A 70,632-nucleotide genomic window follows, 5' to 3' on the forward strand; every position below is an offset into this window, starting at 1 on the left:
CTTGCTAATAGCTTTTTATCCTGGCCTGGTATTGCCATGGCAGCACATCACTGCTTGATTCGTCATGATTGGCCTGCTCTGTGACTTGGTTTCTGGGCCACACAAATGCCCACCTCTCCAGCTTCTCATCCCCAAGATTCACTCAGGATGGGGCAGCCACAGCTTCTCTGGGCACCCTGGGCCAGTGCCACAGCACCCTCACAGGGAAGAGCTTTTGCCTAAGAGCTCATCTCAGTCTCCCCTGTTCTGGCAGGTTAAAGCCATTCCCCTTGTCCTGTCCCTACAGGCTCTTGTCCAAAGCCCCTCTCCAGGTTTCCTGTAGCCCCTTTAGGCACTGGAGATGCTCTCAGGTCTCCGTTGAAGAAGCCTTCTCTTCTCCAGGCTGAACCAGCCCAGCTCTCTCATGCTTGCATGCAGTTTCCAAACACGTATCTCCTCTGCCACTGAGTCTGCCTTTTTCCTCTGATATCCCCATTTCAGAATATGTCTGGTGTGGAGCACCCTGTCCTGCAGCACAGGAGCAGGGGAAGCACGGCCTCTCATCACTGGCTGCTAGCAGAAAAGCAGAGATAACAGGGGCTCAGGCTGAGAGTGACAAGAACAGTGATTAATGCATGGGCAAAGGCTGTGTGAGATCCCAGCTTCAGGCCAGGAAGAAAGACTTGTAAGAAATTACTTACTGGGTACTGTGATGGATGGGGAGAAAAAGGCAAAACCAAATGAACAACCTAGAGCAGGGTTCACACCAGGATTTGTGTTGCTAATTGCTTTTAAACTCTCACAGCATAATGGGCATGTACATTTGGCTCAGTTGAGAATCACTTATTCAAATACATACACACACAGGTTGAATACAAACCACGTCACTTGTGCCTATCCACACACAGTTTTGCTTCTGCCTTCAGGCTCGTGATGCCGATAGGGCACTGCTCAGCCCTGGCTGGATGTCCTTATTGTAGGTTAGTTCCACAGGCAGTAGATGCTCTTCTCTTTAACCCTGTGCCTGGTCCCTGCTGCTGTTGCAGTTTGGTAGTGCCTTGGGCTTGCTGTAGGATGTCTCTTACACACCACCAACCACTTGAGCTGATTCCTCCTTGTCCTCAGCAGCCCTGGTCTCTTCGTGACAATGGTTTTCTTTGGCGTCTTTCCTGGCTTTGCTGGTTCTCAAATCAAGCTGAGCTGCTGCAGAGACCACTGTGGTACTGCCAAAGGACTCATAGGCTTTCTGTGTCACTGGCCGAGTCATTAGTGGCTATAATAATTATAGGGGAGCACTTGAACTTCATGGGAGGCCTAAGTGGATCTAAATCTGTGGGATTGGGAAGGTTTCTTCCTCTTTTAAACTGTTGTTAATGGCATTTGGTTAAAGAGGCAGGGGAAGCTGCAATGAATGGTTTGGTAGCTACAACAGGAGGTATCATGATGTCTGTGTGCTCACAGAAGGGAGGAGGAAGGGGTGTCAAACCCATCTGGCACACAAGGCTCAGTCCTGCCAGTGGCATTCAGCCAAATTGAGGGCTCCTCCTCAGAGTCAAGTCTCTGTTATGGGGGAAGCGGGGGGGGGTAGGGGTTGGCTCTTGGCTTGGCTGTGTCCCCCATCACATCTCTGTGAGCTCTGCTCCTAAAAGCAGTGTCAGGTTCTGGACTGACAGTCCCAGAGGGACTGCAGCAACTGTCCAAAGAACACCTACGGGAGTTCTTCCTTGTAAGAAAAGAGACACTTCAGTGCAGTATTTCTCTGAGCTGCAAGTAGGATGCAGAGCCTCAGCTCTTGCCTACACAAGGTTGGGGTGGTTCAGTATCTCTCTGAGCTCCTTATCCCACTGGAACATGCATTTCATAGAGCTAAGTCCTCTGGTAAAGTGTTTTTCCTTGCCCTTTCTGTTCTTTGCTTAAGGAGAGCTTAGCTGCCATCTCTGGCTTGCAAAGAAGACAGAATCAAACCAAACCCAGACCTTTCTTACTAAAATAGCAAGGCAAGGTGCAGAGGCCCACCCTGAGAGTGCTCCCTCCTGCCCCTGGGCCCTGTCTGCCTTTTGTCATGAAGTACCTGTGATGCAATTCCGACACGGCTCCTTTGGATGGGAACAGATTATGCCAAGCCAGAGGGTAGGCAGCACTGTCACTTGGTGTTGTAATTTGGGCATGCTCATGCCTGCGCTTTGCAGACATGCGATTAATATCGCATTAATGTCACTGCTCTGCCCCAACTGCTCTTTGCTGGTAGGAGCTGTTTGAAATCCATGTTGCCTTTCTTTATAGCACCTTCTGTAAACAGGATCCTTGCCTACTTCAATCACAGACCCAGCAAAACCTCCTTGAAAAACTCCAACGTGGGAAGACCGTGGCAACGGTTTCATTTTCTGCCTTGCTGGGTAGGAGGTAGCAGAGTCTCCCCTCCCAGACCACTTTGGGTGTCCCTAGGGTGACTTTGTTCCCCTTTCACTGGAAGGTTTCCGCCTCCTGTTTTGTGCATGCTCTTCTCATCCTGCAGGTAGGATGTGGAAACTGAGGCAGAGGTGGGCACAGGGAGCAAGTGGCTACTCCATGTCACCATCCAGGCAGCAGCTCAGAGGAGTACCTTTCCATGAAGACATTTGGATTTAGGAGCTTTCCCTTCTCTGCTGGTGGCCAGGCATCCAAACACGTGCTTGAGTGGCTGTCTTGTGAGTAACTCTGTAGTGAGCAGTGCGATCATAAGAACAGATCTCACAGATGATCTTCTTCCATGGTGGAAATGTTCCACGTCTTTTTATCCTCATTTCCTGTCTGTTAGGCAGTTAGTTATCCCTCAGAGGGCTTTCTCTAAGTCTCTTTTGGGAAGGAAATGTGGTGGATGCTGCCTGAATGTCCTTGACCATTTAAAAGAGAACAGTGGGTTCCATTTTTGTATCTTGTGAAGAAGTAGTGAAGAAAAGAGACTCTGTGGTTGGGTTTTTTCCCTGATAAGCTGCCAGTAACAGAGCTTTTCTCTCTGGATGCTCTTTACCACAATGCATGTGTAAGCAGCTGCCTTTGCAGAGGAAGCATGAAGAGGAGGCACATATACTCCAGCCTGTCCATAGAAACTTAGATTCATAGGCTGGTTTGTGTTGGAAGGGGCATTAAAGCTCATCCGGCTCCAACCCCCTGCCATGGGCAGGGACACCTTCCACTAGAGCAGGTTGCTCCAAGCCCCTGTGTCCAATCTAGCCTTGAGCGCTGCCACGGATGGGGCAGCCACAGCTTCTCTGGGCACCCTGTGCCAGCGCCTCAGCACCCTCACAGGGAAGAACTTCTGCCTTAGAAGGTACTCCAGCCCCTGCTCATTCTTGTGGCCTCCTCTGGACTTGCTCCAACAGCTCCAAGTGCTTCTTATGCTGAGGACACCAGAACTGCACACAGTGCTGCAAGTGGGATCTCATGAGAGCAGAGTAGAGGGGCAGGATCACCTCCCTGAGCTGCTGGTTACACTGCTGGGGATGCAGTCCTGTATACAAATGTCCATGCATGGGCACCTGTGCTTGCTCTGAAGCTCTTGTCCTATGCTGGGGCCATCGTGCTGCATCGCATCCCTCTGTTCTCCTGATCCTCAGCCTCTTGAATGGATGTTCTTGAGGAAGCATTTAAAAATGTAAATCCTTTCCGTTGCCATAGCAACCACTTTTCTGGAAATGAGGAGAAAAACACACATCCCTGGGAGGTCAGAGCCATGCTGTGAGGTGCTGGGGGTTTGCAGTGGGTGCTGGTAGCAGGAATGGAGGTGATAAATGCCTGCCCCAGGTTCCTTGCAGGTCTCAGTGCCTCCCAAGGGGAACAGCTCGGGCTTCATGTGCAAGTAACTCTGGTATCTGCTATCCCTCAGGCTCCTGCCAGCTCAAGCTATGGCTCCATGTAAACCTAAGCTGCAACCAAAGGAGCTCTTCAGAGGAGCCAGCATGACTTGGGAGTTTCCCAACAGGCTCAGGGTGAGTGCAGGGCTGCCATGTGAGAACATGGAGCACAGTGCCTGCACCTTCCCTGCTGTCACCTCCCCTTTGCCACAGGGACCAGGTTGCATGGTCCCCAGTTCTTCACTTGCAGCTGGGGACTCACACAGTGCTGGCCATGCTGTACTGGGGAGGAGACATGGCAAAGCCCTTGTTTACTGTTTCTATCATGGCAAAGGAACCTGTCCAACCTCCTCAAGCTGTAGGGGCAAGTGGGAACACAGGAAAGTGTTGGCAGCAAACCCATTGCAATCCTCCCCTGCTTCCAAACCCACAGCTGGTGGATGGGAGAGATCAGCCACGTTAATCCCAAGCACTGTGTGGATACTGGTTTCATGCAAATATATAGGGAAAGTTGGATTATCCTTTTGAAGAGGCAATGGAAGAGGGTTCTTCCAGAGAGCACAGCCACTGACTGTGCTCCCCAGCAGGCATAGTTTGGAGCTGCCAGACTGCATCATGCCTGCCCCTCTTGCGGCCTCATTCGGGGAGCCAAAGATGCTGAGCCTGTAGATTCCCTTCCATACTGGAAAGGATCAGGGAGGGAGCGTGTGTTTCAACACTTACAGAAGTCCATGCCAGATGAGGTGGCTGCTTTGTAATACAGAATCTCTGCAGTCTCTTGTGTCCTGAACTCAAATGGCCCCTTTGGACCAAGCCCCGGGGAAAGCTGCCAAGGCTGGCAATGCACTATTGGAATTGCCCTCCTGGATCTTACTACTACCTGTAGTACACTGAGGGGTACAGGAAAACATCCTTGCCTGGGCATTGCTTTAGTGCTTGAATGTTTTTGCTTCACTTTCAAAACCCTTATACAAAGCAGAGGAAGTTGCTTTGTCTCTGAGGCACCTCAAATAGTGACTTCGGGGATTCTATCCCCTTCATCCTGACTCTTCTGTATCATTTCCTGAGAAGACATGGTCTTTTCTTAGTGCAGGTTGGTGGAACTTCCTGTAAAGCTAAGGACATCAAACCTTGACTTCTAATTGATTTGGCTTCTGACTCTCTTGTGACTTCACCAGCCATTTAATGCACCTAGATTTGCCTAGGGCAACTCCTTCCCTGTCTCCAGAAATTATTTCCAGTGTTGTCTGACACCAAGGCACAGATAGGAAGAGCTTGGAAGCAAACCAATTTATTGCACCTTCACAGAGTACTGAGTGTAACTGAGTCACAGCAGTAGGATGTGCATGTGCTGTTAGTCTGTGGGATGTGTGAGGCAGAAAATGCTCTTCGTCCTTCATCTACATTGCCTCACATGGAGCTCAGCAGTTGAGTATGTCACAGAGAGTTCATGCACAGTGGTGTATGCATTTTTAAAGGGTCATCATCTCACTTTTGCCTCCAGTATGCTGAGTTAGCATCACTCTGGCTAGCAGCTCCTGCTGAGAGCTGTGAGTGATCAGAGAGGAGCAGTAACGCATGAGGAAGCACCCAGCAGTGACCCTTTTGACATACACAGATGCTGTTGAGGTGACAGTAGTGTGACAGCATCCATTTCCTTCTGGGAATTTCTCTCTTGGCAAGAACACAGAGGGTCTGGCATTTGCTTGCTCTGGTGTGAAACTTCCAGTCCTGCAATGCCCAGTCATGCTTCTATCCCTTCCCCCTTTCCAAGGGATGTCTGCAGTAGCCCTGTGCGCTCACATGGTTGGGGGCACAGCTCTGTGCTGTCAGTGGGAGGATGGTGTGAATTCTGAAGAGCTTAGCCATGTTCTGCATTATGTATTACTCTTACATACCTGCGGTTAAATACTTCTCTATTAGATGCCACTGTATTAGTCTTGGAGGGCTTGGGGTGAGCAATTCTGGCTCTGTGGAAGTCAGTGGTGTTGACTTCCAAGCAGTCAAGATCCTGCTTCTTTGCTCCCTGAAACACATGTCCTTGCAAGACAGGGCTGGTTTTCCTGGAAGCAATTTTCCTGAGCAGTTATTGCTCATCACTGCCCTCAGTAGCCTGAGCCAGATTTGCTTTGATTTTTAGCTGAGTTTTGGGCCTGTTCTATTTTGGACTAGGTGACATTGGCTCTGCCAGAGATGTTCTTTACACAAGCATGCATCACTGGGCATCTGTGCCAAAGGAATGGGACCCATTAATTCTTTTCCATTTATAGACCCGGCTTTTAAAAGCAAAGAGCTCATTAATGTAGAATTTTCTTCCCCAAATCTAGAAGTGTTGCTGACTCCTACACAGCCATGTCCACAGAGGTGCTTCCACCACCTCCACAACCTAAGCCATGGACAGATGTCCTGTTCAAAACATGTATCCAGCTCCTCTAACCTGCCAGCAGGACTCATTAGATGGAAGGACTGATTTGGGTCAAGGTAACCTATGACAGTGTTCTGAGTGAGTGCTCATGTGAATAACGCAGCTGAATGTCTAAGTGATCCTGCAAGCTTGAACAGATGAAGCTCAGATAACTTATCACCTCTAATTGATATGTGATTTCTTATTTCTAATGAAGTGAGCAAACCTGAGCCCTGCTCTAGAACTTCCAAGTGGATGGAAAACAGGAGGAAAAAGTCAATAGGATACATATAGGAGGAATGTATGGAGCACTTCTGCAGATGAGACAGTTCAGAGCATTGCCAAGGTGGAAGGGGACATGGATGTCACACAGGAAGGATGGACTGACCTTGGAGACTGTTAGAAGCAGCAGTGTGAGATCTAATGCAGGTACTGTGTTTGGAGCTATTAATAAGACTTCTCCCATTCGCTACACTCTCATCCATGTGAATTACCAGATGAAGAGGAAATGGGGTAGTAACTAATTGCAGGATGGCTATAGGCACAGGCGGATGCTGCTAGTGCAAGCCTAAGAGATGTATTTAGCAGAGAGGGAAATACTGCTGCCTCCATATGAGGCTTTGATTAGACCTTGTCCAGCATGTTCCTTATATCTCAGAAGGGGGAAAGTGCCAGAAGTGGTGTAGAGGAGCAGGCAGTAGAGAGCCTGTCCTACAGTGGGATGCTAAACAGTGGGCTTGTGGAACTACAACACTGACTGTGGGTATAGTTCTGCCCCCTGTATCTTATGGCTACAGTTTTGCCTCTCATTTGCTCCCTTTGAAAAGGTCAGGACATGAGGACACTGTGCCATAAGACTGGAGAACATGGGCTGGGTATGAAGCAGGCATGGGCTGGAAATTCGGCAGTCTCTTTTCATCCTAGTGAGGACATCACTGATGCCATGAAAGTGATGTACCTGTGTACAGCTATTCCCACCCAGGAAAACTACAGTCCTAGTGTAAAGAAATACATAAAGCAGACTGTAGCCTGGCAAGAAAGAGAAGATTGCATCCTGATGGTTTCACTTTACCAGTGTGACATTTGTGCCTGCATGCGTGCACTTGTCTGCATGCACCTCTATCTCCTCTAACCATCTTAGCTGGCTCCATTTCCAGGCCCTTTAAACCTATAAGTTCTCTCTTAGCTGCCTTCCCAGCTTGCCACACAGGAGCATCATTAAGGTTATCTAGGCAAGGAAATGATCCTACTTGACTTGTGGAGACTGTGATACTGCAGTAATTAGCCCATCTAAGTTAATGTGAATGCTCCGGGTGCCAGAAGTAAGCACCTTTGAGGTGTAATGCCCCACCATCACTGCACTGGTTGTATTGCTCTCTGTAGGAGGTTTAGGCTTGGGGCTGCTCAGCAGCAGTAGTCTTTGCCTTTGGGAGAGAGTGGATAGGAACAGGCTAAGAAGTGCACTCTCAGCAGGCTGCCTGCTTGGGAATGGTGTACTTACAGCTTCACAGGTCCCTCTGCCCTGTGGGGTTTCCTGAACCCAGCCAGGACATGCCCTGGCATAGGGCTCACTCTTGATGCCAAGCTCTGAGTGCAGGTGACTTTCTGTAGCAAAGCAATGAGCTCTTTGGACCTAGCAGAAGATAGTGAACACATCCTGGCTTTCCCGGGAGGCTGATCTGCCCTGGAACAAGACATCTGAACTGCCTTACGCTTTGGCACATTTTCGGAGCTCATTGTGTTTAGGGCCTATACCTCCCTGCAGCAACCAAGGTTAATACTGGCAAGGAAAGGCATCCTTGATGTGTTTCTATAATCCCTATGGGCAGGCACTAGCTAATGAATTTGTAAAGAAAGGCTTTTCTTGGTAAACTAACCCACTGAGAGCCCGCAAAGTGTAATTGTAGTTCCTGTTGCTTCTGAGCAGTTGGAGGGAGGACCTGTTCTTTGCAACATGCATTTACCAGATAGTGTTCAGTTCAAAGGTGGTCACATAAATCTCTTTGTTCCACAAGGGTTGTTGACATAAAATATGCATTTACAGCACATGTTGGCAAATATTAGGCTTGACAGAAAGGAATTCACCCGTTATGTAGTGTTTATGTGCCTGTTCTTCAGAGTCATGGAGACTCTTTGACTTAAAACTGAATTGAGGTTTCAGGAACACACCAAAGCTGAGTTTCCTGTGCCAAATTGACGCTGCTTCTCTCCCATTTCCCCACCGAAAGGGAAGTGCCACAGCAGTGATGGACGCAAAGAAGCAGGCATGTGACTGTGACACATTTCTTGTGAGTCAACAGCAATCCTCTCTGGTTTCAAAGTGGACAAAGGAATGAGCACATGCCTCCTAAATAGTTGCTGGGAAAGCATGAAAGGAAGGCAGATCCAACTGAACGGGCAAGCTGAAGCTGACTGTGCTCCCAAGGAGGTTTTCAGGGACATTTTAGACCTGGGCAGGGGGACCTGCAAACTAGACAGCCTGTGTGGGAGAGCAGGGATTAGGATGGGAAGTCTCAATCCCATGCAACCATATCCTGGGCTGCATCAAATGACGAGTGACCAGCAGGTGGTGATCCTGCCCCTTCACCCTGCTCCTGCAGCACTGTGCAGTTGTGGTGTCCATAAGAAGGACATGGAGCTGTTGGAGCAAGTCCAGAGGAGGCCATGAGGATGAGCAGGGGCTGGAGCAGCTTCTGTATGGAGACAGGCTGAGAACATTGGGGCTGTTCAGTCTGGAGAAGAGAAGCTGTGTGGAGACCTCAGAGCAGCTTCCAGTGTTTGAAGGGTGCTACAAGGATACTGGGGCTCTTCATCAGGGACTGGAGTGATAGAACAAGGGATGATGGGTTCAAACTGAAACAGGGGAAGCTCAGACTGGAAATAAGGCAGAAGCTCTTCCCTCTGAGGGTGCTGAGGTGCTGTCACATATAAGATAAATGTTCATCCTGCAACCCTTGATGAGCTGCAAAGCTGGAAAAGGCTGTGGCAGGCACTTAGAACTCTCTGTTGCATTCACCCTTGGGATTGCTGTCTCCAGGTTTTGGCTTCCAGTATAGCTTGGATGTTCTTCTGAGCAGACCTTATGTCTCTGCTTTGAGTTTATCCAGCTGTTATCAACATATGTGCTTCCTTGGTGACTCATAGCCTGTTCCCTAACCACATCCCCTTCTCTCTTGTTGCCCCCACCCACCACAACTGAGTCACTTGGCCTCCTGTCACAAGCCTCTGCCTTCAGTCCTGCATGTAGACACTTCTAGCTTAGTATGACATAAGCTCCTCCTGATTTCCTTCTCCAAAGCAAGCTCTCAGGTAGGAGCTTGCTGGCTATTAACAGGCTGGCCCTGACCTGCCCACATTGAGTGCACCCTGCCTAGACCAGATTTACCCAGACTCTTTTTCTCCCTGTGCATGTAGAGAGGATGCTTTAATGCTGCGTTGTCCTCTCTACCGCTCACCACTTCCCCAGAGGGACCAGTTCAGCCCAGTGGTAAGTGGAGGTTACTCAACACCCATGGCCAGTACTCCCCAGTCTTGTAGACAGATGTAAGACGTGACTGGTGGTGGTGGGAGCCGAGAAAACCTGGTGCTCAAAAGCCTTTCCCATTAATCTGACCCTCCAGTAGCCTGCAGGAAGTGACTATGGTTTCATATATGTATATATATGGTAGCTGTTACAAGCTTCACTTCCTAAGTGTCATGTGAAATGCAGCCACTGCCATCTCGATCTGAAGGGTTTGGGTCTGTGGCAGACACATCAGCCCAAGCTGCTGTTCAAGCAGGGTGTATATTGCGAGGTGTTTTCCTTAATGCTTTCTGTCTATGGGCAGTGGCTCCATCAATCCTGCTGAGCTTTTGATGGATTTTTTTTGGTCAACAGACAAATATACAGGGGTTTATTTCCTGTCTTCCCTTTATTCCAAGGCTTGGTCATTTCTAACTTAAAGTAACTTACCCAGGACTGTAATGGTTATGAAGTGCCCAAATTCTTCCTGCACATGGAGAGGGAGAATCTGGGCGCTTTCCCACACTCCTTGGCTTCTTTCCCAGTGTCAGCATTGTCAATTCAAGAGCATTTTCAGCTGCTGAAGCCGGGTATTGAAGCATGAGGGGAACACTGAACATCAAGGTTCCTATTTCCCTGCACCTGCTGATCAGAGAACTGCTGCTGGGCACCTTAAATGAGGGCTATCTCTGTCCCTCTCTACCCCATCAGATGAGATGTTGATGTAATGTTTCATCTTCCCAGAGTCTCTGTGAAGCAATGGGGTGTAACTTCCCAGGGTGGGATGGCCACGCTCCAGATAAAAACATGAACTTGCCTGTATAGTGATGTTGTACTGGTATAAAAGAGGGTGGATTTTCACATGAGTGTCACTGCAGTGACTGCCCTTTATTTGAGGTTAGATGTGCTGGAAAAATCAACCCCCAGACCCTTTCTCTGGAAGAGGAACATGGTGTGGGTGCAGTTCTGGGCTGGGAAAAGCTGGATCAAACCCCAGGCCATCTGCTTTAGTCATCCTGAATGAGCAGATGCAGCCACTGCTTATCCTGAGGTCAGACACAGTGGAGGTGGAAGATGGATATCTGGTTGGCCATGGATATCTGGTTGGCCATGCTGCTGAGGACTAAAATGTAATAATATCCCCACCCCAAAAATCTTTCAGACAAGCTTGGAAACCTTTGGATGTTTCTTGTACAAGCAGGATTGTTGGTTTTCCACTCATGAGGATGAGGTGGGCTGCCTACTGCCCTTGTCTCCTCCTTTGGGAAGGGTATAAATCTTCCCACAGGAAAGCTGTGGCAGGTCAGAGACCTGGACCCCAGTTGCCCATGCACCCCTTGCCAGGGTAGCAGGATGATTCACTGCACCTACGTTGATTGCAACCAGCAGTCCCTTCCGCCTGTTTGGTGGCATCCCTGGGCAAGTAACATCTCCTGGGGGCATTTCTGTGGGGTATGTCCTGAATAAGCACCCCCAGCAGTGTACAGGCAGCGACACTGGCCAGGACACTTAGTGAGATGCCAGAACTGCTTTCTCCCCCTTCTCCCTTGGGGTTGGGAGCTCTTGCTGAGGCTTTGAGGAGCAGAATGGGATGCCGCAGCCCTGCCTTTCTTGCAGCATCAGGACTTTGTGCAGGAGCAACTCCTGAGTAGCTTGCTGCATCCCAGACTCCACCCCTCCAGCACTCCTGTACAAAGCTCCCTTTCACCTTGGAGCATCCGGAAAACATAATACAGAGCAATTACTGGGGTGGGTGCAAGCTTGGGCCTGGGAGATATGTGGTGAGGAGCCAATTGCTGTTAATGAGATGTTGCTGTTGGCTAGTCTGGGCTTCTGCTGCTGTGCAGGGATTGGTTTGCACAAGGGCAGTTTTGGGGCTGCTGGGAGCCATAGCCCAGGCATGCTTGAAAGCCAGAAAGGCTCAGACCAAATCTTCATGCTGAGCTGATCCCACTCACATTTCAGGCCAGGCTTACCCTGCATGTGTTCCCTGAGACAGAAGTGAGGCATCAATCAGCCCACGCTGCTCTCCTTTTTGGAGGGATGGGCTGATGCATCCCTGCCCTTACAAGCCGGTCCCTCATCCACAGCTCCTTTGGCTCTATCATTTCATAGAATCATAGAAGGAATCTCTCAGCTTTCTCAGCCTGTCTCCATAGAGGTGCATCTTCAAGGGGCATCTTCAAGGCCCTCCTCTGGACTTGCTCAAGCAGGTCCACCTCCCTGACCTGCTGCTCACGCTCCAGGGGTGCAGCCCAGCACATGGGGGTTCTGGTCTGAAGCGCACACTGAAGCTGGGTCATGGGGAGCTTTTCCTCACCCAAGTCCTTCTCCTCAGGGCTGTTGCATCCCATCACCTGCAGCCTGTCATTGTGCTTAGACATGCCCTGAGCCACAAAGGAGCATCTGAGCACTAAGGACAGTTGGGAGAGGGAATTACTGTGCTCCAAAGTGATGCCCACGCCAGCTTTTCCTGCAGTGTATATGGGAGTGCATATGGGGGCTACTCCACTTCATCATCAGGGGAGGCATGACCACCACAGCACTCTCTTGCAGCAGATCCTTGTCTTGTCTTGGTCAAGATCTTTGCTTGGTTGCAAAATGGAAGGAGGGCAGGAACATCCCCCACATGGAAAGAGACCTGGAGCTTAGGTCTCTGCTCTGCCTTTGTGTGACACAGCAAGAGTGTCCAGGCTGCCAGGCACCAGCACTGCAGCCTGCTCAGGAAATGGTCCTTTTCTTAGGCAGCTCTACACAGTCTAATTAAATTACAGGCTTAAAGCCATCTCATTCCTCACTCATCTGGTGCCAAGTGCTTGTTCCAAGGGAGTGCCCTCCATTAAAGGGAAAACTGCCCGTGCAGCGCTCTGCATCAGCTCATCAAGAGAGTTCAGCCTGCCACAGAGTCACTCCTTGATTGCACTGCATTGCAGATAGGCTTCTGGAGTGCTGGGGTTTGTATATGGCCTCTGTCTTTCTCTGGTCCTCATCTGTGGGCCTTTCAGAAAGCTTTTGGGATGAATAATCCTCCTCTTGCTGCTCTTAGCTCTGTGTGCGTCTGCTGAGGGCCTGAGCATGTTACAGAGCCACAGAATCCCAACCTGGTTTGTATTGGAAGGGACCTTAAAGCTCATCCAGCTCCAAACCCCTGCCATGGGCAGGGACACCTTCCACTAGAGCAGGGTGCTCCAAGCCCCTGTGTCCAACCTGGCCTTCAACACTGCCAGGGATGGGGCAGCAACAGCTTCTCTGGGCACCCTGTGCCAGCGCCTCAGCACCCTCACAGGGAAGAACTTCTGCCTAAGAGCTCATCTCCGTCTCCCCTGTTCTGGCAGGTTAAAGCCATTCCCCTTGTCCTGTCCCTACAGGCCCTTGTCCAAAGCCCCTCTCCAGGTTTCCTGTAGCCCCTTTAGGCACTGGAGCTGCTCTAAAGTCTCCCCTTAAGGAGCCTTCTCTTCTCCAGGCTGAACCAGCCCAGCTCTCTCAGCCTGGCTCCAGCCCTTGCAGCATCTTTTTGGTGTTTCTCTGGACTTGTTTGAGCAGGGTCAGTTGGTGCAAAGCAGAAACTTCACAGTATGTTCCTATCCAGGGGTCTGAAGAGGACTGAGACCTCACTGTGCCAGATGATCTACAAATACCATAAGGTCTGCAACAGATACAAAAGGAGGAGGAGAGTGCACAGGGATCTGAGTGTCTGGTGGAGCTGGGAACATGACTTTATAACCAGCCAACCTTAAAAAACTAGTGCACAGCAGTCAGCAAGAGAAAGCTGTGAGATGCAAAATGCAGTTCCCTTGGATTTGCTTTTGTTGTGTGTAGTTCCTGTTGACAGAGGATATAAATTTCCCACCCCAGGGCATACCCAGGCTTGTGCCTGGGGATTAGAGATTTGGGTGGTTTCTCAGCTTGCCTTCTGGGACTGGTTTTAGTTTTGCTTCTCAGAGAAGCTGCCAAGGAGACCTGGCACTCGAGGAAAGGCTCCTCTCCTTCCACCGTGCTCCTTGCACTGTGAGGTATCACCACACTTTGGGGAGCTGGGTAACCTGCACCTTGGTGAAGCAAGAGCCCTTCGGCATGGCCCACGTGCAGAAGAGTGTGCATTCTCCTCCAGAGTGGTGCCTGTCTTCTCCTGCTTTCTAAGCATCCTCACAGCAGTAAGTTAAAGCCTGCTCCTTTCACCAGGAGAAGTGTAGGTGATCGGATCATGAAAGCACCTCCCGTGCTGCAAAGCATGGTCCTGGTGAAGGCTAATCCAACATGGCCATTTGGCTGGGTCATTGGAGTAGCTAAGATTCGTTTCCCTTGCACATTGTTAAGTGTGGAAGCCCACAAATGATCTTCTTGGTACTGCTGCTGCCACACAGTCCATGGCATGAGTTTAACCTCGGCTGTCTCCCCCATTCAATCACTGAGCTGCATAATCTTGGAGAAGTCAGGTTTTTCCCATCTTTTGCCTTCTTGGCTGCAGGCATAGCATGTCTTAGCTTTAATATCCTGCCTTTTCTCCTGAATAAGCTCTCAATCTCTCCTCCTTCTATGGAGTGAAATAAAAGCTGAGAAAATCCTGCCTGGAAAGAAGCAACTTCCCACAAACCAAGCTCATCCTTCGAGACAGTCAGCAGCTGGACGCAGCCATGGCTGGACTGACCTTGAACAGGGTTTGGACCCATGGCCAGCTGGACACAGCCATGGCTGGACTGATCTTGAACAGGGGTTTGGACCCGTGGCATCCAGAGGTCCTTTCAAACTCAGCTGTTCTGGTTCTGTGACCTGTGTCTCCTGCAGTGCCACACTGCTCCCCCTTCTCGCCCTTCCCCTGCTCTGCTGCTCCTCACCAATGACCCAATTCATAGAATCATAGAAGAAGTGAACCCGCTCATTCCAGTGTGGGAAAGGGCATCCCCTAACACTGCCAAGATCCCAATTTGCATGCAGAGAGCAAGAGGGAGCTTAAAGCTTCAGAGCTGGGACCAAATATTTACCCTGTGCACGGTATGTCCCAGGCAATTAAAGTAGCTGAGCCTAAAGCAGAATGGTGAGAGAAGCTGTTTGCTTTTCAAACTGGACCAGCAAGTGTGTATTGAATTACCTGTATGCCAGATGAGATATAGCCGTAAATCTCAGTAAGTACTCTGCAGTAATGCAGATGTGAAAGGGAGAGAAATCAAAGGAAACAAATGAGGAGGGGACAGTTGTGGAATTATAAAGAAAGGAGGCAAATCCTGGCTGATTGCTTGGTTTGAAGCCAAAGGTTTTTATAGGAAGGGCTTCAGCTCTGTGAGGAAATCAGCTAGAACAGGTCTGGCAGGATAGCTCTCCAAGTGAGAGCTCTTCTTGCAGAATACCAATGATTTGCATCCAAAAGAAAGTGGCTAGAAGCAGCTATTTCAGGAGCTCTCCCTGCATTAGGGCAGGAACTGGGATGCTGGAGGAAGCGGAATACAAAACACCACCTGCCTTGGAGAAGAGGATCCGAGAGGTTGGAGGGTACATCTTCATGCTGGCTTGCCTTTGTGTTGGAATAGCTGGGGGTTGCTATTCATTTGTTGCTGTCCTTGCCTTTTTTGCCCTGTCTCTGATACAGGGACAGATTGGTGTCTCCATAACCCAAACCCAGTCGGCTTTGTGGACCCTTGGACTTGAGGGAGGCTCTGGGAAGGGCTGGGAGCAATGAGAAACACCACTGTTAGCAGAGGAATGCCTGTTTTGCAAGCTGCCTTTGCTTGCTCTGAGCTTCTCCCAGCCGCATGGCCTTGTGCCGATGCTGCTTTACACTGGTACTGCTGGTGGCCAGAAGCAATTAACAGCAAATGGAGTGAGAACAAAAGCATGAATTCCAGCCTTGCAGGAGGATGCCCCCAGCCCTTCTCTTCCCCAGCCTGAAGGACTTGGTGCTGGATTTACCTGGGGCACTAGGACCAGCACCAAGAGATGCCACACTGTGGAATGTACAGCATCAGTATCTCCTCCTGCAGCAGGCTGGGGGGGTACCAGCATTACAGGCCATGCCCTGGGTTTGCCAGCAGGTCCAGCCTTTGTTTTTAGTCCTGGCTAGAGAGTCCCCTGATTCATTAGAGCAGGAGCTGTGCTGGATGGTTTCTCTGAGGTGGCACCGTGCCAGGAGCAGCAGGTCCTGGCAAGGGTTGGGACAGTGCTACTCACCCAGCAAGGAGCCTCCCTTCAGGATGGCTCTGTGGCACCTTCCAACCACCCTTCCTCAGTGTTGGATGCCATATGTGCCTCTTCTGGGTGCAGGCTGGCGATGTGAGAAATCCAGCCTTGGGCATGCTGCTCCTGGAGAAGCGTGGGAGAGGGTTTTGTAGTGCCCTGAGGCACCTTTCCAGCTCCCCATGGTTGCCTTGTCAGTGAGAACATTGGGGCTGTTCAGCCTGGAGAAGAGAAGCTGTGTGGAGATGTCAGAGGAGCTTCCAGTGTCTGAAGGGGGCTACAAGGATGCAGAGGGGGACTCTTCATCCGGGACTGTAGTAGTAGGACAGGGGGTGGTAGGTTCAGACTGAAACGGGGGAAGTTCAGGTTAGAAATAAGGAAGAAGTTCTTCTCTGTGAGGGTGCTGAGGCGCTGGCACAGGGTGCCCAGAGAAGCTGTGGCTGCCCCATCCCTGCCAGTGTTCAAGACCAGGTTGGACACAGGGGCTTGGAGCAACCTGCTCTAGTGGAAGGTGTCCCTGCCCGTGGCACGGGGGTTGGAACCTGATGAGCTCAAGGTCCCTTCCAACACAAACCATTATGTGATTCTCTGCTCATCCCCAGGCTCCAGTCCTGCTGTTGTACCAGAAGCACCATCACGGTCAGGGACCACATATGCTTTGTTGCATGGAAAGGTCAGCAAATGCAAACCACAGCTCTTTTCCCCTCATCTAAACGGGAAAGAAAGGCCACAGAATGCTGCTGCAGAGTTCCTGCTTTACAGGAATGCTGTCAGGATACATCCATTTGTGCCAGCAGAGGACTTGGACACAGCAGCCAGGAGTGCTTTCAGCAAACCAAGGTGATGCCCGGATCCACACTGGCTATCTGTTTCCTGCAGGGCAGGGTATCAGTCCCAGGCGCTGGAGAACAGCACCATATCAAGCCCTTTGGTTCTGGTTATCAGCTGGTTACAAGGGCTGCTGGCAGGAGGGAAAGCTGTGATGTGAACTCTGCTCTGCTCTTTGTTTCTGGGTCACAGATGAGGCCATACAGAGTTGATTTTTGGAGTCTGGCTTAGAAGTGGCTGAAACCTGATGATGGGAGAGCCAGAGATCATGGCAGTCACTGCTCCTGCTCTGAAAGAACTGGGGGAAGGGGGAGCAGCAGAGGAGACATGCTCTTGATGCTTCTTCCCACTGTAATATCAGCCTTTTGCTCTGAATAGTGAGTGCTAGAAAAGGTGCTCTTCCTTTCCAAACCTTGCCCCTGCATCATTGAATGCTGTCCACCATGGAGCAAAGCTGAAGTAAAGCCTTCCACATGTCCCCACATCAACTGGTGCGGCCACACTCAGCTCTTGCTTTGGTGGCCCATGGGTGCAAACATGCTGGGCCATCAGCCAGGCTGCATCCTGGCTAACAAAACACCTTTGGGACTGGCAGCATCCAATATTTGGTTCTTGCCATGTGATTCTGACAAGCTTGGAAAATCACAGCAGTGACCATAGACATTGCTCCACATTGCCTGGTCACGAGCTGCATTGGTCCATGGTGAGGAGCTGTGGGACCCACTGCCTGGAGATGTGCACATGCAGGGACACTCTCCTCTACCCATCACCCTCCTGACAAACAGGTCAGGCTCCTCCTCTACTACTTGTTTCTTCCTTGGGTAGGATTCTTTCCAGCCTTGAGGGCTCGGAAGTTGACAGTGCTGAATGCCTGAGTAAAAAGCAAGTTAGGAAAGCATCTTCTTAAGTGCTTTGTTGACCCATTTGCCCTGTTCCTGTCAAGCCTGAGGGAGCTGATATGCAACTGAAACCAATTGCATTTGGTTTTAGGTTCCTCCAGGGCTGCTCTAGGCAGGCATTTTCAGGAAAGCCAATCTGAATTGACTTCCAAATGAGAGTAATTAAACCAAATGAAGTCTTTGCAGGGAAGAGATGGAGGATGCACTCAGCTCAGGGTAACAGTTCCTGGGCAATGTGGGGATGAGATGATTCGTCACCCAAAACTTCTCCCTCCTTTCTGTCTGCCACAAGGCAGCAGCCTGTGTCTGGGATGTCCCTTGTCACCATAACATGATTTCAGTGGATGCTCCAGTTTGACTCCTACCTGTGCCTGCCTGGTCTCCATCCATCACCCGGATGTGACAGAAGTGCTTTCAACACACTGCTTGCAGGGGAAGTCAGAGGAGCAGGAGTAGCCTGGAAGCATGGCTGCATTGGCTTCAAAGCCTCTGGCTTTGCTGGAGGACTTTCAGGAGTGGTTCTGCAGGATGGAAAGTGGATGCAGGTTGGAGGCAAAGCATTCTTCTTTCTCCTTCAGCTCTCTATTTTTAACCAGGCTCTGAAGCCCTCTCCCGAGTACTTGGATTGCTGTTTTCTTGGGTTTGCTTTGTGGTACTTTTACTGCTGCTATTTTAGGGGGGAATGTGATAAAAGGGAAGAGGAAGGAAAGGTTTCTTTTTCTGTTCTTTTTTTTTTTTTTCTCCTTCAAGCCAGAAATGAGAAAATGGAAACTAGAAAAAGAACAGGAAAATGCCCCCATTCTTTCAAAATAGCTCCAGAACAGCGCATTCCCACTTTCAATGCCAGGTTCTGTGCCTCAGTGAGAAGCAAAAGGTGAAGTGTCTATCTCCTGTAGGAATCCAGGGGCATTGTTCCTTTTCACACTGCCTTGGGCACTGACCTAGAGACACAGGGAGACTTCCCTTTGACTTTGGCAGCTCTGAAAGACCCGTTGTTGCTTAACAGCCATCCTTTATGCTGACACACACGGTCTGTGTGCATCTGTCGACAGGGGAGAGAGACATTATTGAAATGGGTAATAATGGAGATGAAAACAATCTGTGCTGGTCTCTGGGTAATAACCAGCTGATATTAAGCCTGGCTGATAACAGTTAATAATGAATGGGCATTAATTAAAGCTAAATTACAAGGGAAGGTGCAGGCCTGGCTCTCAATCCAATTAGAGCCCTGTAATTCATAACGGAGAGAATCTGTCCAGCCTGTGAATAAATGATCAAAGTCAACAGCAGGGCTGTGGAATAGTTTAGATGATGCCTTGATAGGGAAGAGGCCAGAGGAGGATTAACACATAACTGTGGCCTTAAAGTAGATTGGGTTTGCCATGCAGAGATATACATGGTAGTGCATGTGTGAGAACCCAGATTCAGCTCTGGTGTGGCTCCAGAAGGTTTTGGGATCAGGGTATGGACCTGATGGGAGGAAGATATCCATTGTAGGCCCCTCACAGTGACAACACAAAGGAAAGAGCCCTAGGGAAGCTGGTCAGGTCTCTGGATGGTGGGTTAGACAACTGTTGGTGATATGCCATTAAAACACAACAAAGAGCAAGCAAGGAGCTGATGGCTGTGGTCAAACACCTCCACTGCATCTCAGAAACAGAGTCATGCCCACACTGACATTGACTTTGCATTAAACAGGGCTGTCCCGGGAGGTGATTTCCACCTAGACTTGTCCTTCAGCTCCCAAGCTGTGAGCAGCTCCAGTCCAGCACAGAGCCAGGAGGAGCAGCCAAGCCAGCAAGTTTTGAGAGCCTGAGAATTGGATGCCAGAGAGGAAGGGTAGTGATAGGACAAGGGGTGATGGGTTCAAACTGAAACAGGGGAATTTCAGGGATTCTGTGATTCTAATGGTGATTGTAAATACATGTATTTCCCAGGGCTGAAGGGCAGCACTTCAGCCACCTGCTTTCCTAGGCCACGCCTGGGGCCAAGCTGGCTGCCAGCACCTCTCACAGTGCAGCCACCCCAGGGAGTTGTGCAGCTCAGCGTTGTGAAGGATGCTTCGTTGTGAAGCAGAGGGAGATGACAACTTCTTGCTTCACTGCCAGGAGCAAAGCTGCGGCTGGTACAAGTTCAGACCTGACTGTGATGTGCCCTGTGTGCGAGGAGGGAGAGTCAGGGGAGACATCGATGGCATCAAAGTTGACAAGACCATTGACAAGGGAGCAGTGGCTCACTGGGAACTGAGGACTTGAGCCAAGAAGAAGCTGCAGGTGGAGCACAAAGTGCCACCAGCTCTGACAGCAGCAGCAGCACCAATGATGACTGAGGGCCATTGACCACCGAATGCTGGATGTATCTGACTGAACCAACAGCCTCAGGGTGTTTGCAGACTTGGGGACAAAAGACTCAGTTTTAAACCTCGTGGTTTAAAGAAGCTTTCTAAATAAGACATCTGCCAAAGGCCCCAAAACCAGCAACTCTGTGGAAGAATACACCATTTTGAAAGCTTGGGGTGTTTAAGGCACACTCAGATGTGTCCCACAAATGCTACATAGCATCAATGATACTCTGAAAATGCTCTTCTGGTCCAAAGCAACTCCATATTTTCTCCCTTTTTCTCCTATGTCTTGACTGCAGAGCAGGTGATCTAGATGTGCTTTCCAGATGAAAGGGAATGTTCTTACTCAGGAATAAATGTAAGGATATTTTTCGGCTTAATGTAATGAAAAGAATGCATTTTGGCTCAATACAACATCGCGCTACATGTGTCCACAGAGGCAATTCCGAAGGATGCTTAGACTTGCACCCTGTGTAATTGCCTACCAGGTGTAGGCTGATCCTTGTGGCACCCATGTGCAGTGTAAGCAGGAGGTTGGCTTGCTGGGACCAGATGAGTGCCAGCTTGCACCAACCCCAGTGGTGGGAGCCAGGGTAAAGCAGCTGGCAAAAGAGAAGCCATTTCCTTTGCAGAGTGTGGTCACAGCAGCCATTCCCTGACTGGGAGCAGTGTTCCGGAGGCAGTGCATGCGTGTGCCTGCCTGTAGTTGTGTACTAAGGACACTCAGCACATACCACGCTGGTGGGCAAGGCTGGGTTTGCTGCAGCATGGCCACGCTGCCTTCTAGAAGCAGCAAGAGGGAACCTGACTCCCTGGTGCAGTCATGAGGAATGAGCCAAGCCCAGAAATATCTTTATTATCCTTTTCCAAACAAATCCCTGTTTGCAGAGGCTTGATCTTCCCGTGTTTCCAGGTGCCAGGGCTGGGTGTGCTGACAGAAAGAGCAGCTCAGGGGGCAATGCTCAGATGAGGCTGAGTTGTTCTGGAAAGAAACCAAAAGCTTTTACTTCTCAGTAGCTCCCCCAAAATGCTCCCAGTGGACTGGCACCTTCAGCACCCAGGCTTGGTGTGAACATGGATGTTATGCTGAAGGCACTGCTTAAAGAGCATGCCTCTGATTTCCTTCCAACTGAAGTATCAGGATTGAAAGACTTCAGCATGATTATGGGCTCCTGTTGTGTAGGAAATTGCCTTCTATCCATTTGAGTGTACCAGAAATGATTTCTTTCCCTTCCTGACCTCCAGAGAGTATTCTGGAAAAACAGTTCTTAAGATGCTATTGCAGCAGGGGTAAAAATAGCTGAACAGATGAGATGGTCTCTCTGACAGCACAAACACTTCCACGTGCCTATAGAGCAGAGAAAATGAAGCCTGTAGCAGGAAACAGAGGGAACCTGTATACAAAAGAAGGAAATTTGGGAAGAATGACTAATCTAAGAGAGGAAACTAGGTACTGTGGCCTGCTGTGAGCAAGGCAAGTGTCTCAGAGCATCAGGGCATCAGGCTAATGTGCATGTTTGCAGTGCATGCTGATGGGTTCTAGTGGAGCAGGGCTGCTGGGCTCTCAGGGACAGAAGCTCTGAGGGCTCCATCTGAGGAATGGTGTGGGATGAAGTTTGAACACGCTTCTAACATGCCAACCTGGGAACTGCTTATCCCTGAGTGTCAGCACAGTGATTTATGAGGGGAGCCCAGTTCAAAGCTTCCAGTGCTGGAAGCTGTTGCTTTTGGGAGGAGTGATGACTGAAACGGAGCTTGCTGGCTCCTGTAGCTTCCTGTGGGTGCCTGTTGTGTGATGTGATTCTCTCATCACAAGAAATGCTTCTTGGAGACAACAAAGAGCCCACAAATAGGCTCCTGATCCATTTTATCCTTTCCATCCATCTCCCCTGTTGTCTCAGCAGAGCTGCCCTCCTTTCCCAAGGCTCCCACCCTCAGGAATTCCTGGGGAGGGGACATGCAGGGCTTCAGCTTTGGCTTTAACTGTTCACTACCGAGATTACGCTGGGGGATGGTTTGACCTGTTGGTGAATGAGGGCTCATACTTTAGAGGTGACTTGGCTGCAGCACTCGCAGGGCTTTGGGGAAGTGAAAGAACAGATAAGAACATCAGAAACTGAAAAACAGCAGGAGAGACTTGGGAAAGCCATTGCTCCTACCTCGAGCAAAAGACTGAGCATCATTGCTGGAGGCATGGATGGGAGAAACTGAAAAAGGAGGCACAAAGCTTCCTGTCATCTGCAGGTTTGTCCTGCCAAGAGGTGAGCTCATCAGGTGGAACAAATTCATCAAAACCCACCCCTCCACAGCCTGTGCCTGACCTCTTGGAACTGCCTGGTTTGGGTTGGACGGGACCTTAGAGCTCATCCACTTCCACCCCCTTGCCATGGGTCCCTCCACTAGAGCAGGTTGCTCCAAGCCCTGTGACAGATTCAAAGACCTTGACCATGAGCAACCCTGGGATCTGTAGTGCAGAGCTGCTGATCCAGTATGTGGGCTTGAATTAGGTCATAGCAGGCTCCATGTCTCCAGTTCAGTGATGGATGGACATGCCATAGCCCAGATTAGAGGTTATCTAGGCTATTTAGGTTGTTCTAGGCATCTGTGTTGTATCAGTATCCAGCCCTCTCTATGATCCTGGACAGTGAAGAACTGGTTTTATCCCCACAGCCTTCAAACTTTAACTTTTCACTGCTCCTTTTCTCCTCTTCATCACACACCACTTCTGCCCCAATGCATCTCACTTGATTTCACTGTGTTCACTGAAAAGGGTGTAAGAGTTTCTTTTAGCCTGCTAAATTATTGCTAACCCAGAGCACAGCATCCAGAATGTTCTGTTTAACATCTCACAAAGGCTGGCAGGCAGCCTGCTCTGTGGGAGTGGGCTTTGAACAGGGAGTTGGTGTTGTCCTTCCAGCCTCTGGCCCAGGGACTTGCAGTTGTTATCCTTACCCATAGGGTCCAGTCCTTGGGCTTGAATCCAGCCCAAGGGAAAAAGAGGGTACTCAGTATCAGGAAAGGAGATGGGCTTGTGATGCAAATTCCTCTTTCTTCTATTTTATCCATTCTTAACCCCATTTGTAAACACCTTTTAGGGAGTGTATTCAAGGCTGTGGATGGCAGACAGCCTGGGTACTTGCTACTGTTCAGTCTTTTTAGGGGGAGAAGCCCTTTGTAGGCAGCATCTTCAAAGGGAGATGTTATCTCTTGTCCAACAGATGGTCCTCTGCCCTCAGGAGATCTTTCCCAAGGGTCAGGGTGCCCACTGCATGGTCCCAGGCCAGGAAATGAGCATGAATACATGGTTTCGAGCAGAGGCCCAGAAGATGTCTGGGTCCATTAGGATTCCACCACTGTGATTGGACTCTTTGCTAGCTCATAAGGCATGATTCATACCTGGGCCTTTCTTTGTGGCAGGGGTTTTTAGAAGAACTTTCTCTGATGCATAATGAGAGCTGAGTGAGTGATGGATCCTTCCCTCACTCAGGATATTTATAGCCCTTTGCTTTCTTCTACAGCAAGTCACCTATTTTCGCAAGGCTCGTGGGCGCCTCGTGTCACTGAGACTTCAGCTCCTCTGCCAAAGGAGCCTGGCCAAGGGCTCAGAGGTTCCCCAGCACTGGGATGGTGGATGCCTGGGGGCTTCTTAAGAAACCAAGCTAAAAGCCATGAGACTACACAGGTCACTGTTTCCCATCCGCTTCTCCACACACAGGCAGGCTAACGTTTGTTTCTTGGTTTGCACTGGGCCTGGGTTCTCATATCTTGCTGTAGAAGCTGAGATTATATTGGTATCATCTGTTCCAGGGTGCATCAGCTCTGACCGTACCAGGTGGGATGAGATCCAAAGCATCTGGTGTGGGTTTATTATAGCTCTTCTCCTTACACAGAATGGATGTGGACCAGCATGGATGGTCTCTGGGGGCTTATTCTGCTTTCTGGGTAAGCAAGCAGAGCTCCCTGACTACTCCTGTGTCCCAGAGCCATGTGTCTGGATACCCGCTTTCACCTGGAGGGCTCAAGAGAGGGGTGCAGGTCACTAGCGAAGTTGCCAAGATGTCCATCCAATCTCTAAGGCACTGTTTAGTAGTCTCACATAGCTGGAGCCACAAGGAATGGATTCCAGAGCTGGATTCCGCAAGAAATGAATGCTTGCACAATGGAGGTTTGAGCCTAAGGGAAGCCTCCTGTATCAGAAGAAAATAAATAGAGGGTTTTAAAGACTTCATAGCCCTTTGTAACTTTCTCCAGGGAGAGTTATGTGTCTTCTGCTCCAGCAGTGAATGCAGGCTGCCATCTCCCATTATGGGAACAATAGAAAACAGACTCAAACTGAGGGCAAACCTCTATTCTGAGGGCTCTTTCCATCAGTACCAAACCCACAGCTTCTGGGGTTTTGTCTTCATGTATTTTCCTTTTGATTTGTTTTGTTTTAGCGCAGGAAAACCACTTTCCCCACCATGGATGCTTTTTTCTTCCTTTCCCCCTCCATCACCCCATCCCCAGGCTGGTCTGTGGCACAGGTAAGCCTTCATACCCCCCTTCCCTGTGCTGGGGGGGGCTGCCTGGTACCATCCTCCTGCAGCTCTGTGCACTTGTGCCCTCCTCCCCCTTCCCGCAGCCTGATTTATTGCCTTTATCTTTCCCTTTCACAGCTGCCCCTCACCGTGCCTGACCTCTGCTCCCTGCATACCTGGCATTCCTCTGGGGGGCCACCGCAAAGGCATTCCTCCCTCCCTGGGCCACTCAATATGAGACCAGTGTGGACCCTCAGCTATGTCCATCCATGCTGGCACCCAGCCCTATGCTTTCTCTGCCCCAAGTTGGTAAAGGCCATGGGGTGATGTGTGTCTCCAGGGAGGATGCTCTGGCTTTGATGTACAGAAAGCAACAGTGGGGTCTGCCACTGCCCTGAGGATGTGCTGCTCCCCCCAGCCCAACTCAAAACCCCATCTGGCTCCTTCCTTGAAGCTGGGGAGATGTGGTGATGGGCCTCCCTAAGGGTGGCATGTGTGATAGGGTTAGAGAGAAGTCACCTCCTTGACACCGACATGGTAATACTTGGTTTTGTCTCATCAGTTCTTTTTCCCTTTCTAGCCACTGTGTAGGGCCTAAGCACATACAATGATGCTGAAAATGGGGATCACATCATATCACAGATTCCCAGCCTGGTTTGTATTGGAAGGGACCTTAAAGCTCATCCAGCTCCAACCCCTGCCATAGGCAAGGACACCTTCCACTAGAGCAGGGTGCTCCAAGCCCCTGTGTCCAACCTGGCCTTCAACACTGCCAGGGATGGGGCAGCCACAGCTTCTCTGGGCACCCTGTGCCAGCGCCTCAGCACCCTCACAGGGAAGAGCTTCTGCCTAAGAGCTCATCTCAGTCTCTCCTGTTCTGGCAGGTTAAAGCCATTCCCCTTGTCCTGTCCCTACAGGCCCTTGTCCAAAGCCCCTCTCCAGGTTTCCTGAGGCCCCTTTAGGCACTGGAGATGCTCTCAGGTCTCCCTTGAAGAAGCCTTCTCTTCTCCAGGCTGAACCAGCCCAACTCTCTCAGCCTGGCTGCAGAGCAGAGCTGCTCCAGCCCTCGCATCATCCTGTGAGCCAGTGGGGATTATCCCTCCCTGGTGTCTTGCTTTCCAGCTCTGTGAGCTGAGAGCAATCCCCAGGGATAGGTCAGCAAGGGCTCAGACTGAAGCTGGGCTAGAACTGAAGCAGCTATCCAGCTATCCCCACTGCCTTTACCCTGTCCCTGCTTCCCGTTCCCTCCAGCAATCCCAGCCCTGGCTGTGAATGAGCAAGTTGGGAAGCTCATCTCTTTGTTTTGTCTCTGGGAATCACTTTGCTGGGTGGTCACTGTGAGTTGGTTATGGTCTGTAGGCAGAGGCAAAGTGGGGTGGCAGAGCACCCACACTGCAATTGTAACCAGGGAGATGAATTGATGAGGGGCACAGGGACCCAAGGCTTTTGTTGTGTTGCATCTTAGCTTTGTCATCACACACTTTCACCCTACACAAAGCTTTAGGGCTAAACCTGTGTCTGATGTCTCTAATGCCAAGAACAAGCAGTCTGACTTTGTAGGTTGGTTGTGATGGGCCTTACAAGATCCTCTTCTAACATGAGTTCCCAACCAGCCTCCTGCACTCAGTGTTGTTTAAGGGCTCAGGCTCCTCTCTTCCCTTTGAAAGGATGAGAGCAGTGATGTGATTGTCTGATGCTGCAGTATTAACTTGGCCCTTTTGGACTTTCAAGGCTCTCTGTTCCATCCTCAAAACAGTGATTATAGTTACTTATTACACACACAGCCTTGTGGTGTATCTCTTTGCATTCAGAAGTGGAGTGCTTCAGCATAGGGACAAGAGCAAACTTTTGGGAACGCAGGAGTTCATCTCCTGGTCCTGGTGGCTTGTTGTTTGACTCCTAGGTAGGTGGAAAACCCCAGCCTCATGGGGTTTACTTACTGCAGCCATCCTCTTGTGTTCTTCCCTTGCCTTACTCTGTTGAAATGACTGTTAAAAGGGACAGAACCACTTCCAGCAGGCAGAGGGAAGCAAGTTAAAGCCTCCCAGAAAGAGTTAAATGTGAGGGTAAAAGGGGCTCCTTTAAATCCTCGTAACAGTAAAAGCCACGAGTCAGGCTGTTGCAAAATCCTGAAACTGGCATAAAAGTCATGAGGTAATTTTGGGGGTTGTTCCTGTTTAATGCTCAACACTGGCTGTTTTCCATCTGCTGCCTCAGCCAAGAGGTTGCAAGTTCCCCTCTTCTGACTTCGGGGCTCCTCAATGTGAAAAGTCCTCTCCCAGGTCATGGAGCTTTTGATAAACCATTAACTACCACAAAGCTCCCAATGGAATTACCAGGAGTGGCCACTGTGTGGATGAGCTGGAGCAACCTGCTCTAGTGGAAGGTGTCCTGCCTGTGGCAGGGGGCTGGATCTGGAGGAGCTTTAAGGTCCCTTCCAACCCAAACCAGGCTGGGATTCTGTGATGCTATATGATCCACTCCACGCTGTGCACCACTAGGCCTGGTGATACAAGAGCTCCTGAGAAGGACCCACTCTAAAGCTCTCAGGTTACTCAGTTTGATACATTTCTTTGTTTTCTTTTAATGCAGCTATTTTTTGGGGCGGGGCGGGGGGAAGGTATATGAGAATCATCAGACTGATTCAAACATGCCTCTATTTTGGATGCTGATGCACTAAACGTTATGATGGGGATGAAACACCCCTCAGCTCCCCCTGGCTGTCCTGCTGCTGGTGAGGGAGGTGCGAAGGGGTGTGATGGTGGATGATGATGGGGCAAGAGGCTTCTCAGTGATGGGAAGCAGTGTGTTTTCTACTCCTCTGGCACAGTTAGCTTCCAGCAGCAGGGAAACCAGCTGAAGGGCTGTGAACACACCTACCAGGGGCATTTGAGCAAAGCCAAGCAAGCTCTATTGGAATAAAGTCCCATGGTGACTAGACCAAGAAGCTTGACCAAGCCCTGATGCACCCTCTGTATCTTCCTCCTGTCCCGTCTCTTGGGAATGGCTGCCAAGTGGCTTTTGTATGTTTTGGTTGATGTGGTTCTTGCTGCTGTAACCATGGATTTTCTTGGGCTTACCCATACATATCTAAGTTCCTATTTCTTCTCCTCCTCCCACACTGTGCTAAGATGGTGCCTGATGACCAGCAAGGCCTGTGATCGATTTGGTTGCCTGGAGCCCATGTTGATTTGAGATTTCAACAGTTCTGGTTTGTAAAAGCCCATTTCTTTTTACTTCTTCCACAGTCAAGACTTGCTGCTTTCCCTCCAAGATGTTAGGCCTCGCCTGAGCACTCTAAAACTGAAGCTTTCACTTTTGGTTTTCAGAACTTGCTGCATCCAGCCCAGCCAGGGCTCTGCAGGGATCCTGGGGTTTCATTCCCTCTCCTGATCCTGACGACTGAGCTGAAAGAGCAGGGAAGAGTCCCTATAGCCTTGAGAGACAGAGCTTGAGACATCCCGCTTGAGGTGCTGGAGATGATCTTCCCTGCCTTGGACTCAAGGAGGTGAGAGCACCCTGATGTGAGACCTTGGGCAATCAGGTGAACCTGGAAATCACAGACACACACCGGTTTGGGTTGGAAGGGACCTTAAAGCTCACCCAGTCCCAACCCTTGCCACCTTCCACTAGAGCAGGTTGCATCCAACCTGGCCTTGAACACTCCACTAGTTTTAAATCATAACTGCACCATGAAACTTGAGCAACGTAGCTTTGTAAAGCTCCCTCTCTGTCTTATTTCACTCAGTCAAGACATAACCCTTAGACCTTATTGCCATTAATGTGGGGTCTGGATAAAGTGGAGGTTTCAAGCAGGGACACAAAACCATCCTCATTCCCATCCTACCCCCAGCTCTAACAGCAGGAAGTGTTGAGGATGAGGAGGAGAGCAAACCCCCACATGGGTTGGGTTGGTTTTCTGAGTGACCCCATCAACAGCAGAGTAGAACAAGAAGTTGGAGCTGTTTAGGAACTTCCCTGCATTATTTCCTGACTCCAACTTGAAGCTCCAGATATTCCTCCCACCAAAGAGGGCATCTTTTTAAGTGGATTTACCTTTTCAGCTCTAACCACTGCTGGTCCCCCTCGCCTTTAGCTATGTTTCACCAGCAGGATTAGGCTTTGCATGATCTGCCCTTAGCAATGTCCTGGGAGCTCATATCATGCACCGGACCCTGTTTCCCCACTTCCAAACACCTTCTCCTTCCTTTTCAGTATGTCCCCCTGCTGCCAAAAGTAACTGAACCCTGGATCTTCAATTCTTTTTATGCCTTTGCCCTACTGAAGCACTGCAAAATGTTACTCGGAACTGAACCTTCCTCTCAAAGCCACACCACACAGCGTAAGCTCCTGCAGTCAGAAGTCTCCTGACATCTCCTCGATGTTCAATCTATTGATAGAAGATATTCTGTCATGATACTTTTTTCACAAGCTATGTATTTGCTCTTGCTAGGGCTTCTCAAATCAAACTGACGTGTCAGGGCTCCTGGCTTATGCCAGCACAACAAGGTTTCTTGAGAGTAAATCACTGCATTTGCAAGGCTGGAGCTGGGAGCTGGATTTCTGCTTCTGGGGACCAGCCTGCAGAGAAAAGCTCATCCAGGCCATGCAAAGATGCAAAAGAATACAGATCTAGGGTGAATTTGGGGAGAAAAGTAGCAACTGCATCCACAGTGGGTTGCATTAAAGCTTGCAGAGGTGAAGGAAGGACCCAAAGTAAATGAGTCCACCTGGGATAATCAGGAATAGCTCTTCTGGCCAGAGCAAAGCCTGAGGAGCAGTGCTGAGGGGAATGAAAGACAAACTGCTTTTTCCTCATGCCCTCCCTCTTGTTATTATCTACACATAAATTATTCACATTCTTTGCAGGTTGAGTCTTGTCTTGACTGAAGGGGTTCAGATCATTAGAAACACAACAATTCTCTGCATAGTTCATGACAAAAGAAGCTCCAACAGGGTAGCAGGTTAGAAGCACGGGGAAAAGGGACAGAATTCCTTCTGCTGCCATTTCTGCTCCGAAGAGCTTCCTGAGGTCTCTGGCCTCCTGATACCAGAGACTCCTGGATACTCAGCAAGAAAAAAGCCACAGCATGGAGAAGATGGAAGGACCTCTCAGATAGGCCAGAGAATCCATTGTGAGTAAGAGTGGGATGCGTTTGGGGAGTATCACCCCAGGGGGAGAGGTTAGAGACGCTGTGCACAGCCTCCCCTTGTGCCCTGCACAGCTTTCAAGGTAGATTTCATTCTGTCCATTTAAGAAATGAATGTGCCTTTAAAAGTTTCCAGTAAAGAGCTATCTCAGAGCAAACATGATCCAGCCCAGAACTGCTGTTTCAGCATTACCTGAATGCTCAAGGTCACTGCAGTTTGCTGCTTTTTCAGCGCCAGAGTGGCATTTCGCCATCAGCATTTCCATGAAATGGGTCATTTTTGATGAATTCTCAGGTTTGGATGGCAAGAGAGGAGGAGCACTGGATGGTTTCCAAGCAGTTCCATTACAGATGCCAGTGTTTGGCATGGGGCCTCTCTCACCCTGCTTCATCGATCACCAAGACATGACCTCAAAGGGTTGGGTCTGCCCAGTGATGGGGTCTGGATGAGCATCCCCATGCTTCCTCTGTGGGCATCTCCACTGTAGCTCCCCTAGTTCAAGAAGAAATACCCTCTTTAAGAGGGGCAGGCAGAGCCATGGCTCAGCTAATAGGAAAGGAAGTTTCTAGAAGCGATTGGAGTTGGTGGGCCCCACATCACACTTCAGTCCCACAAGCTGGCAGTGAACAAGTCAGTTCAGTGCTGGAATGAGGCTTCCACCTCATCCCAGGGCCATCAGGGTCGTGCTGGAAGGCGATGCAGGGAAGCAGCTCTCATAAGCTGCAGTGCAGGTCCTTCAGCTGATGAAGACAAGGCTCCTCCAGCTCCAGCTCATGCTGGAAGTCAGCCTTTCTCTTCCCTAACATATGCTTGGGATGCCTACTGGGACACATGGCTGCCTGCTGGAGCTGAAACTGTGGGGAGAATGTCCTGCTGACACAAGAGCTAATGAAATATTTGCACTATACTATCCCTGTGTGCTATTATATATGTATAAATGTATATATATAATGTATGTATAATGTAGATATGTATAAAAATCAGGACACAAATTGAATATAAACATATGTGTGTGTGTGTGTGTATATATATAAGCATACCAAGAATTTACTTGCAAGTAATTATGAATGAGGAACTTGCACACTGCCATGGTCTCAGCAGGCACAGCTCCCCCCTTCTCCCTCCCATCTTCCTGCATCACTGTCTGTTATCTAGCTAAAAATAAAGGAGTGTTGGGCACCCATGTGTCCCATGGGTGACCACACGATAAACATCAAGCCTTGGTGCTAGCAATCCATAAACGGGTGGGGAGCAGCAGCCAGCATCTCTCTGTGCAGTTGTTGCCTCAAGAGGTACCCAGGCTCCAGCCCTGCAGTGCAGCAAGGAGGTGGGGAATGAGGATGCTGCTCATGGACCCCAGTCCCACTCCTCCCAGGCTTTCCCTCATCCAGAGCTAAGGCAGTTTTTAGCTTCAAGTGAGCCATTAGAGGCTCTCTCAGCCCAGAGCATCCTCAGAGGTTGTAAACCCTCCGGCCACAGTGATAAAAACCCAGCAGGGCTCTTTTTCCCAATCCAGCCCCTTTCCATGACCTCTCGATGGGATTACGGCCTCCTCATGCTCCACTGCTCTCTTCAAACACATTGTCACACCAGGACTTACCCACCTGCAATCACGCTTCAGTGCCCATTCCCCCCCAGCGGTTACCAGGGACGCGGAGCAGCCAGGCTGAACAGAAGTGCTGATGCTGAGGTTTTACAATGAGTTTGAGCCCCACCACCTCCTGCTTTGCTCTCATTCAATTGCACAGGGGGGTGGCACAGGTTAGGGTCCCAGATGGGTTATTTATCCTGCAGCTGATGAGGGACAAATCACTGTGGGACTCTTTACATCACACTCTTATGATGGAAAGAGGAAGATGGGCAGCAGCTGGGAGAGGCTCAGCTTCAGTGCCACAAGCTGAAGGCAAAACTGGCAGGGGATTATCCTAAATCATCCCTATCCCATTCCCAATTGGAGATGCTCCAGGGCTGATGGAAACGTAGGTGGTGGGTTGGCTTTTTGAGGGAGATCTTTTTTCCCTTCTAAGCAATCAGGTGGTTTCTAAGGCTGGGTTGGGAAGAGCGTGGTCCACCCTGGGAGGATGTGGTGGGCAAGAAACCATTGCAAAGCTACAGCATTGCCATTTCCCCTCCAGGCTGTGGATGTTTTAAACAGGCAGCAGAAGCCAAAGTATGGGGAAATTGCCAAAGAGTTGAAAGGGCCCCCTTGTTAGTGTAAGCAGCAAGGGAGGGGGCTTTCCAAGAGCTATTTAAACATTAACCAGCACAACAATTGCCCTGTGTTCCTATTCCCAATTACCACAATGGTCTTTCACCTCTGCAGGGTCTTGAGCTGCCTCCGGCCCTGGCACAGTGCTAGGACAGTGACAGGAGCCTCCGTGCCACCTCCTCTGCCTGCAGGACTTCGTGACCACCCCTTTGGGTTGCCAAGAGGTGTGGGAGCAGGGGACTAAAACGGGTTATGAACATCCTTCTTGCAGCTGTAACTTGGATGTGGCTGGAGGGTTTCAGAGCCAACAGCTCCTAAGATCAAGTCAGCATCGAGCTGGTGGATACTGAACCAAGGCACTGAGCTCTGATGCAGGACTTGCAGCCATCTCCACCCAGCCAAGCACCATTCAACCACTTTCCTCCTCATGTAAGGACAATCCTGCAAGTTTGGCATCTTTACTGTGGGGATCTGAGTATCATAAAACCACCAGTTGGGTTTTTGTTAGCCTTCAAAGTAAGACTAATGCTGACAACCTTCTTTTACAGCCTGAGGGCATCTGAAGTGATGTGATGAGGGTTAGGTGGGAGCTGATGGCACTGAGACGCAGCTTTGTGTCCTGCTCTCTTTCCAGCAGCAAAGTACAGGTTTGAAAGCAATGCCAGGTGGGATCAGGAGCTTTGGGTGTACTTTGTCTCTCCAGACACCAACTTCTGGGAATACTGCAGCCCCAGCTCTGAGGTATCACAAGAAACTGTCTGAGCTGACGGCAGCCCACTCCAGAGGCAGAATGTGGGTACCATTGGGCCGGAGTGATAAAGGACAATGAAGATGATGATAATGATGGTGATGACAATGATGATGATGAGTTGATGAAGAGCTGGGTGAAACGATCTGTACATTCCATTCCACAGTGCCTGACCCTCATGCTGCAGCATCTTTGCAAGCCATCAGATGTCCTTAGTCAAGGCTGTCATGGAGGGAGGATGAGGGTATCATAAGGACCATGGGATTATGTCTGGTCACCCATCAGCTGGGTGCAGCTCCAGCATGAACACTTGGGAGATTTATAGGCTTCATAATTCACCTTCCACCAGTACTTTAATGTAATTGTTGGTTGTTTTGTGTTTTTTTGTAAGCTTTCCTCCTTTAAATCTCACTCAAAGATCTGCGGGAAGCAAACACAGGTTAAGCTGAAACAAACCGAATGGTTTATAGAGCAAATATTCCCATGCTGGGCTCTCCATATTCCCATGTGATTGTAAACCATCCTCAATAAGACTGTGCTTGTGCTGAAGTGGATCAGTTGTACTCTATAGGCAAGTACTACCTTCTCTGTGCCTGGTGTCCTGCAGCCCTGACTCCCAGCAGTGGCTTTTTGCTGCTCAGACCCAAGGTATATGTGATCTGGGGTAATTCATGTTGAAGAAGCTCTAGGATGGAGCTGACTGAATGAAACAAAGCAAACAGGCTCAAAATTGGAATTGGGGTGTGGGGGGTGGGGGTGTCTTTGTCTCTTTGTAATGGTTTATAGCCCATTTTAAAGACATGGTTATCCCCCCTACCCAAACTGTGCCCACACGGTCTGCTATGTGAAAGGTTGCAGGTCCTTCTTGCTGCTCCCAGCCCAAGCTTGCAGAGATCTGATGCAGCTCATAGCTCCGGGGCAGCATCCTCAGGCACTACATGTGCCATAAGGGTCCCCAGGCATCAGGAGACCACAGCTTCAGCACCACTTGCTGCTTCACTGCCCTGCCTGCTTGGGGAGATGGATCAGCAGCATCAATCATGGCCAATATGCTGCTCCTTGTGCAATGTTCTCATGACAACGGGCTTAAACACGCAAAAACCCCTGCTGACAACAGCACTCTCTGGCCAGGAGGAGCTGTGTGGCTCACAGGAGGATCTATGTCCTTACAGCTCGAGGCACAACGAGCTTTGCTTGCAAGAAGACGTAACCCCTCCTGCAAGCCAGTGGCTTTGGCAGTGAAATAAACCCTGCTCACAGTGGTTTCAGTTGCACAGTTGCACACACAGAGTCACAGCCTCTCAAAATCTACAGCCCAAGCCCTAATGGCTGTTTCTCCTCCTCCATCCAGGGGCAGGGATGGTTTCCCCCATTACTCCCCAAACTAGGAGGAGGAAAGCCCACCCCAGCTCCATATGGAATTCAGCAGGTCACCCTGTGTGCCCAAGGGACCCAAGTTTGTGCTCGCTGCAGTACAGGGACAGGACAATGGTGTGCAGGAACACCTTCCTGAAGTGGCTCCTGCCAGGTTGGATCAGTGAGGACAAGTCCTTCCATGCTATGGAGGGTGCAGGCACTGCAGCATCGGCTCCTGGGCTTCCAGATACGTGGAACACAGGCCAGGAGAAGCACATGATGTCCTGCGTGCTACCTGGACAGTGAGGCTAGAGGCACAAAGGGAAGTGATGGTCAGAAGCATCCTCGCGAGCACCGTGCCACCTGTGTGGCAGAGGGACAGAAACCCATTGGTGACGCTCTGTGCAAGCCTGTGGGGATCTGCACCTCTCAGAGGCTCCCTGCATAGTCACAAGCCAGCTAAGCACTCAGCAACTCAGTCCTTGAATGCCACAGATCCAACTGAGCTCCAAAGGGTTTCTGGGCATGTATAGATAGGAGTTCAGTAACTGCATCACTGTGTAAGTCTTTAGGTTCATTTCTAGGTCCTGCAGCACTTTAGAACCCAGATGCTGCTAAGCAGGCCCATCCTCACTGTGCACGCTGGAAACCTGGGAGGCAGAGAGAAGCTCAAGCAGGGCAAGTGCTCACAAGCCCCGCCAGATCCCGCTTTCACACATGGGGCTCATCACTTCCTCTTTGCTGCCTTGTCATCGCTTCAGCAAAGGAGAAGTCATTTAACCAATGCAGGCTGTCCTCTCTGAGATGTCACCCTGGGTTTCCTGTGTCAGCAGCCACCCAGGAGCAGAGGCAGCCTCCAGCGCTGCAGCATCCTGTTCTCAACTGTTCTTAAAGCCTGGTGCTTTAACCCCTGCAGACCTGGCTCTCTGCCACTGAGGCCGTGCACGGAGCAAACACCAGCACTTCCTCACCTCTAAGTGCTGGGTGATCACCTCCTCCACATCCATTTACCATAGGAAGAGGGGAGGGAAGAAAACACCCACCCCAAAGAGTGCTCTCCCCTTTTGTGAAGTGACCTGCAAAGAGCTCAGATTGAATTAACTGCAATATTATCCATGTCCTAGAAGGCAGCCCCATGTCCAGTGATCCTGACCAGGTCACTTCTCCATCCCTCTGCCTATGGCTCCTCTCCCTGGGGAGGCAGGAGCAACCTTCTTCACCACACGCAATGAGAACCAACTGCAAACTGCAGCATCGCCATTGAGAAATAAGGAGAACACATTTATTTTCTCTTTGTTGTTTTTATCAGGCCCTTTCATTGTATAAATAATTTATTTCAGTTCACAGCATTATGTCTGCATCTTTTAAAAAACAAAAGAAGGAAAGACCAGGAGGAACAGAGACTGACGGACAATGGCAGGGGTAGGACACGGGATACCCAACACTGATGGGAACACTGCAGAGGTACCTGGGGACATGAGAGCGGTACCTCGTGAGAGCTGCTCAGTTAAACCCAATGAAGGTCATTCAAACGTTATGTCAAGACCCACAACCTTGCAAAGAACCCAGCCCATTACCACAGCCACAACCCAAGCGCTTTCCCTTCACCACTGCTCTGCTGAGGCACATCTTCCAGCCCACTGCCGGCGACGCATCTTCATACAGGGGGAACAACTGGGCACAGGGCTGGGAAATGTCATGGGAATACCACGGAAGCCATTGGGAAAAGTCTGTTTAATTATTGCAGAAAGCAGAGTCGGTGGGAACGGCACCCTTCCTTGGCTCAGCTGAACCCTCCAGCTCGCTGTGCTCTGCCATGTCCAAGGGGATGCTCTAACCAACACCGAGCTCCAGAGATAACACGCCACCAAGCTTCCCAGGCCAGCATTTGCTAATCCAAGCCCTACAAGGAAGCAAACCCCTGCACATGTGGCCTTTATAAACCTGATCGATTGCTCATGGGGAAAGCACAGCTTTACATTTTGCCTCTCCAAAACAAAAGATCGATGCATGTGGCTTCTGTGGCATCAAAAAGAAATGCGTGAAGTTCCTTTTTCCTCTCTCGACAACAAGTGCCAGCATTGGAGGTGAAGACAAAGCAAAGCAAAGCCAAGGCAGTGGGAACAGAGCCACCTGAATTGATGGGACCAGCCCACTCAGCACATAAGCTGGGACTCGTGTACCCCAACCACCCCAAAAGCCGCTATTGGGAAGGTGCTGCACTCATTGCTGCAAAGGAGAGAATCAACTCCCTGAAACCTGAAGGGCATTTTCCTTTTGTCTGCTCTGTGCTTCCCCCTTGGCTGCTCTGGGAAAGGGGTTTTCAATCGGGAAAGCTGGTGTAAAATCACCAGGGAAGAACCCTGCCGCGCTGCATGGCTCTAAACTCAGGATATCAGGACCCTGAGGGCTGCCTGCTTCTGCGCTGGGGGCAGAGTGGAAAGCCAGGGAGGGGTGGGTCCCAGGCCAAAAAAAACACACAGCAAATGGCTTTTGGGCCCCAGTCCCATACAGGTACCAAAATGTTCACCTGCAGAAGGCCTTTTCCAAGGCCAGGTTGGACAGAGCCCTGGGTGACACGGTCTAGTGTGAGGTGTCCCTGCTCATGGCAGGGGGTTGGAACTGGATGATCTTAAGGTCCATTCCAACCCAAACCATTCTATGACAGAGGAAGGCCTATCTTTGCCCCAGGCACCCAGCAGGCAGAGGCAGCAAGGGGCTTTCTGCTGTGAATCAGGTTTAAATCTTTATATATATATAAAAAACTAACACCACCCCCCCCCCCCCCATGTTACCCACCCCCATTCCCATGTCTCCTCACACTCTGCCATATTCCCGGCACTGCCGAGTCCCTTTCCAGCAGAGATTTTGCTAGCTCTGGCCATCCAAGCTGTCCATCCCACCCTGCCATGACCCCCCCCCCCCTCAAACCTGCCCTTAGCGAGCTGTGCCCTGACCTCTCTCACAGCGAGACTAGTACCGCAAAGCTTGCTTTTGGCTCGGCTTTACTCCCTAACCCCTAGTTTTGATCACCCCAGCTGGAAGCAAATGAGCACCGTGGAGCTGAGCTCCAAAAGGACCCGCTCAGGGCTTTGCTTCAGAAGGTGACACTCTGAGTCTGAGATGGGGCACTCCTGGGAGACCCTCACGATGCTTCCAGCAGCATCATCCCAAATCCTTGCCTTTCTTATCTGCTTTTTCCAAGCAAACAGCTTAAAGCTCAGCACCGGTCAGCCAAGCACCCCTGGCACTGCAGCCTTACAGGGCTGAAGGCTGCCTGTCCTTGCTCTGCACCCTGAAACACCAGCCTGTGGGGTGGGTGTGTGTCTCCTCACCCATCATCCCCCCACACACCGACATTTTGTGCTGGTCCAGCCCCCCCCTTCGGCTTCCAACACCCCTTCCCACCGACAAATGGAGGGATGCAGCGGGATGCAGCAGCATCTGGGCGCAGCCTGAAGCCCCCTCACCACTGACCTTGCCGAGCCCTGGAGCTGCTTTTACCCTCCCTCCCCCCCCCCCCCCCCCAGCCCCAAATGTACACGTTAAAGATCCAGAAGCACGCTGGGCTCCTCTCAAATGCACTTCAACAGGGTCCTGCCCTGTTCACACACACAACACACCCACCCCGGCACACAAAAGCTCGGTGGTCCCGAAGGATGGAGGGGGTCTCGCCCCAAAAACATGTTTCCGTCCGGATCCGGCCCTTGGGAGCACGGTGGTTCTCGGAAAGGGGCGGTGGGAAAGGGAAGAGATCCCGGCTCATCGCCCGCAGCCGGGATCTGGGCTTGGCTGGCAGGAGCGGCTTTGTTATCACCACTATTGTCTGTGCGCTGGGAAAGGAGGGAAGAAAAATAAGCAGGAAAACAAAAAAAAAAAAAAAGAGGAAAACCAAAAATAATATGAACTATTAAACCCAAAAGAATCGCTTTGGTTCTCTCGCCCCCTCAGTTCCTTTGTCTGCTCCCCCAATCCCTCCCCGCGTCTGCGGGGCTTCTACCGCTTCTTCTTCTGCTTGAGGGACTTCCTCCGCTTCAGGATCATCTCGTAGAGCTTGTCCATGCCCTCCGTGAGCCCCTCGCCGATGATGGCGCAGGCGGGCTGGATGTGGTAGGTGGTGGAAGGGGTGAGCTCATGGAGCGCCAGCTGCTTCTCGATCTCGGCCACCGGCAGGGACTTGGGCAGGTCCTGCTTGTTGGCGATGACCAGCAGCGGGGTGCCCTGGTTCTCGGCGAACTTGGTCACCTTGTGCAGCTCCGTTTTGGCCTCCTCCAGCCGATCCACGTCCACTGAGTCCACCACGTAGATGATCCCATCGGTGCAGCGGCTGTAGGACTTCCAGAGCGGGCGCAGCTTCTCCTGACCACCCACATCCCAAAAGTGGCAGCTGATGCCTTTGGCCGTCCCGTTGCTGAGCCGGATCTTCTCCGTGTTGAAGCCGATGGTGGGCACGGTGTTGACGAACTCGTTGAACTTCAACCGGTAGAGCACCGTGGTCTTCCCCGCCGAGTCCAGGCCCAGCATCACGATGTGCAGGGACTGGAAGGCGGAGATGTTGGACGAGATGTTCCCCATGGCCACGGCTCACGCCGCGCCTTCACAGCCCCGCGCCCATCCCCGCGCCGCCGGCCCGCAGGGGCACGGCTCGGGGTGAGCTGGGACGGGCAGGGAGCGGGCAGCGCAGCTCCACGCGGCGGCGGCACCGACCGGAGACTGGCGGCACCGCCCGGGAGGAGGGACCGCGCCGCCGCCTTCCGCCGCTGCCTTCCCCCGCCCTGCTCCTGCCCGCACCGCCTCTGCCTGCACCGCCCCTGCTCCTGCCCGCATCGCCCGGGGTCAGCCCCGACGTGAGGTAAGGGGAGTTTCACCCTCATGCGGTTAAAGCTCGGTTTCCGTCGTCACCGGGCACGGAAATCCCAGCCTGGTCTGGGTTGGAAGGGACCTCAAAGCTCATCCAGTTCCACAGGCAGGGACACCTTCCACTAGAGCAGGTTGCTCCAAGCCCCTGTGTCCAACCTGGCCTTGAGCACTGCCAGGGATGGGGCAGCCACAGCTTCTGTGGGCACCCTGTGCCAGCGCCTCAGCGCCCTCACAGGGAAGAGCTTCTACCCCTAAAAATAGCACCAAACCAAGGCGTTATCCACTGCACGTGAGACACCTTCTGCTGCTCCATGTGTAATCCCGGACTAAGGAAACCTGGGAGGTTCAAAGTGGTTTAGGCACAGCTCACAGGGTCCAGCACAGCTCAGAGACCCAGCTGCTCCTTCCAGGCCAACATGGGGACAGGGGAGCCACCCCTGCTGCATGCTCTGGGGTGCCCCCCTCTTTGCTGCTACGTTTATCCCTGGCATTGCTCCTGAGCCAGCAGCAGGGTTGTTCCTGCAATACTACACATCCCCCTTTTACAGCATGTGTAGAATAAATACCAACTCTATCTGACAGCTTAACTAGAAAGCCCCGGAGAAAAGCGCTCTGCAGAAGACAGATACTGCTTTTTAACTTAGGATGCTTTCACTACGCAATATGCAGCAAGGATTGTCAAACTGGAGTGGGATTATTTCTCATCTTCCTATTTCATCCCGAGGATGCGTGCTGCAGCTCTGCATGGCGATAAGAGTACCTGCTAACACACCCCATCACTGCAAACGCCTGCAACTCACTGTGATGGGCTCAGAGGCGCAGCTTCGATGGGAACCACCATGTGGTGACAGTGGGAAAGGTGCAGGGACATCTCACACTGTTCAGGGTTTGCTCTGGACCAGGCAAAGTAGTGAACTTCCAAGAGCATTGTGCAGGAAGCTCTGAGGCATCACCTCGCTCCAGGAGCTGGAGCATTAAAGGGATACCAGAAATAGAAGAACAGGGTCACGTCTGTGAGCAGCGTCACCAGCAGATCCCACCTCTCCTGCCTGCACTGCTCCAGCAAAAGCTTTCCTTACCACTGCTATGAAGGATAATCCCAAGGCAAGTGCAAGCCAGGCTGAGGAATTCCTCCTCTCCCCTGCATCACTTCTAACCCTCTCCTTCCCTCTTCCTTCATCCCCACTGCTGAAGACAGCTTTAAGCCTCTAGTCCAAAGGCTTCCTTTTCTAAACATGACACCAACATTTCTTTCACCCTAAACAGCCAAAGCCCAAAGGAAGGATTTCCCTCCCGTGCAACCCTCCTTTATTCACCCCAGGACCGACTGCGAGTTAGGAATAAAGGCAAGGTTGGATAGAGAGGTTGATCAAACCGGAGGGATGCTCTAAAAAACGGCCTTATATTAGATGTTCCCAAGGGGATGGAGATAAACCAGGAGCGTTGCGGTGGTGATTTATGCTGCACTAATGCCAGCTCTCCATAAATAAGCTGTTAAGACCTCCGCTGAATATTAAGCACAGCAATAACAGCGTTAATCGCAGCGGAGTCTGCCAAGTCCATCCAGTGGCAAATTCAGGGAAACCCGCCTTTTCCATAAGACCCCACCTTCTCCTCTGCTTTCTCACCCGCTTTCCACCTCCCCAGGGTCAAGCAGGCAAGGTTAAAGTGGGCATTAGCATCTAAATGTGTGTCTGCATGTCCCTGACAAAGGGACTGCTCGCTGGTCCCCAACACCGCTCCAGCAGCAAGAAGACTGTTGCTGCCATAGTAACTGTTTTCAGACATGGCAATTACTTCTTCCCAGCCCCCTTCCTATCCCATCTCCCTTCCCCCAGCTCATCCCGTGCTTCCAAGTATCTTTGGGTTATTTTGGGGGGATTTAACACAAAGCGCCGGGGCCCACACACATCCCGGAGAGGCCAGAGGGATGCTTCCCATGCTTCCAGGGCCCTCTCATGGATTATCTCTAATAGTGGCTTCTGCTCTGCAGCCAATTACCCCCCTATCACCCAGGCTGAACCAAGCCCTGGAGCAGTAGCTTTTGCTGGCAAATCTGTTGACTCAGAGCAGGGGAAATGGGTTTGCAGAGAGCATCCCAGATCCTGGAGCATGGAGGATACTCTCCCTCCTCCCCTGCCCCTTCCTTCTTATTAGCATCACTCGGTTTAGTCTGCTCCCTTTTGTTTCTGCATCGAAAACAGAGACACCAGGCCAAACAAAGCTATAAGGCAGGGCTGTAATTAGGGCTGCCCCCATTCTTGGGGATCGCTGAGGATCCTGTGACTAGTGCCTGGATGTGGGAACACCTCTGGTAGTCAGCATCCTTTGCCACTCTCCTTCCTGCCTCCATCCACTCTCTTCCCAAGGATCTTCCAGCCCACTCACTGGATAATGAGGCTGGCTAATGCAGGATCATTACGTGCTGAATAGCCTGTGAGTCCCGTAGGAGCCTTTTGGATATTTACTCTGAGGGGAAAAAAAAAGCTTCATGGGTTTAATGGGACTCCTTTTATCCTGTGGGCTGCAGGAGCAGGGTGATACAGCTTGGGTACCCCCAGTGAGAGGGTTAAAGAGGGAGAACAAAGGGGCACAGGGGAATAACAGACAGATGCTGAATATTTCACACCAGGATTATCCCTCTCAGAGCTCCATTCACACTTCTGCCATGTCCCTTGGAGCTGAGCCCTCTATCCCTGCCCTCTCCTGCCCTTTGAGCATGAAGGCTCCTGGGACAAGGAGGTTTTGTGGCTCAGAGATATCTCCAGGGGCTTCATGGTGGACAGAGGATGGAAGGATGTATGGAGACCTTACTGCAGCCTTTCAGTACCTAAAGGGGCTACAAGAAACCTGGAGAGGGGCTTTGGACAAGGGATGAGCTTTAAGGTCCCTTCCAACACAAACCAGGACAAGGGGAATGGCTTTAACCTGCCAGAACAGGGTAGATTGAGATGAGCTCTTGGGCAGAAGCTCTTCCCTGTCAGGGTGCTGAGGCACTGGCACAGGGTGCCCACAGAAGCTGTGGCTGCCCCATCCCTGGCAGTGTTCAAGGCCAGGTTGGACACAGGGGCTTGGAGCAACCTGCTCTAGTGGAAGGTGTCCCTGCCCATGGCAGGGGTTGGAACTGGATGAGCTTTAAGGAGCCTTCCAACCCAAACCAGTCTGATTCTATGATTCCATTATTCCATAATTCTAGCCCTTCTTGCAGGAGGGGAGGAAAGCCCTGGGGAAGCCCCGTGTGGACCCCAGAAGAACACAGATGTTATTTGGAAACAGATACTCCCCCTCTGCTTTGTCTAGGACACATCCAGGGGTGATTGAGGCACCTCCAGGGCTGAGAGCAAGGGGGGATCAACCCTTTCCTTCCACCTGGATGATCCAGATACCAGACCCCCAACACCTTTGCACAGTCAGTGCCTGGAGGGGAATAACCCCTGACTGCCCCGGCTTCCAGGTGGGTAAATAACTACATTGAACGGCTGCTTTTGTGCTCACAAGCATCGTGGGGCCAGAAGGGAGGAGTCTGAAACCCGGCTGGTTTCATTGCCCCAGGATACTGCATTGGGTTTGGGTACAAACACAGCTCTCTTTGGTCCAGCCGAGGGGAAACTGGGGGGTAAAGAGGGAGAAGTACCTGCACCCTCTTGGTTTCCCATGTTGTGTTATATACTGAACACTCCTGCGGACCAGGGGTAAGATCTGGCCCTGAAGGGCTCCTTTGGAGCTGTGTAACCCCATATGGTGGCAGCCTGGAAGCTCAAAGGCTAAAGCACCTCCACATCGAAGGAAGGATGCTGAAGCGGAGACGGTTAAGCACACACGTGTGATGTAGACCGTGGTTCAGGTTTGTCTGCAGGCATGTGGTTGTACATCCCTCCCTCATTCCTGTCCTGGATAATGCTGGGCCTCAGCCCCTTCCCACCCTGGCAGAATTCCTGCCCAAGGCTGTACTGGCAATAATTCTTGGAGCCTAATGAGCTGCAAGCACAGCAGAGAGAGAGAACAGGCCTGGTGGAGATTTAGGGCTCATGAATCACCAAATGCTCTCCAGCAGCACAGCAGCAGCTCAGGGGACCTCCTGCACTGATTTGCAGCACACATCTCTGCTGAGCCCCCCCAAGATGTCACTGCATGTGATTTCCTTCCTTCTCCCCTTCCGGAATTCCCTTCACTCTCCTCTTAAAGGAGCTGCTCCATTGCCAGAGGGGAAAACTCCTGCTCTGCACTTGTTTACAGCTACTTTAGTCATCAGGAGCCCTGTAGGAGGTCAGCTCTCAGCTCCCAACCCACATCTGACTAACCCACACCAGCCATCCCCTCCAGGCAGCCCCAGACTGCCTCTGTTTGCACATACCCAGCTTGGAAGGCTGAGGTGAGCCCAGGGCTGGGGACACTGTCCCCAAGGCTCTATGGGCAGCACAGGGGACAGGACCCCCTAGTTTCAAGGCAATCATCCCTGTTCCCTGCTAGCTTCCTTCTCATGAGAGGCAGAGGTAGAACTGCAGCACTGATACTTGTCTCCATCATGGCAAGAAGTGCCTGTAGGGCCTGGGGAGCTACCACTCTGCTCTGCACCTTCCAGGCACAGGGATGAAGGGACACTGATGTGGTTTCACACTGTGCTGAGCATTACCTGCCTGCCAGTCCCAGAGGCAGCGTGATGCAGTGAAGCTGTAATTCATAGGATCATCGAATCCCAGCCTGGTCTGGGTTGGAAGGGACCTTAAAGCTCCTCCAGTTCCAATTCCCTGCCATGGGCAGGGACACCTCACAGTGCCTCCCTTCCATGAATCTCCATTGGGATGCTCTCCAGCTGCCAGGCAGACAGCAGTGGTGGGCACTGATGTGACAGCCACAGTGCTGGCATCTCAGTATTCCTGCCACAGGTGTCTCCTCCATCTGCAGTGCTGCAAAGGAGCCCTATTTGATACCCTGTGGCACCAAAGCATCCTCTTGTACTGCTGGGCAGCAAAACCAGCCCAAGGGCACCAGGGCCAAAAGGACCTCCAGCGATGCTGGTGAATAGGGACAGATGCTGTTGGCCTCTGTATTGCTTTGCAGAAACCGAAGCAGAACACATCTGATTTAACCAGAGAAGAAGACCGGCAAAACCTGTTTTCTAGGGCCACCTGGTGATGGCGCAGAGATAAGCCTTGCTTTTGGATTTCAGGGGCCCGGAGAGAAGTCTTCCTGCTTTCCCTTCCCCTCCTCCCTCCCCTTCTTGTGGCCACAACTGGGGCGTAAAGGAGCCAAGGTGTGAGCAGTAAGGAGCAGAGAAGGATCCTCAGAGGGGGGTGAGGTGTTCCCTGGGAGCCAGCGACCACATTGACAGCACCTAAAGCATCTGGTTAAGCTTTGTGAGCTCCTCCTTTCCCCACAGCAGCCCTGGCCACTGCTCACCCAGGCCAGGCTGTGGTTGCGCTGGGGCACTTGCATGTTTTGGCTGCCTCAAAGCTGTCCCATGCCCATTGGTACACACCCTGATGCTGACGGGATGGGTTGTGCCATAGGTGCTCAGCACTGCTCTTTGCAGTGCTCTGGGGAAGCCAGGGATTTCCCAGCTCGTTGCACTGCTCCTGCTTATTCTTCTGCAGTTAGGCAGCCAAGGGGAGGAAGGCACTGAACTTACTGCACCCAGCATGGGCCCCACCAGTGCTGGAGTGGGTGCTGTGATGCCACCAGTGCCCATCCCTGCTGCCAGTGCTGCAGGAGCCTGTTACTTGGAGCTCACTGCCTCAGAGATCAACCCAATCCAGGCTTTCAAGAAGGGGAACTGATGAACCACCCAACTGCATCCTTCTCATAAAACGGACATTTTCATTCCAAGCACATGCTGGTCCTCAGACATAGAATCATATCAGAGACTGGTTTGGGTTGGAAGGGACCTTAAAGCTCCTCCAGTTCCAACCCCTGCCACGGGCAAGGACACCTTCCACTAGAGCAGGTTGCTGCAAGCCCCTGTGTCCAACCTGGCCTTGAACACTGCCAGGGATGGGGCAGCCACAGCTTCTCTGGGCACCCTGTGCCAGCGCCTCAGCACCCTCACAGGGAACAGCTTCGTCCATTGCATTTGTTATTTGTGCATTTATAGGCCAAGGCTTGGAAAGGCTGAGGCCAAAACAAGCCCCCAACCCAACCCACCCCAGTGCCCTGCGCAGCGATACAGGTTTGTCTATGGCTGCTGCGCCTCATCCCTACCAGAGCTCCTCTCTTACGCTCTTCTGTCGCTAGGGGGCAGCAAGGGATCGCGGGACGGAGCCTAATGCAGCTCTATTAATTATATCTTTATAAATGATCTGGATGATGGGGCAGGGGCTACCCTCTGCCAATGCACACATGACATCAAACTGGGATGAGTGGCTGATACACCAAGACCCCATCAAGCTGGAGCAGCATCCAGTTGGAGGTCTGCAGTCAGTGGTGTTTGCCAGGGATCAGTACTGAGTCTGAAGTTATTCAGCTTATCAGTGACCTGGATGAAGGGCTGGAGTGCACCCTCATCGAGTCTGATGATGGTGGGAAGCTGGTAATGCACCTGAAGCTGTGCTGCCATTGAGCAGGACCTCCATAGGCTGGAGAATTGGGCAGAGAGAAGCCTAGTGAGGTTCAACAAGGGCAAATGCAGGGTCCTGCCCCTGGGGAGGAAGAACCCCAAGTACCAGCACAGGCTGGGGGCTGACTTTCAGCTCAGAAGGGGGTATTGGTGGATGATAAACTGACCATGAACCACCAGTGTGCCCCTGAGTCAGGAAGGGCAAGAGTGTCCTGGGATGCATCAGGAGGAAGGCGGCAGCAATCAAGGGAGGTGATGCTCCCCCTCTACTGAGCCTGGTGAGGCCACACCTGGAGCGCTGTGTCCAGTGCTGGGCTCCCCAGTACAAGAAAGACAAGGAGCTGCTGAAGAGGGTCCAGCGTAGGCCATAGGGATGCTCAGGGGTCTGGAGCATCTCTCGCGTGAGGAGAGATTACAGGAGCTCGGCCTGGTTTATGAATCATGAAGGAAAGGTTTTGGTGACCTGAAGGGATGCTGTGGTACCCAAAGGGGCCAGCTCTGCTTCTCCAGGCTCCCCCCCTCAGCTGCAAACAGCAGAGGGCTCAGCAGGGATGCACACAAGTGACAGCTATTTTCTAATGGAGCTTTCACGGGTGACAAACCCCATTTTACGCATCCTGCCCTGCACTGCTCCACCTGACAGCGAGAGAAGTCCCTGCCTGGGTGGCCACAGCTCCTGGAATCAGGATATGTCCATCACACTGATGTGCCTCACCTGGGAGGTGACTTCCCAGCCACGTTTCCATGGCACGCTGTGTGCTTTTAGCCTCTCTGTAACCACCTACCTGTGGACGTGTGCTGTCTGGACAGCGGCTCTGCACACTCTTCTGCCTCTCATTGAAGGAAAGGGTTGATGACAGTGGTGACAGCCCCACCACAGCAGTCAAACTGGCTTAGGGCTGCAGCTAGTACCATAATGTGCCTACCAGGAACAATCAGTATTGGTGGCCTCCCATAACTACCCCTACAACCATCCCTAAAAGATACCCCTTGTAATGTGCAACAGGTCAGGTTTGGCTAGGGCATGACTGGTGGTGGCTCTGAAGATACCTCCAACAGGATCCTTGTGCCACCGATGGCATGCAGCCCCAGGGGTGCCAGGCTTCACTCTGCTCTGGGCTCAGTGCACAAGAGATGGCACATCTATGCCCTAGGGGCAAGCCAGCAATGATGGGCAGCAAGAGGTCTGGTGCCAGCGAACAGGGAGCTGCCCTGCGATGTCTCATGGGGCAGTGTTTTTGGTGCCCAAGCCAGGCATGAAGAGGAAGAGGTCGGAGACGGGAGGCAGTGCCAACTGTGGCTCTGACGGTGCAGAGCCAATGGAAGTAGACCAGCCTGAAGAGCTGGAGCAGCTGGTGGATGTGGATCCATCTAAATATCAGGAAGAGCCCATGGAAGTAGAGTCACCAGAGACCAGGAAGAACCCATGGAGGTGGATCCACCCAAACACCAAGAAGAACCCATGGTGGTTTATTCCCTCCAAGACCAAGGAGAACCCACAGAGGTGGATCTACCTACCAAGAAGGACCCATGGAGGTGGATCCACCCATCAACCAAAAAGAGCCCATGGAGATGGACACCACCGACATGATGCTCATGGTTGGGAACCCATGGAGGAGGATCCACCCAAAGACCAAGAAGAATCCATGGAGGTGGACAACACTGCATATGTGACTAACAGTGGGCAGCTTATGGAAGTGGACTCCACCACTCATGTGGCTGATGGTGGGAAGCCCATGGATGTAGACACCACTGCTTCTGTGGCTAATGGTGGGGAATTCATGGAGGTCAACGCTTCTGCACATATGGCTGATGTTGTGGAGCCCATGGAGGTGCATCCACCCAACAACCAAGAATTGCCCATGGAGGTGGACACCATTGCTCATGTTAATGATGGCAGGAAGCCCATGGAGGTCGGCACTACTGGCTGATGGTGTGAAGCCCATGGAGGTGGATCCACCTAATGACCAAGAATTGCTCATGGAGGTAGAGTCATTGTTCGTGTTAATGATGGTGGGAAGCCCATGGAGGTCAACATCACAGCTGATGTGGCTGATGGTGTGGAGCCCATGGGGGTGCCTCAGGCCACCAGGATCTTGCAGGCTCAGGAGGGGGATGTCTCCAGAAAACCACAGGGGATGAGAAGACACTTGAAAGGTTCCTTTCCTTGCCCCCAGAAGAAAGGGAACTGTGTAACCCCCTCTGCTTGCGTGGCTCGCTCTGGCAAGCCCAGGTGAGGTGCAGATCCAATCCAAAGCATTCAATGAATTCCTTAAGCATGTGAGAAAGGAGCCCAGACTTCTCCTGAGTCAAATCCCATGGGAAGCTGACCAATCGCAAGGATGTGTGTTTGCAACTTTGCACCAATAAGGCTGAAGAAAGCAGGGGCTGTTTCCAGGCATTTGTCTTTCCATCAGCAAGGAAAGCAAACCATGAAATGGATATGCCTCTGAGGAAGAAAGGTGATGATTTACAATCATAGAATCATGGAATGGGTTTGGCTGGAAGGGAGCTGAAGATCATCTAGTTCCAGATGTGTAAGTGAACCATTGGTTCCCATGCTCCAGTTTTGTCATTGCTCCTGAGGAGAGGCCTTGGCCATACCAATGTAATCACAGACATGTAATTCCTCATGGATTCATGCTAATCTTCTTGCTATATTCAGCAGGTGGATGTTGGCCTGGAGCCCCCGTATATGCATACACAGAGATGTACGTAGGCCATTCACATGGGACAGTTGGATTTCACAGGTGAATGCTGTTTTCCATCACTTTCTCTCCCTGCTCACCCCCACAACCTGCTCTAGTGGAAGGTGTCCCTGCCCATGGCAGGGGGTTGGAGCTGGATGAGCTTTAAGATCCCTTCCAACACAAACCATTCCATAAGTCTATGATGCTATGAATTCAGCCTTGCCCAGCATTGGTACTGCTTCATCTCCCACTGTGGGGCTTGCTCCTTACCCTTGGTGTCCCACCAGATTACTTCCACTGTAGCACCCTTACTGTGGGGCTTTTCGAAGCAGGGTGTGAAGAGGCACCTGCAGCTCCATTCTGCTTATCAGAAACCGGTGGGCAGTCTGCCCATGGCCTGCAGCAGTCAGCAATGGAGGTTGTATTGCTGGAGGTCTCTGCAAAGACCTGGCCTAGAGGGTGGTTTCCAGCCACCCCTGCCTGCCTGGGTGAGAGCAGAGCTGCTGTATTTACTATGTGATGCCTGGCTTCTAGGCAGGCAGGCTTTAATGCATGCTAATGAACAAAACAAATGTTTTCCCCTCCAAGTATCACGTGTTTCCCCAGGCTTTCCTGCAGCTCAGCCAGGGAGATACCATCAAAGTGGTACCATGTAATGAACCTGTGATGGTGTCCAGCAGGATTTAGCTGCTGCTATGCAGCTATTGAGACTGAATGAGTATATTCCTTTGGTTTTATTAAGTGAAAACCTACTGTAAGCCATTCTGGGAAAGAATGGGAGAGCTGGAATGCTAAAGCAGTGATTCATTCCATGCTAGGAGGTTTAGTTAAGAGAAAAAAAGAACCCAAACCCAAAACCTGAGGTTTTAGATACATCTGGAAAAAGGAACTGAAACCCCCTTTCTGTGACCATAGCATTTCACCACACAATGCCTTTATGGCAGGACAAAAAATCTCTGCTAGGTTAGGGCCATGCTGTTGGCCTCAGCGGTGTTAGGTGTGTGCAGCATGCAGTTTACTGGCATCAGCACAGGGTTCTATGGCCTTGTTCTGCAGGTCATGATTGGGCTCTTACATATACACTGAGCTCCAAACAGGGAGGGTTTTCTCCTTGGCACTGCATCCTGAGAGCCCACCAGCAGTTACCCTTGCTGTTGCTCTGGAGGAGATGGGCTAAATAAGAGTGCAGTCATGGCTGCTGATACAAAAGAATAAACGCTCCTGTTTGAAGACAATAAACATCCAGCGATGCCACATTTCTTCCTAGATGTGATCATGTTGCTGAAGCACCCTGATTTCAAGAGGAAACTGTGACAGCTCCCTTTGTAACGGCCACAATAACTGAAAAGCCTCAAATGATGCAGCCCATCTCTCCTGCACAGCCAAAGCATCTAAGAGCGGACAGGGAGGCTTTAATTACACAGCAGTTTCCATGACAACCTCCTACATCAAATGGACAGCACAAGAGCTCTCCACTTATCTTTTTGGTCTCCTTTTGCCTCTAGAACAACCAGGCCAGGATAAGAGCCCAGCTGCATTTCAGCATGGTTTGCACAGAGCAGGCAGCCTGATGCCTCCTCCCCACAACCCCAACAAAGGGCCCAAGGAGCCTGCTTCTTATTCCCATTGCAATTGCTGACCACCGGCCTTGATGACAAACCTTCCCAGGTGATGCTGGTGCAGCCAGGAGAGGCACTTTGGTCTCCCAGATCTCACCTTCATAGGTGCCACCACTGTGGTGACATCTCCTTGACACTTGACTTTATCCCATGCTGGAGGCTGAATCTCACCCTTCAATGGAACCATTGCCATGAGGGTCTGAACCCTCTGGCCAGGAGAGGACCTTGGTCCTGTGAAAGCACTGGTGAGAAGCCGAAGAGCAGGGCTGATAAAGCCAGGCTAGGATAGCTGGCTGCATGTGTTTGAGCCCTGCTCTCACCCAGTTGAGGGGAGTTCATGACTACAGGCAAGGTCAAAGGGGTGCTCATTTGCTTCATGACTTCAGGTGGGAGTACCAGAATACACTGATAATTCAGTGTTCCTTCATTCTGGCATGGGAAAAGCAGGCAGCAGGGCTGCAGTGGGCAGCTGGCAGCCTTCAGCATGTCATCCAAAGAAATCACTGGTCCTAAGATGACATTAAGAGGGGAGGAGGAGGAAGACGTCAAGGTGGTGTCCAACCAAAGGCATTGTTCTCTTTGCTCCGGGGCCATGCGAATGGCAAAACACTAATATTTGCTTTTCCATTTCCTTTCAGCCCCATTGTTTAAGGGCTCGGTCGGAGACAACTTTCCAGCTCACCTCTGTTTACCCTGAGCACCAAGGGTGCTCGGCCCTTTGCTGAGCCTTTCCCTTCCTTCCATTGGCTCGGTGGGAAGGAAAGGCTTGCTAGTCCTTCCCAACATGAGCAGATTCCTTGTCCCCCTTGACAGCAGCTTGGGAACAGCTGGGCCTGCTGTACTGGGGAGCTGTGTGTTTTCTTTTGAAGGGCTCAGCACTACTTAAAAGGCAGGTCTGGCCCCCAGCACGCCTGCCAAGTCAAATGGTTGGCTTGCTGCGAATCTCAGCTTAAGTGGGAATAGATCCAACAACGGAGCAGGTCAAAAATCCCACTTGGCTCAGATGCCTGTTCCTTGGATCAAGATTCCTGACAGCAAAGCCGTTTTTAGTAGTGGCTGTGTGAACCTTTAGTGCTCTCTTCAGAGAGCACGGCCTGTTCTGCTTGCTCTGCAATGAGCTGATTCCCACCCAAAACATCTTTTATTCCCACCCAAAATATCTTTTTATTAAAGATACAGAACCCCCAAAAAGACTTGAGGGGACCTTTTCAATGCATTAAGGATGTCAGCAAGAAGGTTTTGATTGCTTTTAAAGCCTTCCAACCCTGGGCTTTGCATATGGTTCTTGAAGAGGGTGTGGGATCTTCATGAGCAGTGCTTCCTCTTACCTGTGCTTTCTGCCTCTTAAATGCCAGCAAGCTGGTGGCTTTTACAGCCTTAGACAGTCCCTTTACTTGACTTTTCCTCCCAGTTTGTAAGAGCAACGGCATGGCCAAAATATAGCTGGACAAGACCCGCATCTTGCTGACCACCCCCACCCCCCCCCCCCCCCCTTCCATGTACCTCTGCTGCTCCATGCTCCAAAACCCAACGGTTTCCCCTACAGGGGAGGCACGGAAAGCAGGCAGGGCACTGTAGTGGTGCTGAGTGTTCTGCAGGAGGCTGGAGTTCCAAGCCTAGGCAATGGGGTCTGCCCTATTCCTAGTACAGACCTGGTTGCTTGGTGCCAGTGCAGCACTGAACTGGCCAGGTAGGACCACTTCTTGTGGCTCACAGCCTGCCAGGAAGCATGCAGTGATATAAACACCACGTCAGTGCTGCGGATGGGTGGCTGGATAAACAGCAGACCTGCCTGGAGGAGGCATGGCTCTCAGGCCTTGCCTTGGGGGAGGCTAGGGTGAGGTACACACAGCGCTCTGCATCCTCTCCTTGGCTCTGCCCACCTCTGCAGGTCAAGAGCATCTTCAAGGGCATGAATTGTCATCTTGGCTCCACTGGCATTAAGAGATCGCCTGTTGTCTCAGTGCAAGTGATGTCCCAGTGCACCCAGTGTGTCCCACTATCTCCCATTAGACTGAGGGAGGGCTCTAAGGTCTCCACACAGCTTCTCCTCTCCAGGCTGAACAGCCCCAATGTCTCCATACAGGAGGTGCTCCAGCTCCTGATCATCCTCACAGCCTTCCTCCAGCTTTAAACCTCCTCAGGTAAGGTGCTCAGTAACCTGGTGAAGGAGTCTGGCAACTGGTTCCTTTTCAATGCGACTGCCTATGCAGCAGTTACTGGTCACCACTGTCACCAGCAATCAGCGCCAGCTGCTCCCTCATTGCCAGAGCAAGCCACCCTGTGTGCGAGCTGTCTGCGTGAAGGTGTCTGCTTGAACTCATGGTGGAAGGAGGCAGGTGAGGGCGTTTTGCTGTGCGTGACATGGGTACAAATACCCAGTGCTCACCTCCACTGACCTCCTGGAGCAGAAAGGCTGGTGACTGGCAGCCTGGACTGCAACCATGCTGGGCTGGAACAGAAGGTTGCTGAAGTGAAGGAGAATCAAAGGCAGCTCTCCTGAAGCCAATGGGGGACTCAGAGCGAGTGCCTCAGCCCTGATTTACTGCAGGCATCTCGTGATACCTGCTATGCTTTGTTAAACCTGGCTCCTTGAGCAAAGTGGGAATTGCGGCTTTCCAAGACTCACACGAAGAGGAAGAAAAGCAGAGAACCCTTAGACTTGGAACAGAAAGCAAATAAAACTGTAACACTTTGGCTGTGTGATAAATACAATGATCTTTAAGCTCCTCACATAATTCCAGTTGTCTGAGAGTGCTGACAGCTCAGAGCTTGCTGCCACGCTGCATGCATAAACCGGCCTTTTGGCTCTCTGAGGATACTGAAGATGTCCTGGTCAATATTTACAGGGTTTAATCTCCAGTGCTAATCAGAGCTGAGATTATGGAGTTTATTCAAATCAACCCTGCACTGATTGCTTGCTTTCTGCAGTTGCTGGTTTCTTCCCTGCTGTCCAGATGCCAGGGAAGCTGGGAGTTTATGGAGGTTAGATTTGCTGGAGTACTGCTATTCACTGTAGCAGTGTGAGAGGATTTGGCCTTCAGGGGCTGATGTTACTCCAAAATGAGATGTCCCCCACACCTTGACATGAGTTAACAATGGGAATCTTGGATTGGAAATGGTTCTGTGGGGTATGTTTTTCTTTGAAGCTGTGTTTGTGAGAAGAAGGCACCTTTATTGTGAAGAGAGGGCAGCACATGTGAGCTGTCCTGGCACCATTTCAGCCCATCTTCAAGGTTATGCATGGCTCCAGAAGGTTTTTCTGCACTCCCTGGAAGGGCTCCTTTGGCCCCACTCCTGCAGAGCTGGCCTGTGACTGTCGCCATCCATGCATGGTACAAAGGAGAAGGAAAGTCATCACAGACCCCTGATCACTGCTCCTAAGGCTGCATTTCATACTGTGCAATGGTTATTCAGGGCAAGGTCTGCATCCCTGAGCTGCTAAGAAGCAACATTAAAAGGCCCGTGCTCTTCTCCAGTAAACCTGTGATGCAGGCGTCCTATGATGCTCTTATCAGGACTTGACTTGGTAACACAGCTCTAGCAGGAGCCTGGCTGTGTCAGTGAGGAATCCAGCTAAAGGAAAAGGTGCATTGGCTCCTCTTCTTTGCTTTCCAAGCTGAAAATGAAGCCCAACCCGGGTGCTGTGCAGCAGAGGCGCCTCCGGTTTATGGAGTGGGTGGGTCAACAAGGAGCTACAAAGTGTCAGGGTAGGCACTGATTTCAGTGCAAGCAGAGCTTTGCAAATGCTCCTTGAAGCCTCTCCCTGCTACCAGGGGTCTTTCTACCCCTTGCACAGCCAAAGGCTGCATGCTCAGAGCCGGGAAAGCCAAGGACAGAGCAGAGCAGTGAGGACAGAATAAATGAGGTGCTTGGAAATCAAAGCCTTTCTCAGCATTGCAGCTCCAGCAGTGCTGCCCCTGTCCTCTCAGGGGCTTTCTCATCTCTTTGCTTTATAATACCCACAAAGGTTGCAGCTTGTCCGGGCACATCTTTCAGTGCTGCTGCATTGAGGCTCTGAGCAGAGGTGAGAAGTCCTCTGCACATCCTCAAGGGAAGAGAAGCATCACGGCTTGCTGTTCAGCGTGACCTTCCACTCCATAAGCAGTAAGGGCAGTGCCACTGAATGGGCTTGTCTCTGCTCACTGCTGCTGGAGAGGGAAAACATCACCAGCATTGCCCTGAATTAGGCATACCAAGTTAAAAAACTATAGTTTGATGTCCTTCATGAAATACAACCCTAATTGCTGCTGTCATCTCTCCCCACCAGCATCAGACTGCCTTGTAGCAAATACCCACCCATCTTCTCAAGTCTGTCAGCCAGCGTTGACCTTGCTACGAAGCATGCTGGGTTCTGGTTTGTCAGCAGACAGGGTGAGAAGGGAAGTGTCGGGAATGAAGGTGGTGTGAAAAGCAGGGAGGGAAGGTGCCGCTGCGCACTGAGCAGATGGAGGGTGAAGTGGTGTCACAAGCCCCGTGGGCGCTGCTGCATTAGTGATGCTAATAAGCAGTGAGGAACGGGGAATGAGTTCTGTGGAGCTGATTGGGGTCAGATGGGGACACTGGAGGGCAGTGCTGTCCCCACTTTTCCCCTCAGTCATAGAATCCCACACTGGTTTGGGTTGGAAAGGACCTTAAGATCATCCAGTTCCAACCCCTGCCATGCGACAGGTTGGCTGGGAGATGATAACTCTGGTAACATCTAATGCTGATGGAGGCAGCAGTCTGGAGGCCTTTCTCTTCACAGCATGGCTTAAACGCCTGTGACAGTGTAATTGGGCTCTGGGAAATGGGTTCCTTCCCAGCATCAGATTGTGTTTTGGATCAGAGAACTCTTTCTCAGACTTGGGAGAACAGCCCAGAGAAGCTGTGGCTGCCCCATCCCTGGCAGTGTTCAAGGCCAGGTTGGACACAGGGGCTTGGAGCAACCTGGTCCAGTGGAAGATGTCCCTGCCCATAGGGCACAGCCAGTCTGGGATCTGCTGCACTGGTGGCACTGCAGAGGACTGCCACTGCTAGCATCCTTTCCTCATGGAGCTTCCAAGCGCAGTGCTGCTGACACTCACCCTAATGGGTGCTGAGGGCCAGGAGCTCAGGTGGCAGCAATGAGTTTAATGAGTTCCCACTACTTTAACTGCCAGCCCCAGTCCTTGCCATGCCTTTCCATGGCTGCTCCTCTGTTCAGCATGCTGCAGAGGACATGCAAGGAGAGCCAGCCTCAGATGGTTAGTGTTGCTGTCCTTATTCTCCTTGTCCAGCCCCTCTTTCTTATCTCCACAGCAGAGGATAGATTTCCCTAATGAGCCCACACTGGCCTCATGTTGCCTGATCTGATAGCAGTCACTCAGCATCCTTGCAGTCTTGCTGCTCTTTGCTGAAGTCAGCTTTCTGCTCCTGCTGCCAGGCTGGGAGAGTGCTGGTGTTTACTCACGCCTTAATCTCTGCTGCAGCCTGAGGAGCTCCCAGGATGCACAGGTAAGGCCGTGTGGCTCATGGGTTCATGCCAGTGATAGGGTATAGAGTTAGTAAGGCAATGGAGCCCTACCCATCTCAAGTGGGTCCGCAGGGGTTAAATCTGGCATCCTGGTGGCTCTCGGCACATCTGGGCTTATGCTGGGTGAGACACTGATGGCAAAAAGAGGGACCAAAGGTCTCTGAGAGCAGGCTGGGGATGCTAGCAAAGGGCTGTGTGACATGATGCCCTCTGTGATGACAGACAGCTGAAGTATCTGGGGGGTCAGGCTGAGAGGGAACAGGGCTGGATGCAGCAGCCTGTGGCTCCATGTCCTGCACCCAGGCCCATAGGTTTCCTTACTGGCCTTTCTGAAAAACAGGGTTTGGAGACTCAGAGACCTGCCTTGGATGTAGAAGAACCTGGTGGCACCAGCAGAGATGCCATCCAATCAACACTGCTTCTCTCTGCCTCCCATCAGCCCTCAGCTTGCCCTGAGCATCTTTCCACTCTCCTTACAAGAGGCATCTTCCTCCAATGCAGTGGGAGAAATTCAGACCCTAAATAAGGCTGGTATCTGCAGAATTGAAAGGGGAGGATTGGGAATACCATGCCATGGGGTCTTCATGAATGCTGTAGAACAAGAAGTGGCTGATATGTGCTGTATCCGCTCGCACGCACCTGCACTGGCACACAAAGGGATGAGGCTGCTGCTCCGTGAGTGTAAGGCAGGCACATTTTAGCCTGTAAACCAGCAATGACCTCCAGCACGTTGCCAGTATTGATGTTCCTCACCTCAACTCCAGGCACAGCTTGGTCTGTATCCATTGTCATTCCCCTCTGTGGCCTGTGCTGCCACTGAGCATGGTGGGGAACTCAGCCAGCACTTGGCCTGGGTTTCCTATGGGATACATGGATCAGAGAGCGTGTCTAGGCCTCCTGCCATCCGAGCTTATAGATTACCCATGGATATTGATATGACTCCTCATGGCATCTCCCGTTTCCTGTATGAGGGAGCACCTGTTTCCATCCCGGTTTCTGGCAGACATTGCTTTATCCTGCCTTGCTGCACAGGACTCAGTGCCACACAGACGCTAATGGGCACCATGGGAAGCTGCAAACACACTTCTTGACTGGCAAACCCCAGTCCTTTGCTATAGGAGAAGCTGCTCTAGACAAGACTAATTGGAGAAGGTTTCTTGAACTTGGATCATGACAACAGTGCATTGGCTTTTACGCTGCTTCTGCCATCACAAAGCACTTTGCAAAGGAAATCAGTGCATTTCCCATTGATGAATGCCGGAGAGTGACTGCTCCAAGAGCCATGGGAGAAGGAAGACATCATGATCTTGCATCTGCTGTGCCCCCAAACTCCTGTCACAGCTTGGTGAGTACTTATGCTTCTCCCTTTCAGCCTTGAACCTCCCTTGGGTCTGTGTCTGCGCAATGTCCACTGCCTCCTTGAGCCCACAAAGGCCGGACACCTGCATGTTGTCTATAACATAAACCTAATAAATAGAAATAAATCTAACTAAAATATGTCCTTTGGGGGTATTTTTGCCCCAGGAATGACTCTTTGAGGGTTCAATAGTTTAAGCTGACATGTATTAATTTCCTTAGTGAGGAGGAGTTGATGATAATCGTGCATTGCCAGGTGATGTTTGAAACAGGATCTGTGCTGTCACTGTAACTGAAGCCTTGGCTGGCTGAATAGGTCTTGCAATACAAATATTTGCCTGTGGATAGATGCCTTATTATTAATTTAAAGTCTGACATAAATCCTGAGCTCAGAAATGCAGATTTAAGCTGCACGGACAAAAATAGATGTGGCCCCTTGCATGGGGAACCATTCTGATTGCGCTTCCATAATTGGATCATGCTGCAATGGATACCTTAAATTTAGTTACAAAAGGCTAACAAGGAAAAAATGCTAACCATTTATCACAGCCCTAGTGCTATATTTAAAGCTGTCAGCGTTTCCAGGATATAAAGTGATCATAAATCCCCGTGATTTGTAACTGGCCATAGGAATCTGCCTTCCTGCTGACATTAACATCCGAGTTCTCCACGCTCTAAGCCCTTGATTTGGCACCATAATTAAGCCTTCACCTCCTTTTCAGTTTAGGAATAGCCCTGCTGCTGTTACAGGCTTAAATATAGGCATAGGCTTAAACGCACTGTTCAATCAAGGTCCAAGCACTTCATGTATTTCCTTCAGCAATCAACACCGTGCTGTTGGTTTGGAGTTAAAGGTACCCAAAATGCTGCTCTCACATTGCATTTACATGGCCCTGGTTTGAGGCTGAGCTTGAGGCAGATCTTTAGCTGTCGGATGAGAAGTGCAGTAGGTAAAACACAGTCCTTCAGGAGCTTTTCCTATGGGTGGCTTGCGCAGGATCCTTTAGAAAAGACAGACAATAATCCATCAATTGTAAATCCCCCGAGGCCACTGGCATCATCAGCCCAGCGCCAGGCCTCCAAAACAAGCTATAGAAACTCTTGGAATTGGGCAGGCATGGAATGACTTTCCTAAGGAAGTTTCTTCCAGGTCCTCATTAGTTCATGCCCTGAAGCTAGGGAGTTTACCTGATTGCAACAACTCATTTAGAGCTTCATCTTGCAACCTCTAGTAACGTGGCTCTCACCAGTTTGCTAAGGACATTTCCATGGGTAAAAGCAGTAGAATGCACCTTAATTTAAGTTCAAATGCACCTGCCTGTTGAAATTCCAAATCAGCCTTGATTCCCACAAGTGTCCCCTTTTCTTGGGTCACACCAAAGCCGGGTTTTTTGCATCACAGCACCTCTGAGCTACTGGAACCAAGAGCCGATGATGCAGGATCTCCATCCCTGCTTATCAGAGACAGGAGCAAAGCTCTGGTGTCTCCTGAGAACTTCCATTGTTTGTTAGTAAGTAATATCTTTCCCTTTGCTGGCTGTGCCCTCAGGTGAAGGGGATATTTTAGCTGCTCAAGAGCCATACAATGGAAAGGCATTTGCTTGAGTTATGATACAGATAATCCTGCAGGAGCCTGGCATTCGGAAAACTGGCCAAGAAATAAGGCAAGGAGCAATTCCTCTGACTGTGGCTCTGCTTTCCTTTGTGTTTTCATTTCCTACCTTCATTCCTCCATCCCCTAAAGCAATGTCAAGCCTTTGGAATGTACTCAGGAGCACAGTGAAGAACAATACCCCCAAAAATGCAATAAAAAAAGGAATTGCTTCTAAACCTCCTTTGCCGAGCATGTGAATCCTTCAGGAAACTCATACATGCCACAGCTCAGCAAATCCCTTAGGAATGTGAGCTGTCCTAGGAGTAAAGAGCGTGTGGGAAGCCTGCTAAGATATGTGTTGGGGAAGTGGGGCCTCAAACAAACAAATGATGCTCCCATGGGGGTCCTACACCACCCTGCATGACCCATTCTTCAAAGGCTGCCTTTCTCAGCCCCCGCCATGCTGTTTGCACTGCATGGGCCTCAGGCTGGATCACCACCTGCTTGGTGGGCTTGAGCAAAAGCTCTTTGTTTGCGTTCTTCAAAGGCAGGACAGCCTATGGAAGCCGAGTTTCTCCCTGGAGGTCCAGCCATGCTGCAGCCTGTGCCTAAACAGATGCTGGTGTCTCAGTGCTATTGCATTGCACAAGGAGGTGCAGAAGGCTGGGTTGTCCATAGGAGCCCTACTCTGGCTGCAGATGAGATTTGCTTGATCTCAGAGGGGATGCAAAGACTCCCCTGGTGTTGAGGGAATGGCTGTACCTGCTCTAGCACCTTAGGAAGCACCACATCACCCAGAAACTATGCACCCTGGTGCTCATATGCATCCTGCACTGGGACTGCAGCCAGATCAAGTGCTTTATTCCAGGAACAGCAGCTCCAGCATCCAGAGCCTGAGGGAGGTATGTGAAGGGTGGATAACAAAAAGCCCAGGACAGAGAAAATGCAGTCATCTTAAATGACTTCCATCTGTCTCCTCATCACCAGAGGGATGGGGTTGGTGAAACCTCCAGGGTAGCTGAGGCTCATTGGAATGCCAGGACAACTCAGGGCAAATGCCATCGTCCTCCTCCCTGGCCCTACTGCTGATGGTGCTTTGGGTGCCTGCCCAGGGTACTCTCAGTCACTTGCAGTGTTTCACTGGCTTTCTGTGCAGTAACATTTACACCTCCCAGCAGAGGTTGTCAGGAAGGGCTCCGTGTCTGCATTCACGCCAAGGCAGAAACCCTCCTGCAGGGATGACTAAGCAGCAGGAAAGAGCGTGGTCAAAAATAGCCCAGGCTCAGCCCTGCTCTCACTGAAGCTGGGGAGAGCGTCACCTTGCCCATGCTTTTATCCACGTTTCCATGCTGCCACCAGGCATCTCAGAGAGGTTTCGGAAGAGCGCCTTGCCTCTTCCAAGCAAACAGAGGAACTGGAGCTCACAGGGTTTATGGATGAGAGGAGACACAGACTATCTCCCCCAGCAGATAACTGAGATGATGCACTCTCTCCACACAAATCTTGTACACCCCATTCCCACTTCAAGACCCATTTGATATTGTGCTGCCCAAGTGGGCTTCCCATCCAGCGCTCACTGCTGGAGGAAGCACACTGTTCCCAGCATTACTTGGGCAGTGATTGCTGGGGATCTTGGAGGGACCCAGAGAGCTCCAATAGGTACTGCATGGTCTTCCACTTGCATGTATTGGCAGCCCACCTTCAAGAGGCTAATCATGTGCTTGAAGTGGCTTTGAGGGATTTACTTTTCCTTAGGAATTCATTTCCAAGGGAAAGGTTTCAGCAATTCCATTTCCCAAAAGCATGGCTGGGTTTGAGGGGAGGAAAATCCTTGCTATTGGCAAGGATTAAGGCTTGCCAATGTGGGAGTTTGCTTCTATGCTCACAGGGGGTAACTCCAAAGGGATAGGAAGGATCAAGAGGCACATCAGTGTGTAAGCAGTGAAAATCATGGGCAGAAGGAGTGGTCTGCCCACTGATGGACAACTCCCCAGTGCTGCATGTGTCTTTGCTGCTGTTTTCTAAGAGCAGTGGGGAGCAGGGGAGCCAGGCACAGTTTAATTCCTCCCCTGCAGAAGCTGGTAGGTTTGCACTTGGAACCTTTCTTTTCAATGGAAAGCTGGGGTCTGAGCTGAACCTGAAAGTGTCTGTGAGGTTTTTGTGTAGCAACCAGCACAAGTACTAATGGAGAGGAAACGGAGCCAACCCAGCAGCTTGCCAGTGCCCTGGAGCAAGAAATGTTCTCGTTCTTCAGCCTAAACCTAGAATCCATCAGCAGCAAAATGAATGATAGCATTTAACAGGAACTACAGCCTTGTTTTGCTGCTTTCCTTACAGGCCTAAAGCTCCCACAGACCACATCTCCCATGCTGTGTCTTGACCATGCCATTCTACTGAAGTCACCATGCTGCTGTTGTTTGTTCTACAAGTAGGTGCAATATTGCCACCCAGGAAAGGTGCCTGGTGTCTGGAGGAGAGCAGGGCCGTGGCATGCTGCAGTGGGAGCTACGGAACTACCCTTCTCAGACTTTGGAGCCCTGATGCAGGGGAGAGGGAGGTGGACTCGCTTGCAGCATCCCTGCTATACCTACCCCTAGGTCCTGCTTCCGCCAGCCAGGCCATGCTAGGACAGAAACCAGCATCAAAGCAGACTTCAAAAAGCTCATGTCTGGGGTAAGCGTGAAAAAAGAAAGACAGAAAGGCCTCCATGCTGCCCTTCACTTGGAGCCGGTGGTCTCATGGCATCCTGCACATCAGTATTCAAGGGGCTGTTGCATCTGCCTCAAGTGTGCAGTTGAGATTGAGAGCTCTTAGGCAGAAGCTCTTCCCTGTGAGGGTGCTGAGGCGCTGGCACAGGGTGCCCAGAGAAGCTGTGGCTGCCCCATCCCTGGCAGTGTTCAAGGCCAGGTTGGACACAGGGGCTTGGAGCAACCTGCTCTAGTGGAAGGTGTCCCTGTCTGTGGCAGGGGTTGGAACTGGATGAGCTTTAAGGTCCCTTCCACCCCAAACCAGGCTGGGAGTCCATGATTCTATGACAGACACTCCACAGTGAAATCAATTTCCTCTGATGTCTCTCTTGCAGAAAAGCCCCAAAGTAAAAGCTTCCCTTCTTCTTCACTCCTGACTTGCTGGCTCCTTTGGAAACCTCAGGCTGGCAGCATGACTTACACAAGGTGCCAGCAGCAAATGGAGGCACAGATTGCTTTTGATGTTTCAGTCAAGTTTATGTTTCTAATCATTGTTATTTGGCCAGAGTAAAGAAGACTCAGTCAAGCAGACATCCCAACAGCAGGGTTAATAGTGCTGAAACATCAAGTGTGTTGTGAATGGCAAACATGAATGAAGTCATGATGCGGAGATCGCGAGTACCACGCACAGATTGGAACAGGGAAGGTTTAGTGGCTGCAGTATCCAGTCATGTCACTGAAAGCAGCACTGGACATGTGCACACAGACATGAAACCCTGCCATGAGTTAGCCCTGGGCTCAGCCCAGGCAGGGGACCACGCTCAGCATGGATAGCCTTTGCCTTTGGTCAGCAAGGCCAGCATGTTGGCTTCCCACATGCCACAGGGTGCTCATGCCTTGTGCTGAGGGAACTGTACAATGCAGGTAAGTGCTAGGGTCTGATTTTATCCCACAAACCACTCATCTCCTGCAGAATCACACTGGAGCAACCTGCAGTGAGCAGAGGAGGTGCAAGCCAAGTGGTTGAGACCTGAGGAGTTATGAAACCTTCTCCTAAAAGGACCTTTCCACCATAAAAATAGCACTCAGGATCTTCCTTCAAAGTGAGTTTTCTTGGTGCTGCTTGGGCTATCTCCACGTGGCTCCATGGAGCCATAGAGACTTCAGAGCTGAGCTTTGAAGTTGTCCACCCTCCTCCCATGTGCCTGCTCTCCCTTTGACCTTCCTTCCACATCAATAGTTCCTCAGAAAATATCAAAGGTGTCAGACAATGGCTGAGTCCCCGTTCCCATTGAAGGCACTGGGAACTCTGCCATGGTCTGGAGGAGAACGTGATTAGAGCAGCAGGGCCCTATAACACACCTCTTGTCCTAGGAGCATTAGACCACTGACAATAAGCTCAGGAGATCCTTCCCCATCCGACCCACAAGTCCTACACCATCCTAGCCTACAGGTCCTACACCTTTTGAGCCAGTGGCTGGAAACGTGGCTCTCCATCTAAGTGCCAATTGCACTGCTGGAGCTCAGGCTCCATCAGAAGAAATTTGCGGTGGTGTTTCAGGTCACAAACTTCTCTACAGGCCACACAGTTTAACATTAGAGATGATGAGACCAAAATAAATGGAGGAAGCTGGATATGGGAACATAATCAAAGGCATTGAGCCTTTTAAGATAGCATTTGTCCTAATATTTACAGAGTCCTTCCAAAGTCAAGAGACTTCTTCTGGACTTCAGAGGCTTGGTGCTGCTCTGTTCTTGTTTATGGCCCTGGTGCCAAAGCAAATCGAGGGGCTGATAAACACTGCACCCTGCCACGCTCTGTCAATGGACGTCTTCCTTGGAATGAAGTGCCTGAACAACATGAAAGGTGGTCCATTCTGCTTTATGTTCTCATCTGTCTCCTGAACAGTTATTTTCAGACTTATACAGGAACACAAGCTCAGCAGGACACGGGGTTTTTCCTGCTTTTCCATCAAGCTACGGTGCCATGTGCAGAGTGTCTCCCTTTGGCATGGCATCGTCCTCATGTGTTCATCTTGTAATTGTGTGGGAATTCACTCGTCCAAATTCAGAGCAAGGAACGTCTCCCCTCAGGAAAAAGGACTTATTTAAAGGGAGCTTTCACTATACCCGCTTGATGTTCAGTCTTGGTGGGTGTCTGGGCCCTAATTGGAGCAGGGAATTGTGGACTGGGAGCTGGGAGTTAGCATGGTTTACAAAGGAGCTTCACTCCATGGTTGCAGTCTTCTGGGTTACTGTCACATCAGTGCAGGGATTAGTGGCTGCAACCCCGCTGGTTGGCTATAATGGAATAGAATCGAATGGAATCGAATGGAATAGAAGCCCTCTAATTGTGAATTAATTAGAGCTAATTGCTCGCCAGGAAGGAACTCAGACCTTCCTAGCTGGTGGTGGAAAGCAACAGTAGTGGAATGCTCCTCGATGAGGGAGGAGCCTTCCCAAGGCAGGAGGGAAAGAGGAGGCAGTGGGAGCTGGCATATATGATGGGAATGGAAGATGGATTTGCACCCAGCAGATGCCTGGCATTGAATTGCACAAAGCAATGCAGCAGGAGTGGAGCTGGGCTGCTGGGTGGTGACTTTGGAAGAGAAAGGGAACATCCCCAGCAGAACCAAGAGCCTGAAAGCAAGCACCAGGCTAAGGATAAAAGTGTGGGGTCGGGGGTTTGGCTCTTGTGGGTTTGTTGTTGCAGGGAGGAATGCGAGCAATTTCTTGGCACTCTTTCTCCCCAGGATATTAGCATTATAAAGGGAGTCACTGGGAAGCAATAGTTCAAGCTGTTGTTGGCTCAGTTCACCATCTCCAGTGCTCTTGGCTCTGCTGTGTCCTGTTCCAGTTAGTATAATCTCAGCATCATTTGGTTGCTCTGCAGGATAGCATCCCCATTTAGCACAGCACAACCTCCTGCTCTGGGTTTCTCTGCAGGAGGCCTGCAACCTGAGGCTGCAGGAAGGGGTCTCTTGACAAGGACAAAACAACAGATTGATGCCTTCTTTCCTTTCCTGATGTGTATGAAAGGATCCCAAATGGGTCTTTGTGTCTCTTCTGGCTCTAGTTCACATTAGGTGTTTAAGCCTAATGAGCCTGTGACCACATCCAGGGCACTCAAGGATGGTCAGAGAATCTAAACCCCAAGAGGAGGTGTTTTTAGGGCACAAATGTGGATGGAGCTCAGAGGGATGGATATATCCCCCTATAAAAAGTATGGATTTTCTATAGGATGACTGACTACCGGATGATGTGCCTCTGTTTATAGCAAGCTGTAAAACTTTACTGCTTGTCAAGCAACGTTAGTACCTGAGTCCTCCTGGGAAAAGGGGTTTGACAGCACATTCACCCGGCACAGATTGATGCCCTCAGTCATTTTGAGCATCTTGGAAAAGACTCATCCCTCCCATTGCAGTCATACAAGTAACGGATACTCTGGGAAATCACAGTGCAGTCAAAACACAAGTGGGAGGAAGGTTGTCCATGATCTCCCCCGCTTTGGGGACATCCCTTCCAGTCCAGATTAGGTTAAATGGAACCAAAAGGTTTCCAGATTGTGCAGCTGTAAAGTGGCCAAGAATGAATGAGTTGTCATGATCCTAGGTCCCCACTGCGGTTTCTTTTGCATTGAACAAATGAATGTACCCCATTTCAGGAACCATCAGGAGACAAAGGGGTGTTTATGAACTCCATATTGACCTTTAGGCAGTGAGAAAGGTGTTTTGTCCTCAGTAGGAAGGACCCTGCAGTAGCAAAATGGAAGCTAGCAGTCCCTGTCATGCTGTGTGGACTCATGCAATGAAGGCAGAGCTGGAACAGCTGTATCCCTATCCAAACATCAGCCAATGGGAGAAGTGTTTTAAAGCAGTGAACTAATTGCTTAAAAACTAACACATGGGGCTTGCATGTACTGCTAAGGCACGAGCATGGTGAACTTTGCTTATAAAGAGCCTGAACTTCCCCTCTTTCAGTTTGAACCCATCACCTCTTGTTCTGTTGCTACAGTCTCTGTCGAAGAGTCCCTCTCCTGCATCCTTGTAGCCCCCTTCAGACACTGGAAGATGCTCTGAGGTCTCCACGCAGCTTCTCTTCTCCAGCCACATTTGCTTGGGCCTCCATAAGCCACATCAGCTTATGGAGCTGCTTATCAGAGCAAGGCTGATAAGCAGCCCCTGTTTTGTGCTGGGCTGGCCAACATCTCTGGACCACATCCCCACACTGCACAGCTCCTGCTCCAGCAAGGCAAGTGCTGTGTCAGAGCGTGTAACCACAGCTTCTCCCCTTCGAGCCATCAAGTTTTGCAGCCACATTGCCCTGGAGGTTAAGAGAAACACCCCTGGTTTTCTTGATAGCTTCTTTCCTGGCCACAGGTGATGCTTAACCTGCTTTCAACCTAACCTGGTGGAGAAGGAGCACTTGGCTGCATCCTTTGCACTGAGATGCCTTTAATCCTGTGGAGCTGCCATTCCTGTTCTTTGCTTGTTACTTGGCTGGAGCCCTGCTTCCCTTCGGCATGTTCCCTGGCTTTGCTTCCAGTCCTACATGGGGGAAAGGAGCTGCAGAGCTATTGCATGAGTTGTCCAAGCCCTGGAGGTACCATTGCAGCAGGTAGGCGAGAGGCCACATACGAAGCTGAGAGAGCTTCCTATGATGCTGCTGGGACAGGAGATACCGTGTCCTTACTCAGCATCAGGAGCAGCCCAGAAATGGGAAGCTGCACAAGAATTCAGGTCTTTCCTCATGGTGTCGCATAATAAGTGTCCTGAGACACCTCTTTGCAGGATCCCCCTACTTCCTGGAGGCAGGAGAAAGCAGTGTGGCTGCTTTCAACAGGTCACCTCTCCTTGTCTGCATGCTCAGATGTCCCAGCCATCCATCACAAGGTGGGAGAAGAGGCAGAGCAGCACCCGAGGATGCTCAAGGCTCCTGGAAGGGCCAGGATGGTGGGCCTCGAAGGAATGGGGCTTATTCTGGGTCAGGAATAAGTGGATCTAATTTGGACAATACCAGCCACATGCTATGGTCCAAGTTAGAATAAATAGATCCCTCCCCTGGTAAATACCAGGGAGTAAATACCAGGGGAAGAGGCTGTGAGTGGGATTTGCTCCTCTAAGAGGCTTTGGAAAAGCTTGTTCAGTGTTTGAGCCCTTATTCCATTATGGGGACTGTGCTCTCTCCTGCCTAAGGGATCAGTTTGGGGTGTCCAAAGAGACAGAACAGAACCATGCCACCTTTTTGACTGGAAAAGGTCTTCTGAAAGATGAAGAGAGTGCAGGTGATGCGCTGGAGCTTTCCAGACATCAGATACAGAGAGCGTGATCTCAACCTCAGCATGCAGCAGCTTGGCCAGGCCACCTTGATGGAGACTTGCACTGCACAGCCATTGCTGTCAGCATTCTCTTCTGTGAAGAGGGTTGGCTACAGCTTTGCTGGGAGTCCTAAGCATTGCTGGTTTCTCAAGGTGCCTAAAACCATGGCAAGTTCCTTCTCTGCAGGCCACACTTCCAAAGAAACAGGGACAAACGTGGAGTTGAATGCCCTCAGTAAATGATACACTAGGCTTGGCTAACAAAGAGCTGCAGTCCTACGGATAGTGACGTGAATGTTAATGGTAGATTAGTTAGAAGGTCCAGTGAAGCATGACACTAATCAGGAAAGGTGATTGTATCTATGCTTTAAAGTATGTGATTGCCCCTGAATCACCTGCCTTTGCTGCTCAGCAGTGGCTGGTGCAGCAGACCCTGCAGCGGGAGGAAGGTCAAGCATTGCTAAAAGGATGTTCTGAGCCTGACAGCTCTGATCACTGTCCCTTGAGACCATTTTGCAAAGCCCTGGGGCTAATGAACATGTCACTCAAGCAAGATATGGTGTGTTGGGATGTAAAGTATGGAGCCGAATTGCTTTTTCAGGCCTGAGTGAAGGTGAAGAGTCTCTCTGGTATGGGCACCTGAAAACCCATTGCGATGAACGGGACATCTCATTCTCTCCTGTCCAAGGAGGGTCACAGCCCCTTTCTGGGGCTGAGCAAATCAACTGGGAGACATGGATCATGGATCTCTTCTCCTCGTGGTCCAGCTTGTCCCAGATTTGTTGGATTCAATGGCTGCTGCCTGGAAAGTGACCTGTGACCCCCAGGAGCAAAAGTCCTGTTCTCTGTTGTTGGGTTTGGTGGGGAGAGGGATAGGTTAATATGCTTTAAAGGAAGCATGCATATAAATACATATATATTTATATATATAATTATATATAAAAATAGATATAAAAGCACAAGGTTTAAAATAGATGATGGATTTATGTCAAATGATATTTATACACCAACTAACAGTTTATCTATGTTGTAATAAGCATATCCTAAAAGGCCACGGGCTCTCACTGTACTCATTACAGAATGGACCAGGCCTAAGCTTTCCTTTCCTAGTTCCCTTGTTCCATGTACTGATTGTTTGTAACTCAGACCTGACTGTTTCTATGCAGTCTGAAGCAAATAAAGAAAATAGCAGGGAAGTGAAACATGTCATTAATGTCCAGGCAAACTGTCAAGCTTCTGCCTCTGAGAATGATTTACTGGAATCTAATGAAGTCTATATGGGTGACTTATGGACAGCAAAGCTGGGAGCAGTCGTTGATGCTGAAAAAGAGAGGAAGATTAAAGTATTCCTGTAACCATTGTCCTCTGGGATTTATGCTTTTCTGAAGCTTTATGATGCTTGGACATAACTCCTGACAGACTTTTACTTTCCAAATGGTGTTTTCACCCCAAATGAATATTGCATTGGAAAAATGCCTGCAATAACCCTATCCTGTCTCAGCTGCTACAGCACCCACTACCACAGCACTCAGTTTTCCATCTGAGGCAGGCAGGGAGGGAAACAGGCTTTTCACATCGCATCACCTGAAAACCTGGGATGTGCAAGAAGAGCCATCTGCAGAGAACAGCATGGCTTAGCTTAGGTTTTGATTTCTTTTAAGTGTATAATGAATGTACATGACACCTCCTCCCTGCCCAGCTGTGGCTTGCATGAAGCATGAAGGTGAAGCCGATAAGTGCTAAACAGTTTGCCGTATAAATATTTACCTGCCACCTCCTGCCTCTTACCCATCCCCAGGGAGAAAAAGAAGGGATTTGGACCCAAATCAAAAGGGTTGGTGGAGCTGGATCTAACTAGGATCCAGTGGATCAACTAGGACAGAAGGTCCTTGAGCTTGGGTTAACCTTATGCATCAAGGGAGATGGAGAAACACATCTGGACCTGCTCAGGGACAACATGTTGGGCTCCAGCAATGCCTACCTGTTGGTGAGGCCTGAAAGCTGTGTGTTGTGTTGTGTTGTGCTGTGCTGTGTTGTGTTGTATTTCCCAAGGTTGTGAGCTGAATTCCTCATGGCTACCCCCAAAAAACATTAGCCTCCATCAGTGGTGATGGAGCCTGATTTGGGAGGACCCTTACCAGCTCCTTCCATCAGGATGAAAGCCTGCAATCAGGCTCCTTCCACACTGCCTGAACGGCTGCTGCCAGCCTCTGTCCTCTATGGAAGGAGCTTTTCCCATCAGAAAAATGGTCCCCTTTTCTCTTTCATGGGGTCAGAAATCACAACAGAAAGCCTTGAGGATTATGGAGGGGCGGCTGCTCCCCGCTCCTGCAGCATCCAGCTCACACCACCCAAGAGTAAGACACAGACTTGTAGTGCTGTAGCGATCAAAGCAAGCCCGTGCTTTCCTGTTTGTCTGAGCTCCTGACGAGTACAAGAGCTGCTGTGACTAGATAGGAGCAGTGAACGTGCTCCTGGGGAGGTGCAAGCCTTTTGAACTGAGAACAGCACAGCATGAAAAGCACATCTGTGTTTGCCCAGCCCTCCCACCTCCTGCAGCTCCTCCGGGGTGGGAAAACCTCCCGTGAACCAAAAGCTTTGCTCTAACAGGGACGTGGAGCTGTTGGAGCGAGTCCAGAGGAGGCCATGGAGATGCTGCGAGGGCTGGAGCAGCTCTGCTCTGCAGCCAGGCTGAGATGGGCTGGTTCAGCCCGGAGAAGAGAAGGCTCCTTAAGGGGAGACCTTAGAGCAGCTCCAGTGCCTAAAGGGGCTACAGAAAACCTGGAGAGGGGCTTTGGACAAGCGCCTGTAGGGACAGGACAAAGGGAATGGCTTTAACCTGCCAGAACAGGGGAGACTGAGATGAGCTCTTAGGCAGAAGCTCTTCCCTGTGAGGGTGCTGAGGTGCCCAGAGAAGCTGTGGCTGCCCCATCCCTGGCAGTGTTCAAGGCCAGGTTGGACACAGGGGCTTGGAGCAACCTGCTCTAGTGGAAGGTGTCCCTGCCCGTGGCAGGGGTTGGAACTGGATGAGCTTTAAGGTCCCTTCCAACCCAAACCAGTCTGGGACTCCATGACTCTAAGAAAGGAGCTGAGGAGTCACACATGGATGTTCAGAGCTCTGTGTCAGCATCACTTTGATTCTTCTTAAAGCCCAGGAAGAAACCACTCCTAGAAAAGCAGCAGTGCTGTTCTGTTGGGTTCAGCTCAGTTTGTAGGGGGTGCTTGGGGTACGGCTGCCTCAGGTTAGTTCATGGTTTTAAGGTTGTGTTCCTCTGCCAGCTGAAGCCCTGGAGGAGATAAAGCCAGCATCATACAGCCTGATGCAGCTACACCCTGACTCTCTGTCCTCCTGTCTCTCACTCCTCAGGGTGATGTGGCCTAAACCATCCCTTGCTAACTGAAGGAATGCTTTTGGATACTGGTTACTCCATTTCCAGGCTTTTCACTACTGGTTTGCATTTGCCCCCCCCCCCCCCCCCCCCCGCCAGAGCCAAATCCGGCCCTGCCAACCCCAGGGAGCTTCAGCCACCAGTGAGTTTGGCCCAAGATGTTCCTATCTCTCATAGCTGTCAAAACCAATTTCCTCTGATCAGCCTGAATTGAAATCCCAGCGGAGTCAGTTCATCTACTGCTGGATGCTGGATGTAACAGCAAATAAACATCAGAGGAAGGGGAGCCTGGCTGGAGATGAGAAATCTCAGCCTGTGATTGAGAAGTCATGAACCTTTCTTATCTTATCTCTTTGGGTTTCATAGCAAGAAGCCTGACGTGGCAGCAGCCTGTCCCTGAGCCTCTGCTGGGTGCTGGGTGGCAGACGGATGGATGGATGGATGAATGGATGGATGGATGGATGGATGGATGGATGGATGGATGGATGGATGGATGGATGGATAGATGGGGATGCTGCATGGGGACTGTGGTGTGGGATGGGGCAGCCCTACAGCCACAGGACTGTTTGGCAGGACTCGTGTCTCTCCCAGATCAAAGACAGGATCTTGGCATCCCCAGGGCTGCTGCTGGCACAGCAGTGTGTTTCCTCATGCCCTGCGTTGGGGATGAGTTGAAGGATAAGGCAGGGAGGGAATGTGCCCACATTAAAGCCATGGTGGATTTAACACAGCAGATATTTCATCTGCTGCCAACGTGCAAGCAAATGCCTGTGGGAGCACAACAGCCCTGGCCAAGGTCCTTCCAACACAGCCCTTGCGTCTATACCCGTGCTGAATGCTGTTTTGGGGTGCAGCAGTGCCATACACAGAAGCTTTGTTCTTTCCACCTCCTGCTCATGTTGTCCTTAGCTGCTGAGTGAGCTAACCCACGGGATGAGCCCATTCCACCAAGCTGCCATAGGAAATCAGTGGCAGAACCGGGACCGGCCACCCACCCATTGACTCCCATCCCTGCTGTGCCTTGCTGGTAGCTGGCATAGCAGCAGCAGTGGGGAGGAAATGGCAGGGCTTAAGTGATTTAGCTTGAATAATGAGTAAAATCCACTTATATGGGCTAATTGATAGGGAATGATTCTTT

The 70,632-nt window shown here is 50.9% G+C and overlaps 1 protein-coding gene and 2 long non-coding RNA genes across 4 annotated transcripts; 2 read left to right on the forward strand and 1 right to left on the reverse strand.

The window, feature by feature from the left end:
- The first annotated feature begins 5,266 nt into the window (after positions 1-5,266).
- LOC134155160 (uncharacterized) lies at positions 5,267-21,124 on the forward strand. 2 transcript variants are annotated; one of them, XR_009961451.1, is made up of 3 exons: positions 5,267-6,293; positions 16,489-16,726; positions 19,551-21,124. It is a non-coding gene; the product is annotated as an uncharacterized LOC134155160 (long non-coding RNA). The 2 variants fall into 2 exon arrangements; XR_009961448.1 differs by lacking the exon at positions 16,489-16,726.
- A 5,819-nt stretch (positions 21,125-26,943) lies between these two features.
- On the forward strand, positions 26,944-33,131 carry LOC134155156 (uncharacterized). The gene is made up of 4 exons (XR_009961446.1): positions 26,944-27,021; positions 27,603-27,682; positions 27,801-32,055; positions 32,380-33,131. It is a non-coding gene; the product is annotated as an uncharacterized LOC134155156 (long non-coding RNA).
- Positions 33,132-35,228: 2,097 nt separating this feature from the next.
- Positions 35,229-38,685, reverse strand: ARL4C (ADP ribosylation factor like GTPase 4C). Its single transcript, XM_062602021.1, has one exon. It carries the CDS (start codon positions 38,508-38,510, stop codon positions 37,932-37,934), a length of 579 nt encoding a protein of 192 aa, XP_062458005.1. The 5' UTR covers positions 38,511-38,685; the 3' UTR covers positions 35,229-37,931.
- Between the last annotated feature and the right edge of the window lie 31,947 nt (positions 38,686-70,632).

The sequence above is a fragment of the Pezoporus occidentalis genome, unplaced genomic scaffold (assembly GCF_034315485.1).
Source record: "Pezoporus occidentalis ecotype Australia unplaced genomic scaffold, CSIRO_AGI_Poc_V1 ctg118, whole genome shotgun sequence".
Classification (NCBI taxonomy): domain Eukaryota; kingdom Metazoa; phylum Chordata; class Aves; order Psittaciformes; family Psittacidae; genus Pezoporus; species Pezoporus occidentalis.

Coding starts and splice junctions, on each gene's coding strand:
- ARL4C (XM_062602021.1), bottom strand. CDS start 38,510: ATGGGGAACATCTCGTCCAACATCTCCGCCTTCCAGTCCCTGCACATC.